Source organism: Astatotilapia calliptera, chromosome 5, assembly GCF_964374335.1.
Source record: "Astatotilapia calliptera chromosome 5, fAstCal68.1, whole genome shotgun sequence".
Lineage (NCBI taxonomy): Eukaryota > Metazoa > Chordata > Actinopteri > Cichliformes > Cichlidae > Astatotilapia > Astatotilapia calliptera.
In genome coordinates, this window is record NC_137426.1 from 27,618,765 (window position 1) to 27,676,458 (window position 57,694).

Sequence of the window (57,694 nt, forward strand, 5' to 3'; positions counted from 1 at the left end):
ATAACTTTTGCATATGCAGAAATTACCACAATATTTTCAAACGAGGACCTCATAATTATGACTCACCATGCCATGATTACAATACTGGGATTTTTTTTTATCTCTTTATTGTGATAGAGCTGTTTTAATTATAAGAAGAGGCTCCGTCAGTTCAGTGTTTTCTGTTTTTTTATAAGCGCTGCAAGAACAGGGATCTTTTCTTACAATAAAAAGGTATTTTAATATGTTTTTTTTATTATAAGCAGCATGGTTCTCTACATTTCTCTACATTTCCGGCCAGTATGTATTAATATTTTATTCATAGTTATATAGAATCACTTTCTTTGTCAATGTCAGCCATCTGTAAACTTTGTTTTGTTTTCCAAAGGAGAGCAATCTGGCTTCAAACTTGCTCTATACTGGCACTTGATCAGGATCCCTTCAGTAGAAGTCACTAAATGTCTGGTACAGACAGCATTACTGTCATGAAAAAACTGGCCGACTCCAGCCAGTCTGTGCATTTGTAAGATGCTATGTTGCACATCTAGATGGCCCTTATGAAAATAATTTATCAAACTTCCTCACTGTTAAAATGTTAATATATGTTTGTCTCTGCTTTAAGGTTTGATGCATTGTGCATTCAGATGTGCTCTTGTGCATACCTTTTGTTGTAACAAGTTGTTATTTGAGTTGTTGTTGTTGTGTTCCTATCAATTCAGTTTTATTTATATAGCACCAAATCACAAAAACAGTATAACAGAATAATATTTAGAATAATAGCATTTGGCTAATTCTAATAAATAAATAAATACTGGCAACTACTTTTCCCCCTTAAAAGTGTATATTCTTGTTCTTGTATTTTTTGAGTATTTCCTGTTCTGTCCCTCTCCTTCAGAGAGAAACTGTTTGTACTGAAACCACAAACACTCCAAACTGAGTCTTGCCTCAACATCACCTGTTTTGCTCTGCCCACGTGAGAGTTTGTGCAGGACCTGGAGCCTTTTGGGGAAATAGACACCAGTCAGTCTCTGCATTCAAGCTCACCAGAGTAACTCAAAACCTCAGACTGCGTCAGAGAGAGGAAAAGGATGGTATGGCAGCAACAGTTAAAAGAAAGTGTCAGAGAGGAATGTCTGATCTTCAAAGTTGAACTGTTCTAATACAGGTATGCAACAGTGTTTTGGTGATTTTGAAAGAGAGCGCTTCTTTAACAATGCAGTTCAAAAGACAGCCTAAGTCTTTTTTTTATCTCAAGAAGAAAAAACATGCAATTGTTAAAACTTTGGTGGAGTTGAAAGAGTCATTGTCTGAGTGGAACATGACAGTGTCGGTATAGGACGAAAAGTGAAGGAATAAGATGGAGAGACATTAATATTAGTGAGATTTCACTCAGAAATGTTATACTGATCTATATGTTCAAACCAGTCTACTGCACTCTTGGGGTAGACGAATGCAAATTATAGTCTCCTAGAAAAATACAGTCAAACTTATTTCAAGCCCACTCTACCCCGAGGCTAACTCAGAACTGAGTCACACTGGTATCAATCAGTGACTTCTACCAGCTAATCATGGTAGCAGACCTAAACAAGCATCGCACAGCATAGCCTTTCTTCTTTAAATTAAAAAAAAATAAAAAATCATGATATTAATTCCTGCCAAATGTTACCTGTGCTCACCTCCTGGCTGTCACTTGTCATGTCCAATTTCCTTTGGCGGGTTCCTGTGATCACGCAGCTACCCTGAAGTCTCGGTGGAGAAATTCCAGTAAAAAGCATCAACATTGCATCATGCATTTTCTTTTTGAATCTTTTTTTGAAGAAGTTTGATGTTCACATCAGCTGCTAGATAAACACTGTTTACCGCCGCTGCAAATTTTCTGCCATTTATTTTTATTGTTGTTGCACTCTTTGCTGATGTTTTCCTTGTAAAACATGCTTGTAGCTGTTTAATATTTTCAAAGGGAACACTTTTTTCTTCACGTAAACAGTGTTTGAAGCAGTGACACAGTCAGCCATGTTTTTCAGTTTTAAAAAAAAAGTCAACAAAGCTGTGTAGCTTGATACTTAATTTTCGACGTTTTTGGAACTTGTCCATGATTTTGAAACTACCATCTGTAGGTAGTGATGGGTTATCCCATAATACAGGCCAGGTTTGAGTTAGGGTAATTAAAGGGCCCTTTTACCCTGCTTGCAGCTCACACCATTCAAAAAAGGAAAAGAAACAACTGCCTCTTCTGCTTTTTCTAAGATGACTGAAATCTTCTGAAGAATAAGGAAAAAGACATGCTGAGAACCCAGTGAGGGAGTGAAATGAAAAAAAAAGTAGTGTCTACTTTCTAGCAAGGTAAAAAAGACAGATTCGAACAAATCTCTTGTAGCGGTGGTTTTGAATGTTCTGAATGCGTGTGCTTCATGTGGCTGGCTGCATGTGCGTGTGTGCGTGCGTGCAGAGTGATTTTGATGAATGTGTCCTGACGGATGGTGTAACCCCCCTAAAGCCTGCCTCTACTTCCTCTCCAGCTCTCCTGTCATGCCTGCATATCGAGGTCAAACCACCTTTCAAATCTGTTCCACACTGCAATGGCACAGCACAGAGAATGAATAAACAGCTCGTAACCTGGAATTCTTCTACTTCCCTGTTTTTCACTCATTTAATGAATGAATGCTTAAAAAAAGCCTTAATTTTTTTTTTTTTAAAAAGACATCAATTTTGTGTCATTACTCCTGTGTCAGTTCAAGTAAATGTCATGACCCAGGAAATCTGACATCAAAACCTCCTACTTTAATTATACCCCTGATGCAATTAATGAAAAATGAAGGGTCAAAGTGCATCACTCCTTAAGCCCTGAATATGATGGTACCAGTCACTGCTAAATCATCAGTCAAAGCCTGATGTGTTCTTGCTGAGGTATCACCTACTTTCCAATTCTGTCAGAAGCAGCCTGTTTTATCAGTCCCCTCCTGCCATCACCCACCTTTCATCCAAATGAGAGAAACACTGACCAGCAATGGGAAGGAGGTGGTAGGTTAGTATAACATTGAAGAGTAGCCTCTGGGCTCCAGTTATAACAGGCTTTCTTCTCAGTGTCATTTAATTGTATTCCCCTGGCATCTGTGTGAAATTTTCTCTTATGAGGGAACATAACTTAATTTCTAACAAAAAAAGAAAAGAAAAATGTGTCAAGGGAGATACTTTGCAGAAGAACAGCTGTGTCATTTAGAGCGCATTTGGATTGGACGTAGATTATTTTTTCCTCCATCACTTGAGTTATAACTTTAGGTTTGAGACATGCAATGAGGCTTTAAACTCCTGTTTTTTTTAGTGCTGTTGAATTATAAATTTTCAGCTATGTCTTGATAGTCTGTGTGGCCAACAAAAGTGTATATCTTTCCATTTTGTGCTATCATGTCTTACTTTATTGTAATTGTTAGCAGTTAATTCTACACTAAAAATGTTAATTCACTTATCAAATAAAAAAAAGAACTGCAGAGGAAATAAAATGTGACTGTTTAGACATCAAAACATCTATTTTTGAGTGGTTTAATTAATATTTGATTTATTATATAGCAAAATAAGTAATAGTATTTGAGCAAGTAAAGTAAATATAGTACTCATTATTCCACTATTTTCTTATATTTTACATGGGAAGCCTGTTATAAACTCGTGATACAGTGGATTGATTTAGATTAAGTAATTAAAATACAACTACAGCTTTTAAATTATTTTGAAGGCATGACTGACTCAAGTTAAATGCTTTTGCATATTTTTACAGCATTTTCTCTTATTTAGTTTTGGACTCCTCTAACGTCACCAGACTCAGACTATAAAGCTTGTGCTTTAAGCAGGTTGAAAGTCTTTTTTTTAAACTCAGTTTTCTTCCTTTTCAAAATCTGCTTGTATTACCCACAATTTTACCGGCTTCAGTTTTCTCAGAAATTTGAATGTCTGACGCCAATAATGGCAAATAACCTCAAGCATACATGGGTAGCCCCGCATGTTCTTCTGTTTGCTTGTTTTTTTTAACTTGGTGTCTTAAAGTGACACCTCAAACAAAACTCACAGATGTCATGCAGAATCTGTTTGCGTCTCCCTGCCAAGAGACAAAAACGTTCTTTTTTTAATAGGTGGGTTACAGGAAGCTGCTTACCAATGTAGAGTTCCCATTTAAGTACACTGTCTAAATAATTCTTCCACCACTGGCAGCATAAATCAGGTAATGAATTACAGTGAACAGAACATCTTGGGTTAATATTAAAAATCTGAGTTCATACAAAGTAAAAAGAAAGTTTTCAAAAAATGCAAATGAAGTTATTTGGAAATTAATTATCTTGTGTTTTCTGTTGTACATTAACATGTTGCGGTAAATAGCTTCCTTGTGGTATTGCAGATTTAATATAGAAGACTGAGGAATCTGAATTATTGCCACAGACTTTCTTTTGTTGATGATTTATACAGCTATGATATGCATTATGTACTCTCTGGCAGTCATTCCATTGTTAATCCCTCCCTATTCGCATATTCCTTTGGCCAATACTTGTCACTCATCATGAAGCCTAGTAAAGCATTGAACCCGAGGTTGATGTATCCAGAATCCAAAAGTCAATTTTAGACAAATGATTGAGTTGGAGTGCATCAGTCTAGATAACTGTGGCAAAAAGGAGCATTTTCTGTTTACTTGTGCCAAATGCAGGGATCAAACCATGAAGGGATTTTCACATAGTGGGTTTTGTCTTTTGTTGGAAAAAAAGGCTAAACTAACAGATGTTTCTGGCAATTCAAACTTTTGCTTCAGATATCATGTTATTTACGATGTCTAAACATTGATTGATTTCTACATTAAATAAAAATATTGCTTTACTGAAAAATAAATTGTAAGTACAAAAACGAGCTGCTTCGCTTCCATGTTCTGCTCTTTGTATTGCCTTACCTACACAACTGTGACTTCAAACCTTTCTTCGTGTGTAATAGAAAATACACCAGCTGGCCAAACCTGTGGAAGACAGGTCAAATCAAGTCTTGGTGGGGCAGCAGCTTGTATACCATGCAACCAAGTAACCACAACGTTCTTCATTTTGAGTGCACTTCTGGTGCATGTCATGTCCCCTCACTAGCTGTTTCTCTGCCAACACTTCCTGTCAATCTCAGCTGTTAAGATGTTCAAAGAATGCAAAATACCAAAAGAAGAAACATGTCAAAAGAACGGGTCAGATGTGGATGTGCATAAGAATGAACTCACTTCCTGTTATGCTTAAAATAAAATTCTCCAAGCTGCACAGAAACCACCTGAAATCCCGTTAGCATGATTATTGGGTTCGCGAAGATACCAGCTCACTCTGATGCATGACAGCATTTTATTAGACAAATGATGACACACTTCACTGTTTAAAGGACAGTAGTATACATTCAGATCAGGTCATCTGTACAGTACAAAGATAAGAGAGAAATGTGGGAGAGGTGATGCATGACATCCAGTTGTGTTGGGCCAATGGCCACACATGTATTTAGGCTTCTATAGTAACATTTCCTCTAGCTGACATGACACTGCACCCTTGTTGTGTCTATCAATGCTCTCCTTGAAGTCTTTGGTCAATCTTTCTCCTTTTAGTTATTTCAGTCAGAGTTGAATCGGGCTCATAAAGCAGAAGCATTACAGTAGTTTTGGCCTCAATGAGAAATAAATGATCACAAAAAGTAGTAATGCACACAGATTCCCCTTTTTTGTATTTATAGCATTAGATTATGTGATTTTTATCATCCAGGCATGTTGGAAGAGTCACTGGGGTGGTGCAGTGGCAAAACGCTTTAATACTGCATTTTGGCATTGTGTAACTTGAATTCTACAGGACACATTCCTTTTATGTCTCAAAGCTGTTATTTGAATAAGCTATAAGGCTCTGAAATAACTGCATTTGACTGTCTTGGTTTCACTGTCTGTAAGGCTTTCCCCCAGTTTTCATACTCAGTGGAAAGGCGAACACTGGATACACATGAAGTTATTAAGCAGCAAAGAGTCTTGTTTTTACAAACACTTTCCCTCAGTCATGATGGACATTAGACGATGATGCCATTAAAGCCTCTGAGTAAACAACAGCTTTAGCAACACTGAACCTTGAACAAAGGAACACAGACTTCACTTGTCATTTAAATAAACACCTACACATCAAATTTGTTTCAGACAACAAGACAACATCACATTTCATGTCAGGTTGGCCTTGTGGCTGCAGAGACATGCCCCTGCTTAAGTGTACTTTAGAGGGTTCCAAGACAGCCCTGAACCCAGAAGCAAGGGCTGCTGCACAGAAACCTCCTGTGAAGAGGCAAAGAGCTGAGTGAACAATGAAATTATTATCAATACATCCAGTTACGCACGGGGAGAGACAAGGTGTGGAGTCAGTGTAATCCATTGGGTGTGAATGGTGACACCCTGTCAAGGCTGATGTCTGCCTCGCAGTCCTCCAGGTCACAAACCGAGTCGGTGGCGTTTTCGTGGTTGTGAGAAAATTGTGAAATCCTGTCGAAAGTCTCCTCATGCTCGATACATTCAACGACATTGGGGATCATATTCACATAAGCGTTCGCGATTTCTTTGTGGATGAGGGTATCTTGGTTATACGACACCAGCTCGTTGCTGATGTTAACAGTTTCCACTGGCGTGTTGGAGCAGAAATAGCGGCAGCCCAAGAGGCTGGCGAAGGCCTTCCTGAACTCAGCGTTGAAGGCGTATATGATGGGATTCAGGGAGGAGTTGGTCCAGCCGAACCACACGAAGACGTCAAAGGTCGTCTCGCTTACGCACGGAAGACCCGCATCCCGGTCTGCCGCCGGCCTGTCGCAGAACGGGACCATGCAGTTTAAAACGAAGAAAGGTAGCCAGCAACACACAAAGACACCCATGATCACCGACAGAGTTTTGAACACTTTGGTTTCACGTTTAATCGACGTTTTCAGTGTGTTGTGGTGTTGGCACTCTATTCTGTTGGTCCTGCAACTTTGCGCATGTTCTGCCGCTCTCTCCAGAGAGGCTATTCTTCTAATTTGTATTTGCGCAATCCGATATATCCTGGTATATGTTACAATCATAATTGCCACTGGGATATAAAAACTTATCAAGGAGGAGGATATCGCATACTCTCTGCTCAGACTGGAGTCGCAGTTTTCCTCTACCTGCCTACTTATGGAAGAGTTGTGCGCCCCAACCATGTCGTCACCGCTGGCTTTGTGCCAATTTAGCTGGACCGGTATGAATGAAATGAGCACAGACAACGTCCAAGTGATGCTAATCATAACAAAGGCAACTCGCTGGGTCATTTTCCTCTCGTAGCGGAAGGGACTGGAGATGGCCCAGTATCTATCCACGCTGATAATGCAGAGGTTAAGGATGGAAGCGGTGGAGCACATAATATCAAAAGCAACCCACACATTACAGAAAGTGCCAAACGGCCAATAGCCAGCTACTTCTGCCACAGCTTTCCAGGGCATAACCAGGACGGCTACGAATAAATCCGACAGCGCTAGGGACACGATGAAAATGTTGGTGACTTTGGTCCGTAGGTGCCGAAAGCGCAGCACCGCGGAACACACCAAGATGTTCCCCAGCAGGGTCCATAGGATAAGCAGAGAAAGCAGACAGCCCGTCACTGTGCGTGCCACCATATCCCTTCTCCCGTCGCTTTTTGCCTCAGTTTCAGTACTGTTCCACATAATCTCTCCGAGGGGTGCCCGCGCAGAGTCAATACCCTGCACTGACGAGAGATACTTTGCTGGATTCTCCATTTGCTTCTTCAAGTAAAACTGAAGTCCATTGCTCCGTGCGCGGGGACGGGCTCAGTTATCGGCCAGCCATCGTTTTGTCCCCAATGATCAGCCTGGCTGCCAGCCTTATGTGGAGTGCGAAACAGAGGGAACGAGACAATTGCGCGTGTTAAAAGTGAGCCAGGCGACGTGTCAGGTGCGCTGAGGGGCTGAAACGCAGCACGTAGTGGCGGGCGCATGTTGCAGCCTTTACGGTCGGATCGTCTGACCTGGCTTCCACTTTGAAGCTTTCTGCACAAGATATCCTGAGCGTAGCGTGGGTAAGGAGGGAGTCCCAACACACTAACTTAGCCAGGGCTGTGCGCATACACTGACACTGCTGTGCGTAACACATGCATGTTACGCACAGCCGTCCACTGCGTCGGGACTGGGTAGAGAGCATTCGGTATTTTCAGGGATTTTTTTCTTGTGTGTGTGTGTGTGTGTGTGTGTGTGTGTGTGTGTGTGTGTGTGTGTGTGTGTGTGTGTGTGTGTGTGTGTGTGTGTGTGTGTGTGTACTCCAAAGAGAGCAATTACAAACTTCCAATCAGCTGCGGGTTTTCATCCAGTTATGGATAGTGTTATAGCCTGGTTTATATTTAAGCCCTATTATTACGACAGACTTCAGAGAGACAACACTGTGCATTTCTGTCCAAGTCCAGAGAGAGCATTTACAATCTATATTATACACACAAAACTACAACATACGCCCATGAAGTGACAGTGAAAGAACGGAGCCTTACTCGTAGTCTAACAGTGCAGAACTGTCCGTGGTGCTGAAAGCTGAGAACCCCATCTATCTATCTATCTATGTAAAATTTTCAGTGAATAATGAAAATAATAAAACCCATCTAACACATCTTTAGGTAATATGACAGGCTACTTAGATACTTTCATTGCGTTTGCCTTATTAATTAAAAAAAAGGTAATTTTCAACTATGGAAGTTTTATCTTTTCTTTTTTTTCGGTATTCTTTTGTCTCCCGACGGCAGCGACTGAAGGTCATAACCCACCCATTTAGCCGAGTTGTCCGAACAGGTGAGTCACATTCACACTCCTAGGGAGCATGTTAGGCCGGGAGCTGCTCTGCGTCGTCGTGTGCCTGTGCAGCAGACTCGCCGTTTCCGGCTTTGAAACGTCACGGGTATTTTTAGACGCCTCCGCCTGCCTGTCAAATCGTTCTGACACAACGTTAAAATCATCCCCCGACGCTCAATGCCATATTCTCTGAAGTAGCATAAACATAAGCTCGTGATGCCATGTCAGGAGACAACCTGTGTCCGACACTGCATTTCCTTTTTACGCAGACAGCACACGTTAGTTATCTATAGACGGGTTGGTGTGGAGGTCGCTGCAAAAGATGACTGATATTTTGCAAAGTGTATATTGCGGATTACTATTTCCAATTTAACACCAAACTATAGGACTTCTATTTTGAAGTCACAAATAGAAGCACAATTGTGCAGTTCTTCGTTGCTGTTGGTATGCTTTGCAACTTTGTATGTCTTCAAATCTAAATCTATCCTATCTTTATCACTTATTTTTTAAGAAATCGTAAAACAGTCATTTAAATGAAGACCATCAGGCAGTATCATTTGGATAGTCCAAAGCAGTCTCAACAAAAGACATAAATACGTTGCGCCATCCTGTGGTGCGTAGGCACACTGCATCTGTTACCCTTCCAGACTTTTATTGAAGAGTGAACAGAGTGTGTAGCAGGTTAAGCAACACGACATGACATAAAGATAGTTCTTGTTTATTTCAACAGGAAAAAGATATGAAATTACAACTAACTTTAGACATCATTTCTCAATAGCACCATTTAACTGAAATTTCACAAAATCATAGCGCACCCTTTAAATGATTTTGGTCAGTATAACAGTATTTACTAAGATGGCAGAAAAATCTGCAAAACAAAACATTTTGCACAACTTGGCACATATTGAGAGCACATACAGTATATGGCACCAGGCTGAGAACCTGCTGAATGTCTAAGATTATTTGGTGATCTGATACAAACTAGTACAGTACTATTATATATCTGTGGTTTTAATAGAGGAGAAGCAAGTGTTGTCATTTATATCAGTGTGATGGTTTTCATTTCTGGTTCTTCAGATGTAAACATCAGTCCGCAGTGCCATGCAGCAGTTGTCACTGCAACAGTTTGTTTTGCAAAAATCCCATCCTTATGCACAATCGTGTTAATGCACATTAGTTCAGTGTTATCAAGGTCCAGAAGAGAAGCCTTTTTTAACACAACTTCTTGATTAGTTCAACAGAGCAGCAAATGAGAACGCAGTAAGACACTGAGGAACCTTAAATGGCTGAGAAAGGGAATTAAGTGCTACATCTGAGAACTAATATCCAACTCAAAAGATGATTTAATTTGTTTGTGCTTAGATTGGCACTTACAACTTAAGTGTTCACTAACCTAACTACTTAGGCAAGCAAATGAGAACCTTATCCATGTAAAGTATGAACATTTTAAATGCAGATAAAGTAAGGATCAGGTGGCACACCGCTGAGCTTGTAGCTGTTAAATACAGTACTATTGGATATTGAAAATAATGAGTGTTTATGTAGTTCCTCTGCAGTCTTTTTGTATATGGTAATCATGTTGGTAGGGTGTTATTTTATAATAGTAATTATGTTTTCAGTCACTAATATGAAATAATATAGAAAGTGTATGTCAGCTAAAGCATATATTGTACATGATCCACCTGTTAGAAACCCCACTGTAATGTTACTACAATATAAAAAGTACAAAGAACCCTTTCTAAATTCATAAAACCAAATATTTTTTTCATCACTAGCTTTAACAACCCTTGCATTACACAAGCTAATTCTTTAAGGAACCAGGTCTAATAGGTTTGTCCTCCTCTGCAATCCCCACAGTGAGGGATCAACGTTTGTCTCCACAGATTACTTTCAAGTCTGTTGGACTGTGATCCAGACTGCCTCCTGAATGGTTGACCTGCGCTGTGACACACTCTCGAGAGCCAGTGGTGACAAGTGTTCGTGTGCATGTTGCCATTGTCAGTCATCTGCTATTTTGTCAGACTCTGGAGAACACCTCGAAGAGGGAGGCAACTGCATGCATGCGGTAGAAAAGGTTCAAAGGGATGGCAAAATTGAGAACTGTGCTCCATATGCTGAAGCCATATGTCTCCTCTTCCAGTCCGTTGTCATACTGTGGCCTGCAGCCAAAGGCAGAAAGAATCCACAGCTGAAATGGAAAAAAGAGAGAGCTCTAATTAGATACACCTGAATTCATATACTTTTAGCTACTTAGGGGCAGAACAACAAGGTAGAAACACAACAGTGTCATTTTATAAGGCTTAAAGTTGCCTGTTTATATTATTATATTTGAAATTCAATTAGCCAAAAATGCTGTAATTAGTCTCTATTACCTCTATTTTTACTTTTGCTACCATCACTCCTGAGGAAAATATCTCAGTGCTCCACTACCTTCACCACAAGCTAGTAACGTCCTCACTTTAGTTATAATCTCAGTTATAGCTAATGATTGTTACACGTCACATAACACTTAATGGAGAGTTTTGTATCTGTTGTTGATGAGAGTAGTGAAACTAAACCAAAACAATACAAATGTGGCTTAAGCATATTAAAATGAGGGTGATTGGCATGGAATCCCTCTTTGTGTTTACCACTATGGCAATAGTGAATAGCAAATATATTAATTACAGAAGCTTAAAATGAACAAATAATAACTTTTGACTTTTGGGAGTCATCCTAGCAAAAAGAAATGAACTTCGCATTTTGTTGGGTAAAATACACTTAATCAAATGAAGTTTCAAATGGTCAGTAGATTTTACATCAGCTCGATCAATTCCACCTATTAAAAAACTAATCATCACAGACCAGTTAACCAGTGCTTACCGAAATGTTACACATAATAAGGAAAACAGCAATATTCTTCAGGATCTGCCTCTTTATATTTGGGCGTTCCACTGTTTCGTTTCCCACAGGCGCTGGCACATCTGAATGTTTCCGTGGGCATCCATAAACCTGCTCACTCTCCTCCTGCTCGCTCTCAGTAGAGACACAGCTCCTGTCTGGAGATTCAAAAGTTCGGTTGATGATGCCATTGTACGGCGGAGCGAGAGAGGAAGTGACAGAGAAGACTTCTGGAGCAGCTGGTAACTCTGGGTCCTGCCTCTCTCTATCCTCTTGCTGGCGATACAAAGACTCTATGATGAAGAGATTCTGGACATATTTCTCCAACACAATAAACAGAGAGTAGACCAAATTTGTCCAGCGGTAAGGAGGGTTGCTTCCGGTGCTTAGCACAGACACTATGCTGCACCATGACATGAACCAGGAGCCAATGGAGGATCCAAACAGCACCTCCGTGTCCAGCTGTCTTGACGGGTTCTTGGAGGTGTCCAGCGGCATGTGGTTCACTCGGTATATAAGCAGACCCGAAGCACCGGCGCAGCACATGACCGTCAGCATGACGATGGCATAAATGTAGAACATGGAAACGGCTGACCTTCGCATCTGGATTGACTTCTCTACATGAGTAACGTAGACCACCAGTATTCCGATACTGCTGGCCAGGGCAAGTAGACCCACAAGAGGACCTAAGATCAAGCCCCGGTTTTTGGCAACCTGCCTTTTATGGTTTGAAGTGAGGTCAATGGTGCGTCCAATATTTCTCCACATCACGAAAAGCAAGACAGAAACAAAAATGTGGTATTCAATATTGAAGGGGTAGAGATAGTAGAGGCTGGTGGCGAACATGGAGCATGTGCTGGTGGTGCAGTTACATTGTGGTTCTGAGTACTCTGTAAAACAGTTAAAAATGTGGGCAAACACATGAGTTACAGGGAAATAGAACAATAAAAAGAAGCTGACTATGCCAGTGCTGTCTTACATTAGTACAGCCTGTCTGTTTTTTAAGATAACAAAATGAAAGACATGTTAAGCAATGATACTGTTCTGAAAGCTAAATGTTAGAAATAATTTAAATGTAAAATAGAATGAATAGTAAATCTTTTACAGGTTGACAATAACAACAAAATGGATTATATTATCATTAAAAACATAAAGATACACAATAATCATTCAGATTCCACACTACAAGTATACACACATATGCCATAACAGAATGTCTATCTCAAGGTTTAATATTGTCTGACTCAACATCAAACATGGCATGTGCAGGTCAGATAGCAATGTACAACCCCAATATAAAAAATGCTGGAATACTGTGTAAAGTGTGAGTTAAAATTAAATATTTAAAATAATATATTTATCACACATTTATTATTTCATGAAAAAAATATTTGCTCATTTTGAATTTGATGGCAACAGCATGTCTCAAAATAGTTGGAATAGGGGCAACAAAAGTGTGGAAAAGTAAGTAGTACTGAAAAGAGACAGGTCAACGAACATTTTGCAACTAATTAGGTTAATTGGTAACTGGTCAGTAACGTGATTGGGTAGAAAAAGGACATCTTAGAGATGCAGAGTTTCTTTCTGTAAACTGTATCTAGAAATTGTGGAACAAATTTAGAATAATGTTCCTAATAATAATGAAGGCAAAGGAGCTTGCAAAGAAAAGCGTCTGGACTTCTTTAAGTTGCTTCTTTAACTTTCAAGCAACTTAAAGAAGTCCAGACGCTTTTCTTTGCAAGCTCCTTTGACTACAATGACCTGGATGACTGAGAACCTTCACAGACAATAATAATGAAGATTTTGAATATCTCATTATCTACAGTACATAATATCATTAAAAGATTCAGAGAATATTGATAAATCTCTACGTGCATAAGACAAGGCTCAATTTTGGATTCGTCTGATTTTGGGATGCTTCCAAAAGGTCACATCCTTTAGTATTATTAAATAAATATTATTAAATCCTTTTTATGAGGCATTTTTTGAAAACATGGATGCTGCTTTCTCCAGGTTAAAGAAGAGGGAGACAATCCAGCCTGTTATCAGCGCTCAGTTTAAAAGCCTTCATCTGTGACAGTATGGGGATGTAATGTAATTGGCAGCTTGCACATTTGTAAAGTGCTGAAAGATGTATATAGGATTTAGAGCTACATATGCTCCAATCCAATCAATATCTTTTTTCAGGGAAAGCCTTGCATATTTCAGCAAGACAGCTAAACCACATACTGGATCTATTACAGCAGCATGGTTGCACAGTAGAAGAATCTGGGTGCTGAGAATTTCACCAGTTGAAAGCATTTGCCACATCGTGAATGAAAAAATATGATGATGATTCAGGACTCTTGGGCAGCTAGAATGCTATATAAGATGAGAATGGAACAACATTCCTCTCTCAAAACTCCAGCAGCTGTCTCCTCTGTTCCCAGATGTTTATGGACTGTTGTTAAAAGCGAAGAGGATACTACGCAGTGGTAAACAAGATTCTGTCCTAACTTTTTTTAGTCATTTAGCTGCCCTAAAAATTCAAAATGTGATAATATTTATATTAACATGATATGTCTCAGTTTAAACATTTGATTTGTTTTCTGTGCTCAGTTTAAATGAAATGTGGGTTGATAAAATTTGCATATCATTGCATTCTGTTTTTATTTACATTTTACACAGTGTCCCAACTTTTTAAAACTTTAAATCAGGCTCACATGAAATAACAGAGTACTCTGTTTAGGCTTATTCCTCTCTTTCGATTTTTAACCATAAAAATATGTTTTTTTTGGGTTTTGAGACAAATTTTAAGCTATTGAATTTTTACTAATCTTCTCTAATGAATGTGTTGATATCCTTGTGCTGCCCTAAGTTATACTGTACTATGACAGGACATCCCAACTTTTTGGTTTGTTGCAAACCCCTTTTGAGTGCATGTGGTTTGTGGAAGCTGTAGCATATTCACATTTAGAATAGAATAGAATAGAGTTCAACTTTATTGTCATTGCACATGCACAGGTACAGGGCAACGAAATGCAGTTTGCATCCATCCAGAAGTGCTTTAGTGATATAGATATATTACAATATATATTAGCAATAATATAGATATGTAAGTATATTACAGAAATGGGTCTATTTATATCTCTCGGCTGGCCTGGGAAAGCCTTGGTATTCCCCCGGATAAGCTGGAGGAGGTGGCTGGGGAGAGGGAGGTCTGGGCCTCTTTGCTTAGGCTGCTGCCCCCGCGACCCGGCCCCGGACAAAGCGGATGGGGATGGATGGATGGATGGATGGATGGATGGATGGATGGAAGGATCTATTATGGTATGTTATAATGTACACGGTATGAAGTATGTTGTGAATATTCTATAACTATAAGTATGTACAGGCTGTAGTGAGTACAAGCTATGTACAGGCTATGAACAGGATATAAATATGAAAAACTATACAGAATATGAAATAAATAACTTTACAGAAATCTGAGATATATAGTTATACAGAAATGGGAACTATGCAAGTTGTAAACAGTTGTAGGGTTAAAAATTATCGTATGTACAGAATGATTATTTACACAGAGCTATACAGTAGTGCAGTTAAGATAAGTGAGATATGTGGATAATTTCTACAGAGGCTATATAAAGTACTAGTGGTTGTGAGTGGTGGTTCAGTCCATGTTATTATTGTGTGTTTGAGGGTACAGTTGTCCATTGTGTGTGTGTGTGTGTGTGTATGTTCAGTCCATGAGTTTGGGGTCTTTGATGATTTTCCCAGCCCTTTTCAGACACCGCTTCCTGTAGATGTCTTTTATGGCAGGAAGTGGTGCTCTGGCGATGCGCTGGGCAGTTTTCACGACCCTCTGCAACGCCTTCCGGTCCGAGGCAGAGCAGTTCCCGTACCAGACTGTTATACAGTTGGTCAGGATGCGCTCGATGGTGCAGCGATAGAAGTTCACCAGGATGTCTGAGGACAGGTGGTTCTTCCTCAGAGTCCTCAAGAAGAAGAGGCGCTGGTGAGCCTTCTTGACCAGCTTGGAGCAGTTGGTCATCCAGGTGAGATCCTCTGAGATGGATTGTATTGAATGCTGATCTGAAGTCTATAAACAGCATTCTGGCGTATGTGTTGTTGTTGTCCAGGTGTGAGAGGACAGAGTGCAGTGCAATGGAGACTGCATCCTCTGTGCTCCTGTTCTGGCGGTATGCGAATTGGTGGGGGTCCAGGGTGGGGGGGAGACAGGATTTGAAGTGTGCTAGGACCAGCTGCTCTAAGCACTTAGTGATGATGGGGGTGAGTGCTACTGGGCCGTAGTCACTGATTTATCCAAAATTGAGGAAATAATAATAATAATAATAATAATAATAATAATAATAATAATAATAATGATATGGAAGGAAAAAACCCAGAAGAATAAAAGTATTATTCTGTAGAGACTTGTAATTCTCTTTATTCAACAACATTTGTTTTATGATTACTTCTGACATCTTGTTGCTCAGTTTTACAAGACTACATGAATTTCAAAGCAAAAGATTTCTTTTAAAATTTTGTAGCCTCTCAACCAGTATACCACCCACTGTACTTACTGGTACACCCCCTTTTAATTTGGAATTTAAATATTTCTTCTTCTTAATATATATATTATTGCATTAATTGTTGGGATACCTTATCTCTTAATATGTTTTATGCCTTTTAAGCCCTTTAAACCTGTATTTGTGACACTGAGCTGTACAAAAAAAATAAATTGAACTAAATTAAAAAAGTGATTTTTATTTATTTATTTTATTTATTTAATGATGAAAATGCCAATATGTTTTTGTGTGTGATTGTTTGTTTGCGAGAGAAAGAGAGCAAGCAAGTTTCTGCTTTTGAGTATTTATTAATCATATTGTATTCGTTTGAAATTTCCTTCATTAGCTGAATGCACGTCTTGTACACTTCCTATGGTTACACTGTTGCCCTCTAGGTCTTAAGCCCCCTCCCAACTCACCTGCTCCTGGCCCCCATCGCCCCCCCCCCTTTCCCCCCGAGCCCACTACTATGGTCATGCACCCTTTAATTAAAAAGTGAACAACAGTCAGGGTGCAGCCAGCCTCACAGTCAGCCGGATATGAAGAGGAGTAGCAGAACCCCTCAACCCTAAGCTTAGATGTATCAGTTACTGTAATTGCAGTACCCTTGGGACTAAGCAGCCTGGGGACAAAGCCGTCTGAGGTCAAGTGGGGGGTTGCCAAAGGAGGTGGTGGTGGCTGAAGTGTGGGGAAAGGACTGGGGAGGGGGCAACAATATGTGTCTTCTGAAACCTAATAGAGAGACATTCGACACAAACAAGACCCGCTGAGCAGCCAGGCTTACCTCCCTTGCACTTCCAAGCCCTCCTCTCTTTCCCTTTTCTTTCATCCACTGAAGTGAGTTCTCAAGCGGACTATTGTACTTTTCTTCTAAAAACACGCCTGCAATCGACCCCCGGGTCCTTACCTGTAGTGAGGTTTATGAGGCCCAGGGCAGAAAGTCTCCTCTTATGGTTGTTCAGGAAGTGTTCAGCCTCTGACATCACACCACTGCACCACAGGAGGATGTTGGTAAAGACTGCATGGATTACACCAAATCTGAGGAGACAGCAGTTGAAAATAAGACACCCGATCACCTAACAGCAAGTATAAGTGACAGGATTTAGCGGTGTTGTTGAGCTTGTTTCATGCCATTGATTAAAATAGAACTATGAACACATAATTTTCTTATGATTTGCAGGTGCAAAAACAAACAAAAGAAAAAAAGGATATATTGACTAAAGGCCCAGGTTATCGCACATTTCACACACCTCTCAAATGTTTCAAAGCTCTTGATGACATCCTTGATGTGAAACCAGAGAAAATGCACCTAAATAAAACCCAAACACAAGTCTTAAAAAAGCTTGACAAAGTCATATCCAAAATGCAGTTTAGTGATTTTATCAAGCTTCAGAAATACACTTCATAATATACTAAGCACATACTTATTGTAAACTTAATTCTATTTATTTGCTTAAGTCATTGCATTTAAAGATTCCCACTGATATATGCAGTTACACTCAAGCGACATGGACAATGATCGGATTATACTGTCGCAGCAACGCTCTCTACTTGCCTTAACAACAAAGAGCACATTATTCTAAGATCTTGAAATAGTATGTGGGAAAAAAAGATACTGCTGAAAGAGTGTCACATTTTAAAAATTAAACCTAGGCTGTGCACATACCTGTGCCATAGTGTGAGTTGCGTGGATGACAGGATATACCACGAGCACCGCCGACACACAAGGTTGAAAACCAACATATTGCCCAATTCGGAAAGCATCCATAATCAGTGAAAGGAGTGCAAGAAGGGTCAAACCACCTAGAAAAAGAAAGTTATTGAGCGATATAATCAAAGAAAATAAAGTCTTTGTGACCACATATGTTAACATTCAAGTTCTCTTTAAGTTATGAAACAAACATATAGTGGTCACGCGCATAAATCCCTTTAATTTTCACACTAACGGAAAAAACTGTTGCATAAGTGCGCATTTGCCTGTTTAATCTCGCAAACTCGCCTCTTATCCAGCCTGAGGTGGCGTGTACATCTTTTTCTGGCGGCACGCTCTTTTGCCTGTCCCGTACCAAGATGTACCACATCATCCAGAGCAGCTGGAGGATCATGAGGCAGGTAGTGAAGGACCGCAGATCCTCTTCTTTAACGGAGGGGTTCTTGTTTGCGATGGCAAGCATCAACGCCGCCCCGATCAACAGCAGATTGGTCCCGTATTGCCCGCTCAGGAACTCCGCGTTCTTCTTCGGATAGTCTTCGGACAAACTGATTTTTAGTTTGCTGAAGATCTTCTTGTCCTGCTCGGAGCTGGACGACGACGAGGAGCTGTTGCTATACTTGTTCGGACACATAATATCCAGGCCGTTATGTTCCACCATGGTGAGAGGCATGTGCAAAAGGCGCAGTGCTGGGAGAAATTGAAAGTCAAAGCCGTGCAAAAGCCGTGCGCTATAAGTGCATTTGAGGGAGGCGAGACGTGTAACCTGTTGCCTCTAGGTGGGGATTCAGATGGATAGGTACCGTGCCAAACATGCATTCAATCTTCAAGATCCGGCTCAGTGGCCACGCATAGTTTGAATGGGCTTGATAGATGCCATTGTCATCTTGTAGCCCTGAAACAAATATCTGGTCGTGTACCAGGCTCGCTGAGTCACTGAAAAGTGAAGATTATGTTTCAGTCTTTCCGAGAACGCGGTCTTCTTGGAACTACCATACGTTTACAAAAAAAAAAAAAAATAGCTGAGTCTGCTGTGCCAACCATTCAGCAGGCTACCTAAAGAAATAAAAAAAAAAACTATGCGTGGGCTTGGCCACAATAACAGAAACAACTGAGCTGTGCCCAAACCCACCTCTTTAGAGCAGCTGCCAAACAGTCCGTCCAAGTCTGCTATCAGGTGTTAAGCGTACACGCCTGGATAAGATGAAAGAGAACATGACATTTCTCAAATCTGAGATTTTTACAGGCTGCAGGAGAGTGGCCTGTTGTGACAGTGACTTAAATCTAAGTGCTCCTAACACAAATCCACTTGGGACTGAGATGTGGTTAAAATATTTGCTTTCAAGTAGGTTTAAAAAGGAAGAAGAAGACGAATCAGATTTCAGTGGCCAAGTATACAATGGCTTTTTGTGAGTGGATGTCAGGGAGACCGTGTAGGCCATGGGCAGTAAGATCTCTTAAGGATATGACCGTGTAACCTATTAAATAACATCCGGGTGGACACACGCAAACAGCCCAGCAACAGAATAACTGCTCACACCGATCGCGGTGATTAATCTGATGCGATATTGTTTAACAAACAAATTCTTCTTAAATAAATATATAAAATGTAAAAAATAAAAACAAACAGCTGGTGTTTCTATGCAGACAGAACGGTGGGTTCGCAACGGCTCTCGTTAAGATTTAAGAGCCCGAGTTCATTCTAGTCAAGAAACATGGACTTCAAAATATTTTTCAAAACTAAATAAAACTGGATAAATTTGTGCATTTAGGCTCTTTCATAAATTTCACCAATAGTTGCTTTGATATAAGTCTAACATTTCTGAAAATTCACATTTCACCAGTTGCTGCCAGCAACATAACGAATCAACCTTTCCACGAAAGGTCTTTTAGTCTTATTTGCGAAACTGCAGCGCGCACCAGCTGACTACGGTGTGCGTCATATAGCCTAACTGTTCTGAAGCTGGCAATCAGTGAACTGAGGAAGACAAACTCCCTCTTTCGAGCCTTGTGTTTCTGATTAGCTGAGGTGTCCATTATCCTTTGGCGCAGGACTCGGGACACAATGGCATCACGAGTATTCAAAAGATGATCACGTCAGGGTCCATCTCATTTGCTGAGTGGACCAGTGATTTCTTGATTAGCGATAAAAACGCTCGACAAAAAAGAGAGTAAAATCTGTTCTTTATCTGGATACTTTAATTGGCTATTGAGCAGGTCTAAAGGTTTTGATTGAATTCCGAAATACTCATTTCAGCCCTTTGTTGATTGCTCGTCTGGATCCACAAAACAAAGCAAAGACCATTGAATTTCAGAGTAGCTTGAGGGAAATTCTATAGCAATAAGATTTACTGTAAAAGCCTCTTTTTAATATCTTTAAAATGTTTTTAAAAGCGTCATTTGAGATTATTGTGTGCTGCATTCTGGTATGGTGATTACTATTATTCTTTTTAACTCCACTACACTGAATTGATAGCTTTTAGGGGTCTCCTATTTTAAGAGAAGACACTAAAAGGGGCCATTCTGATCACTCTAGACACATAACTGTATTTTCCCTGTATACTTGCATAAATGATTAAAATCTTGACTCCTTAATTGCTGCAGTGAAGAATGTCGTTATAATCTGAAAATATTAATTTTACCATCAACAGTATAGTTAAAGTTACTGCTTCAAAAACTCAAAAAACAATGAACTGCCAGTTATTTTATTGCACTACAGTTCACCACTTGCATTATTATTTACATAACTCACATATGGTTGCCATAATAGGCCAGGTGAAAGAAAAATGGGTTATGATGTAGGGGGCTTTTAATCGAGTTGGTCCTAGACTCTAAGGTTAGGAGCTCAGTTTCAGTTCAAACTTTGCTACAATGGCTTAAACCTCTGATGTATGCTGCCGTGACTGGCATGGAGATGCTGGGTCCTTTAAGTCCTGTGGGCTGTGGATGACAGCATCACTGGCCTGGGCTTGTTCCGGGGGATGCTGCAAAGGTATAATAGGATCTTGGAGATCAAGTCAATGCATTTGGTTTCCTGAGTAGTTTTTTTGTGGTGTGGGCCATTATCCTCCTGATGGGTGTGACGTAACTATGGGAGGGTGTGCTTTGTCTGAGAAAATGTTTGTTTGGGTGGCATGTGTCAAAGTGCTATCCATATGAATGCCATGACCCAGCGTTTTCAACAAAGAGTGTTGCACTATAACAGTATGATCAATGTAATTCACTTCCACTGCTAGAAGTTGAAACGTTTGTTTAATGTTTGCATAATCTGCAATGATAATGCCATTATTTTATAGAATGTATTTCAAGAGACTCAAAGAGTCCTGACATAATAGGAAAGATTATTGTAACCACTAAAAAGCAAAAATATATTAGTCACATTAAAAGCAGTTCTAAAAAAAAAAAAAGATCATTCAGTGTTTGGTGCTTGGACTTGACAATGGAGATTGACAGATGGCCTCAGAGCATGGAGGTGGAGCAGATCAAACAGGACAAGGAATTTAAATTGAAAGGGTTGTTAGACAACTAGGCAGTTCTGAATGAAATTCAGCCCACTATTGCTTTTCATGTGGTAAAAATGGTCTGAGCTAAAATGGATAGGTCAGTGTAAGTGAGCCTTAAAAAAGCATGTTTAATTTTCCCAGAAATTGTCTGCTGTAAATTTATTTTTACTTTACTTTTTACTGAAACATTCTACATTTGGAACATACATCAATTTATCTTATATAGCCACCATATGAATATCCATAATATTTTACATAAAGCATTTAGTGAGCTTGCTGCTACATGTGTTTACAAAAAATATGTGTAGAACACGTTTTTGTGTGTGAGTGTATCTAGTTTGTTAAGATTTAGCACTGTAAAATAATGAAGGGTTAGGGAGTGCACGCCTTATATTCTCCTAGTTAAACAGAAAACAGGCTGGCAATATTTTACTGCAACGAATATACAACATGCAAACATACAACAGAATACAAGATATAGTTTACGAAACTTCACAAATGAAAAAAACAACAATAAAAAAGGTGGTTTGACTTAGAACACTGACACAATATGCACACAGTACAGAATGTTAGGTTGACACTTACTCCTCTCGCATCAAGCTGGCCCAACTTTTCTGAAAAGTGAAATATTGAGTTTTCTCACCCTGTTACAGTTTTGTTGAATTGTCTGCAGTTGTTGGTCCTAGTTCTGTTCTTCTTACACGTTCATCCAAATAATAAAATAGATATGGATATCTTTTTTAAAACATTTATTTTTTACAAAACAATTTAAAAACAAATATAATTAAATAAACTAATGTCATTCCATTTTGAATACATCACAGAAACTCTACTTGTCAATTAAATATACCTCAAAACAAACTGGAAAGGAGAAATCAGATCAGGATTTTTATCCACTAGGTTACTGCAAACCCGAGTGCATAAAAAATATTCTATCAAAGAAAAAGAAAAGATAATAGTGCTTATCCCATATTTCCTTAGAGTAGCAGTTGCCAAAGACACTTCAACTGCAAACCTTTCACCATCTATGAATGTTACCGACATTAAATTATAGCACACTATAACACACCTAACACTTACTTCAGCCAACTCATGAGTCCATTCAGTGATTAGACTGCAACAAACCTTCCTGCTCCTATACTATCCATCCGCTTCCGCTTATCCTTTTCAGGGTCGCGGGGGGCGCTGGAGCCTATCCCAGCTGACATAGGGCGAAAGGCGGGGTACACCCTGGACAGGTCGCCAGTCTGTCGCAGGGCTAACACATAGGGACAGACAACCATTCACACTCACATTCACTCGCACATTCACACCTAGTGACAATTTAGATTAATCCATTAACCTATCCCCACAAGCTGCATGTCTTTGGACGGTGGGAGGAAGCCGGAGTACCCGGAGAGAACCCACGCAAACACGGGGAGAACATGCAAACTCCACACAGAAAGACCCCGGCCTGATGGAGGAATTGAACTCAGGACCTTCTTGCTGTGCGGCAACAGTGCTAACCACCACCGTGCTGCCCTCCTATACTATATTATAATAAAATTAACTCAGTAAAAGATTGCAAATAACTTGTTGTGAGTTTTCAATCATTGCAGTTTGAACTCAAGTCTATGACTGCAAGAGTTTGGTTATCAGCATATGAACTAGAGGGGAGCATTTACTATTTTGTGAATTCACTTTAAAATGTCATATTTTTTTTAATGTGTTATTTCATGAGGACGTTTTAGTCACTTGCTGAAACAAATATATGGACGTGGCACCATGGAGGTAGGTTATATATTTGATTAATTTTTCTCGGTCCTTCCCTCTCATCAGCTAGTCTTAATTTTAGCATTAGCTAAGTGTAGCCCGGGTTGTTTTTTCAGAAGCCCGGAGTCTTTTGGAGTGTAATTTTTTCATAGTTAGATGCCTGGCTGACAACTGTATAAAGCAAAAAAAATACACACAATATTCTAAGCACATAGTGCACACTGTGGGATTTTACGACTGTGCGTAAATCCCCCCCTAATATTGGTATGATCCAAGCTCAGGCACTAAGCGGGGCGGGGCAGCTGCTGCCTACGAGTGCGCTGTTGGAGAAACGCAGCCAGGCAGATAGAGGAGAACTGAAGTTTGACCAGGTACCAAAGAAAATCATTTGTACTGTACAAATAATGTAAATATGACGGTGTATCACAAAAGATTGATATCAAACTGATCGCTTGACCCATATTATGTTACTTGCTCTTCAAGTGAATCAACAAATGGCGAAATGAAAAGCCGAACAACAACAATGCTGTTTCTTTAGAGAGTCTTAGCTTACATGTGTGTTTATTTCATATTTTCAGTTGTTACCCGCCATGGCTAAATAAATCGGTTTCAGTAATGCACTGATATACAAGAATGGACATAAGGAGCTTCTTTCAAAGAAAAAACTCTGGTAGTATTTTATATATTATGCTTTGTATGTTGTTCAGTATATTCCTATGCAAAACAAGAGGAACTTCAATACACAGCAGTATATTCACAGTTGAAACCAGATATTTACATACACTTTATGGAAAACACAAGAACATTTTTTTACTGTACAACATCAATTTAGAGTAAACTTGTTTTGTTTTGGATAAATAAATATTGAAATATCTTTTGAATTAGTTAAATGTCAGAATAAAGAGAGACAGAGCTGTCTATTTTTTATCACTTTCATCAAATTTAGGAGTACATGTACACTAAGTTTATTGTTAATTAATAAGAAAATTCCAGACGATTCCATTCTGAGCTGAAGAAGCTTCTGATAGGTTAGTAGAGGCCATGTGAGCAAATTGGTGGCACAGCTGTGGATGCATATAAGGCAAAACACAGAGCCTGTTTCTTTGACATGGGAACATCAAGAGATGTCAACCAAAACACCAGGAACAGAACTGTGGAGCTCCATAAGTGTGGCTCAAGTTTGAATACAATTTGGTGCCATTTACAATTAAGAAATACAGACAGTTTCTCTCTTTACTCTTAAAGTTAACAAATATGTTTTTTATATTTATCAATCTAAAAAAATAAACATTTAGTCTGATTTGATGTTACAATTAAAAAAGTGTTTGTGTTTTTAATCTGAAGAGTGTGTAAATATCTGATTTCAACTGTATATTTGATGATTGTCAGCACAAAGAGGGAGAGAGAGGAACAGAGAGGGAGATGGAGAATGAGGACAGAACAGAGATGAACAAGAGCAGGTGAGACACACATGTTAGTCAAATGGTTGTTTACCAAAAGCATCACCGTATCATAGGTACTCATGTATCTCGTACCTAGTGTTTCTTTTTAGGTTTGCTATTTTTCAAATTCTACATTTATTAAGTTTTGCAGGCTTGTTTGCACAACAAGGCTAAACAATTATATAAACTTTTCTCAATCTAAATAGTGGACTTTGGTAGAATTAAAAAATAAGTGTAGTGCAGGTCCATGATGATTTTTAGTGCTACTATCATCTAGTTCTGATTCTGGTTCTGTCTTGGTTAAATCCTAAGTAGTCCTGATTTTGAACTGTTGTGTCCTGTTTTAATTCTGGATCAGTTCTGGGTCTGGTTGAATTGGGGTTTAGTCCTCGTGTCTTGATACAGCCCTGATTTTGTTCTGCCTTGCTGCTTAATTAAAAAAAACTAGTTTAACGTGTCCTGCACATGTGATATATATTTTTCCCTATATGAAGTCATTCTTTTTTGAACAAAACTCAAAACAGAGCCTATTAATCTTTCAGTCATTTGTAAACCCCCCCCCCCACTAGTGCCTACTGAGCTCTACTCGACTGGACTCGACTCTACTGGGTTTCGCTCATTTTGTCATTTCCATAACTGAGTGCCACTTCAATGTGAGTGGACTATTTACACCACAGCAACTTGAAAGCCTCATGACGTCGTTTGTATGTGACACAAACAGAACACATTCTGTCATCAACACAAAAATGTCTACACTTTGTCAGTGGACACGGTGTCGGTTTCTTCTTTGCCAGGTTTCAAAAATGGTGGGTTGATTCTTGTGAAGAAGTGGCGCTCATGACTCGTCCAGTGACATTCAGTTTGTTGACATTATATTTTCTGCTTGATTCAGCTTGCTTGGAAATTCAACCAAGTAGGTACTAAAAAGATGCCTGGGTCCCAGGTACTAACACTTAATTGAAAATTTAGATTGTAGGTGCCAGTGGCGGTCCTAGCCTGCATGGCGCCGCGGGCGAACACTTATTCACTCATTTTTATAAACTGAGCACCTGATGGCTTTGAACTTTTCTTGTCCATCTTCCATTGGTTTTAATTTTGCACTCCAGTATGAACACCCATCCCCCAACCCGAGGATCACCACAACATAACCTAATAGACCTACACCGTAGTTCACAGATTCACTTTGTCTAAGATGTATTTCTGGGATTTCACACAACCCAGTATTCAAATCATAAATACATAATGGGCTTGGATTTAGATCATTATGAATGAAATGTGCGCTATTTGGAAGTAGCCGGCCTCCTCCCCTTTCAATGGGTTGTGTGTGAGACTTTAAATCATCAAACTGTAAATTATAAATTTTCAATTGTTATTGATCCTTTACCCCGAGTCCTAAATAGAGATGGACCGATCCGATATTACGTATCGGTATCGGTCCGATACTGACGTAAATTACTGGATCGGATATCGAAGAGAAATAAAAATGTAATGTTTTCCAATAAATCAGCACCTCACAAAACTTGCGACGCGGTGAAACTCGGCCCATAACCGTAGCAGTGTGCTCACGTGATAGAGCGGCTGTGTGTATTTGTAGCCTCTACCAAACCGGCATTTCATCTCCGAGGAAGTGATCCCAGAAGTAAAGCAAGTGTGTAAGTTCATCTTTGAATGTTTGTAAAGCATTCCCGCGTTAAACTTAATAACCGATATATGGAGCGACTGCCTCTTTTCTCTCTCCCTCTCCTGCTGCTACTTCAATCATGAAACCGATCAATGATCAGCTGATCGGCTTTTCTGTCAAGAGTCCGTCTCTCTTGTTTGTTTTTGGCCCACTTTGCACCAGAAAGAGGAAACCAGCAGCTGAACAACAGCAGCACATTTAAGCTTGATAAGCTGTTGTTAGAATTTATTTATTATTACTTTCTACACCAGGCTCCTTTTCTACTTAGCTGACAGCTGGTAACTGTGCAGGGGCGGATCTAGCAAAGTTTAGCCGGGGGGGCCGATAGGGCATTAACAGGGAAAAGGGGGCACAAAGACATATTTTCTTTCTTATTCTCATTTAAAATGTGTAGCTTTTAATAAATAATTATCTGAATCTTATGTAAATGTATAGAAGTCCATTACTATATATAGTAACTGTTAAGTCTAATATACCCTAGTAAGCTATAGTACTTTTTCCTTTGGGAAGGTACACAGCAAATTCAAAAGTGTTAAATGTTTTGGTGTTAATAGTCTTCTTGCAAAAGTAAAGTTAATTTTACTCTAAGCAGAGTCACATTCTTTTAATGTAACTCTGAGGTGTAAAATGATAGTAGTTAAAATCGAGTGTTAAAAATGAGTGTTTCTCTGTCAAATCTGGAGGTGTTAAAATGGAAACATTAACTCTTGACCTCTTAACTCTGAACTCCTAGAGGGGCTATGACACCAACAGAGTAAATTCACAGACTCCGCCCCCAGCACGGCTCCAATCGGAGCTGAAGTGAAGCCGTTTCAGAACATTTTGCTCTACATATTTGAGTTGTTTGCCATGCTTGGTAAGTCATTTTTTTCAATTATTATTATGAGCTTTTACTTCTGTGGCTCTTTGGAGTTGAGACAAAGCTGTGTGGAAGGCATTAGCCATGTTGCTCGCTGATAGCATAACATTCTGTTTTAGCTAGCTGAAAGGTATTGTTTGCGGGCAAATACCACAGCCTTGAAAAAAAGCTTGCATGTGAATTTTCAGTCAAACTTTTGGTCAAATACACCTAAAACAATGTCTAGAATGTGAAATGTTGGTATAATGGTGCTACTTGAAGCCTGAAAATGATCGCCCATAAAAAACAAAACAAACAAAAAAAAAAACGAGCAAACAGCAGTAGCTGACATCCTGACTGGATTCTACGGTAGCATTTAGATCCCTCCAGAGTTTTGTGCACACGGTTTAGGTAAAAATTAAAAAGGTTGAGATTTTACATTTAGTTCAGTATTACCTGTTGCCTGTGTCTTTGTCTTTTGGGAAAATACTTTACACAAGTAATGGCTCAAAGAGGATTCCTTTTTTTTTTTTTACTGTGCTGCAATTGTTTACTGGATTATTTGTGCCATTAATTAGTGTCAACTAATTTTTATTCAATCTCCGCACAGGATATGCTTGTGAAGATGGAATATGGGGGAGAACAGAAGTGCGTTTAAGTTCCACAAAGGGATGAATGAAGGACATGCATATTGTATTGAAGAAATAAGTGATGAGAATGCTGTTATTTGCATTTACCAGCTCACCTATGTCAGACCTTTTGATAAACAAAATTCTAATGAAAGTGAGAACATGTATACTGTTACATCTTTCAGAAAATGTTTTGAAATTGTGGTGCACAGTTCAGAATAAATGTTTTCCAAAAACCATTGCATCTTTTTAGTAAATGTTTATTTCCAAAAGAAATTTCTAGAAGTTCAGAACAGTAAAATTCCCGCTTTTTAGAATGAATTAGAAGATAACTCTTACGTAGTTAAACTAAAATACTCTTTGAGAGTTAATATATAAACTCTTAACACCAAGTGTTAAATTATCAACTCCAGACAGATTTGGTGTTTAACACTACATCAGAGTTAACGTACCAACTCTCCAAAAAGAGTTAAATTAACACTCTCTGGTGTGGACCCATATAGACACTTTAATAGTGTTGAAATCAAATCCGACAGTGTTAATTTGGACATGCTGGATTTGCTGTGTACCATCTGTGCAGTCTGCAATTCTGTAGAAGAAAGATGTTGAATCTATTTAATTATTCTTGAAAAATAATTTATTTCTGTGCAATTTTTTTCCAACCTGCATCAAATTAAAGTTGATTACGTCGATTAAGAATCATGCGGTGGAGGGTGTGGGGTGGTTCCCTATTTTTTATTTGCTGGGAGTTTGCAACCCTATTAGTTAGGTTGCTTAATATTTCTTCTAAGTACTCTTTAAAATACCAGAATAGGAAGGATGGAGTAAGTTTATTAGATTGATCAGTATTGCTGAACTATGAAATATTTTGGGTGCAGTGTATTTTTTGCATACAGGTATAACAGAATAGCTTTACTTCAGTATGAACTTATACAAAATGCAGCAAGATATTAAAAAAAAGTTTTATTGATTAAAAAACACACTATATCGGATTCATATCGGTATCGGCAGATATCCAAATTTATGGTATCTGTATCGGACATAAAGAAGTGGTATCGTGCCATCTCTAGTCCTAAAGTGTATATTTATTTTCTTACTCTTCTTATATTTATTGTTTGTTTACTTGCACTACTGTAACTGGAGCCTTGTCGTCTCGTCTCTCTATATACTGGACTGTATGTAGCGGAGATGACGATAAAGTTTACTTTGACTTCAGCAGCGAGCAGGCGCACCGAGGGCTCTCGCGCTCACTTTTTCGCGTATAGAATTTCAAAAAAACATCGGTGCAAATTATAAGTCTGTATCACGATATCTGGTGCTTTCGTGTTTGTTGTTTTGTTTTTATTTTATTTTGTTTTATTTTGCGAGTTGGTTATTAGATGCTGCGCACCGGAGGGCGCCCTTACTCAAATGGGCGATAGAAAACCGATCGGTGCCTATGCCATTCCCAAAATGCGCTGGCATGATGTCAGGGCAGCATGAGTATGAGCAATTTTTTTTTTTTTTTGCCGATGCCCGTGATGCCGCCCCCAAGTCATGTTCTCAGAGCAAGTTCTTACCAGCTGGCAGAGGTGTGTGAGTGGGTGGGTGCCTCTGCCTTAATGGCAGTAAGGCTCTCGCCACTGGTGTTTTCTGCCACCTCTTCCACTCTCTGTAATGATCTCCAGTTGTTGGCAGAGCAACTCCTACACCAGGTTCTCGATTGTGATCCTATAGAAGTTAGAGGAGATGCTAGAATTCCTGTCAAACTTCCTAAGGCTCTTTAGGAAGTATAAGCACTGACAAGTGTTTCTGACCACAGTGGCTTTGTGAAGGATCCAGGAGAGATCCTCTGTAATGTTCATACCAAGGAACATGAAACTGCTGACACTTTCAACCTTAACACCACTGATGTGGATAGGCTAGTGTTCTTTTCTGTGTTGATTTCTATAGTCCACTATCACTTCCTTTGTTTTGCTGATGTTGAGAGAGAGGTTGTCCTGACACCAGATATTTAGTGCCTTTCTCTCTGTAGACCGTCTCATTGTCTGTGATAAGCCCCATGATGGTCATATCATCTGCAAACTTAATGATAATGTTGGAGCTGTGCTAAGCAACACAGTCATGAGTGAACAAAGAATGCAAGAGGGGAATAAACACGCAGGCTTGTGGTGTTCCTGTGTTATAAGAGAGGAGGAACTCTCACTAGGAGTTGTGAAGAAGTTGAAAATTCTGGTGGACATCCCAAGCACAAGGTCAGTGAGTTTGGACACATGTTTCAAAGGGACGATGGTGCTGAATGTTGAGCTGCAATCAGAAAAGAGCATTCTCATATGTGTTCACTTCCTCCAGATGGGTTAGGGCAGTATGTGCCAAGGTAATGACATCATCCATGGCTCTGTTCCTTTTGTAGGGAAATTAAAGAGGGTCCAGTGCATTAGGGAGGGAGGAACAGGTGTATCTTTTCAACAGCACTTCATGCTGTTCACTGGTTTCATCATTCCTGGAGAGGGGAATAATGGTGGGCACACTGAAAGATGTGGGAACCATAGACTACTTCAGAGAGAGGCTGAAAATGTTGGTGAACACCTCTGCCAGCTGGTAAGAACTTGCTCTGAGAACATGATTTGGAATGCTGTCTGGTCCCAGAGCTTTGTTTGAGTTGACCTTTATGAAGGACTCTCACATCAGCCCCACTGCCCACTAAACGGCTGTTCTTTGTTGGCTGGGACAGAATGAATGTGGAAGCTGTTAAGCTCATCTGGGAGCAACATGGTGGGTTGAACACTGATTATGATTTTATAGTCAACTCCACTTTGTCCTAGTAGTCTCTCTTGGTCTTTATGATGGACTTCCAGAGGTTTTTGGGGGTTTTTTTGATTTTTTTTTTGGCTGCTTTGTAAGCATCCAAGTTCCCAAAGTTAAAGGCACAGGTCCATGTCTTGAGCTAGGCACACAAAGTGAATTTTTTCTCCATGTTTTCTGGTTTGCGCATGTGCAGACACTGGTTTTAGTAACAGTTTTGCCAATGCTCTTGCTTATATAACTAATGACAGTGTCTGTAGATTAATTGATTTTTCCATCTCCTGTGTCCTCAAACAATCAGTTGTCTTAAAGCAGTCCTGCAAGACCCGCTCAGCTCCACTGTCCCATTTGTAAATGTTGCTGGAAACCTGTTTTTCTCATTTAAGTCTCTGTATGCAGAGAAGAGTATGGAACAATGATCTGCTTTCCCAAAAGTAGGGTGGGAGAGGGGTTCGTAACAGGCTAACGACTCCATGAAAGTACTGACAACTCAAGCAGAGATCACTCACAACTCGACCAGGCTGCACTTCTTCAGACAAATGAATGAGGTTAGAGACACTACAAGGGGTTCAGGTGAAAAGAGATCAATTGGGAAGAGAACCCTAATCTGCAGAAATCAAGGACATATATTGAACTTTTCAAATGTCACTGTTGTTACGAAACCAGTTTCACTCGGTGCTTTTTTTATTCCTCGAGGCATCCAGAGACGGCACAGGACTCAGTAGTCATTTCACAAAACCTTTATTCATCTTCAGTTAAGCATGCATCTTCTAGAAGGGGAGATGTGCAAGGCCGGTGTCTCTCTGCAGATCTTCCACTCCTTTGTTTGTTACAGTCAGCTTTATAGAAGCGACCCCATCATAAAACCCCCACGGTGTGCTGCAAACTCTGTGTCTGTGTGTGTATGCACGAGCATGTGAGTGCCTGTGTGTGCGCATACCCATGTGTCTATGTGAGTGCACCTGAGTGAATGTGCATGTAGGTGTGGGTGCGTAACAGTTAAAGCACTGTGTGTGTGTGTGTCTCTGTATCTGTGACTTCCTGCTGGTCACAACAGTAATCTCCTCACCCAGTCTACACCAAATTGCTTTAGACAACATGCAAAACACAGTTAGCATATTACAAACACTGAGACCCCCACGCTGCATCCACCTGCCAGTGGCCTCTTGTTGTCTTACATTTACAGATAAGGTGGAGAGTCTCCTGCAAACCTACTTCCAAGTTATGGCAATTATGAACTTTTATTAAAGGCACAAGCATCAGCATCAGCAACCCCCAACTGTAGCTTCCTGTCTCCTTTTATGACAGGCAAACCCCCAGTGTCCATAAATTCCTTTCTCTCTAAACAATTACACACACTCTCAGGCCTATAGCTAAACCAACTGAAACACACAGACAAATCCTTCCCTATTCCTCTGATCTACTGCTGGACCCTCTCATCTAAGCTAATTTAACACATTGTATTCTAATAATTATTTTCTTGTACTCACAAATCCCTCTTTTGATCTGCCCCATGGCAGATCAACAATACTCTAAATCTGTTACTAAAATGTGTTCATACAAGCTCTCCCCATTTCCCAAATGTAGCATCATGGCGTCTGTGTTTGGTTTGCTCCACCGTGACCTGTGATGTTAGAGTTGCTGCAATGAATTAATGTCGATCCTTCTATCTTCCGAGTCGGGTGATTCTCTGCTCCTCTTCTTTCTTCAACTTCCGGGGTGGACTACCCTTCAGTTCGTTGCATGGATCAGGGATTTATTCTGTCCCTGGGCTGGGATCCATGTAGGGGGTCTCAACCGAGTTCCCCTTTTTTTGCCAAGAGCCTTTCCGACCTCCTAGGCTCTACCGCCACCGCACACTGGCTCCCGTGTTGCCAGGTCTCGCCTTTCCTTTCAGCTCGACTGGGTGCAAGATCCTCTCCACCTCCTTGAATTCTCTGGTCCAGCTTGGGCCCGACCTCTTCTTCTTGAGCCCTTTCCGACAGACCCAATTCGCCTCTGGCACCGTATGCTCCTGGTATCTGTACTGCTTACAGAACCATAACTCCATCGCTCCACCTGTAACTGAAAAATAAAAATCCCCAGAAAACCCTCTTTTGGCACATGGACCTCGCCATGCGCCAACTCCACACAATTAGAGATGAACAAGAAAGTTGCACATTCTCTCAAAAAATTCCCAGGGCTTCTCCCTTGGAGCAACTCTACTCCCAGCCTGTAACCATTTCATACAAAAACATTAGCCAGTGGTTAAATGTTAAGCTTGTTCAGCTCCCAGCTCCACCTGGAGCCTGTACCCTAGAAGACAAATCTGTAAGTTAAATCAAACTTCACATTTGCAGCCAGCTGTAGCTCATAAGAGTAATAAAGTACTCAGCATCACAGAGACAAGTATCATGTGCAGGTTTTCTCAAATCATTAAACTACAATTATTGCCATAATTTGCACTAAATAATGAATCATCCCAATTTATTCCACATTATAATCAGTGACTTTCCTTAAGCAATGTCACTTCACTCATTTAGTGGTCAAGTCAGTCAAGTCTTGTCAGCTTTTGTCAGCTTTTACCAGTCCAGTCAGTTCCCCATTTTTATTTTCACTCATTATTCAGTCATTCATTCAGTCATTCTTTGCTGATAGTGGAACCTATCGTCGCATTTCATTTCCACCCTCAGCAAAATGACGTCATTTCAAAAAGAAAAAGAAGAATTTAGACTAGATTACCTCACTGAATCCTTTTGGACAGGGACTCTCAATGTCCCAAATAAGTGGCTTTCTCCCGAGCCCATTGTAATTTTGGAGAAACTCACTTGCAATGGCTTTCCCGGTACGTATCGTATAGCGCTTTTAATTCCCATTATGCAGATCTGCTTAAAGAAAAGAAACTCCCAAACAAAACTCACAGTGCACTGTTCAAAAACCAAAAAATAAATAAATAAATAAATAAAAATAACAAATCAAATATGAAAAATAAAAATACAGATTTTTCACCAATCTAAAAATTGGTGAAAAAAAGAAAAATGCCTCAGCCAATTAAATCCCCAAAACTTTCACCAACCAACCCACACACTTCACACAAACGCAATATTCTTTGAAATGATCAGTTTCTTCCTTTGTCCCCAGGTGTGTGCCATGGTAAAACCTTCCCCATACATCATAAACAAAACAAAACAAAATACTAAAAATCAGCTAGTCTCATTTAAACCCTCGCTGCAGGATTCTGTTCGCCCCTGCTGTCATTCAATCATGTTCCCCAAAATAATACTAATTCAGTCGTCTATGTATCACTTCTCAACCCACTCAATGAACCAGACCAGATGATGGTAACCGTATTGCCTTCTTAAAATCGCGTTTGTTCCTAATGAGCTTCATTACGTGTGTGTGTGTGTGTGTGTGTGTGTGTGTGTGTGTGTGTGTGTGTGTGTGTGTTAGTAGGGTTAATACATTTTATATTTCTGTGTATCCTTTTATTTACCTTCCCCCTTTTTTCTGAAACAAAACTCCATTCACTCCAAATTTTTGTTTCAGAAACATCTAAATGAAAATCTCTGTCTTAGTCAGGCATAGCTAAACCCCAAATGCTTGCAGGTTACCATAGGCAACCATGCTGCTTGTTGTTAACCCCTTCTACAAATACCCTCTTTTGATGTGTGCCACTCTATGTATGATTTTGTGCTATCTGTAGTGCATATAATGTGCATGTGTGGTGTTGTCTTTCCATTTTCTCAGGCAGTACACTTGCATACCTCAGTGCTTGTCTTCCTCCCCCTTTTGTGGTGGTCTGGACACTGTCAATTCTCCACTTTAAGGCAGTCGCTTGTCTCCCCGGATTTCTTAACCCAATTTAATTCCCCACACTAAAACAGCAGCGTTCCTCTGTGTCCTCACCTGCTCCTCTCACTCCGTTCTCCTCTCCCACTTTGCAGTCCAATGACAGTTCTTCTTTTCTTTCATTGCCATCTTGCTCCAAACATGGCAAATGTCAAAGTCCAACAATCTTCTCAAAAGTCCTTCACACACAGTGAAGTTGCAGCTTGCTGGAAACACATCTCCATTCATCCGATCAAGATGATGGATCTTCTCTTTCTGATGCCATTTGCTCATAGCGCTGCTGGACCTCTCTGCTCAGGACTATGGTATTGTCTCTTGGACTGCTGTCCACTGTTGATGTTCATGGCTGTGCTTCTGGAACTGCACTACTTGTCTTCAAGGAGAGGTTATCTTCCTTGGAGCTTGCTTTTTCAGGATTAGGAAGGGAAGCTGCAAAACAATTCAGCCAAAATTCAGACTGGGTGTTTCTAATGATCTTAACCTATAATTTTCTTCTGACTGCTGCCCATGGAAATTTGATCCAGGTCCGTTCCCCACCTGTAATCGACAGACTGAGAGACTTTCACTATTCACTGTGACTGCATATTTTTTCATCACTCCTAAAGCAACACATCTCCGCTTATTTTGTTTTAAACTCTCCTGACTTTAAACCCCCAAAAATGAAAATTTTATTTGTTCTTAACTGCAAACACAAAAAATCTTCTTGATGTTGTTATTAATTATTTTCATCCACAACACTCCAAATCATGTTTTGTTTTGTGTCCAGCAGCAGGGGAAGAAGGTGACCTGTAGTATCACTGCTTCCCCCAGTTGGAGACAATTTCTCACTCACACTTCCACACTTTTTATTTTCTTTGTTTTCATTATTTTTCTTTCTTTTTTTTAATCCATTGTTTTACACCCACACATCAGCCTGTTAACTCACTCCTCCAACCTCATTTTCCTTTCTCCCCAACAGCTCTCATCCAGTCCACAATCAAATTCTCCATTCATATTAGTATTGTACAGCACTTTGGTCTACCAGGTGTGTTTTTAAAGTGCTATATAAATAAATGATGATGATGATTCATCCTTAAGTACTTGATCACCTTTAAATGTCACTGTTAATTTTATCAATTTATTTATCATTACCTTAACACTAATCCACTATTTAGTTTTCTTTATTTATTTTAGTTCATTTTCTCCTATTTGATCACTTTGATTTCTTGACTATTATTATTTCACAGAAAATCAACTTTGTCTCCCTTTTTTGTCATCAAGGAATTCACACACACACACACAGCCTGGTCACTCGCCCCCACCTTTATTTCTCTCTCATACACACACACACACATCTTACTCCTCATTGGTTCCACCTGTGAACTCGCCCCTCGAGGCTGGCTCTCACACACCTCATGCTTCTCGCAGTTCCATTCACAACTTTCTGCGAGACACTTCCTCTTGCTGTGATTCAAGACAACGCCCTGATCAGCACACAGAGCGGGTGCCGTCCGCTCTTTTACACCTCAACCAAACTACAGTGGGGCAAAAAAAGTATTTAGTCAGCCACCGATTGTGCAAGTTCCCCCACTTAAAATGATGACAGAGGTCAGTAATTTGCACCAGAGGTACACTTCAACTGTGAGAGACAGAATGTGAAAAAAAAATCCATGAATCCACATGGTAGGATTTGTAAAGAATTTATTCGTAAATTAGGGTGGAAAATAAGTATTTGGTCACCTCAAACAAGGAAAATCTCTGGCTCTCACAGACCTGTAACGTCTTCTGTAAAAAGCTTTTCTGTCCCCCACTCGTTACCTGTATGAATGGCACCTGTTTGAACTCATCATCTGTATAAAAGACACCTGTCCACAGCCTCAAACAGTCAGACTCCAAACTCTGCCATGGCCAAGACCAAAGAGCTTTCGAAGGACACCAGGAAAAGTATTGTAGACCTGCACCAGACTGGGAAGAGTGAATCTACAATAGGCAAGCAGCTTGGTGTGAAAAAATCAACTGTGGGAGCAATCATCAGAAAATGGAAGACATACAAGACCACTGATAATCTCCCTCGATCTGGGGCTCCACGCAAGATCTCATCCCGTGGGGTCAAAATGATCATGAGAACGGTGAGCAAAGATCCCAGAACCACATGGGGGGACCTGGTGAATGACCTGCAGAGAGCTGGGACCAAAGTAACAAAGGTCACCATCAGTAACACACTACAACGGCAGGGAATCAAATCCCGCAGTGCCAGACGTGTTCCGCTGCTGAAGCCAGCGCATGTCCAGGCCCGTCTGAAGTTTGCCAGAGAGCACATGGATGATACAGCAGAGGATTGGGAGAATGTCATGTGGTCAGATGAAACCAAAGTAGAACTTTTTGGTATAAACTCAACTCGTCGTGTTTGGAGGAAGAAGAATACTGAGTTGCATCCCAAGAACACCATACCTACTGTGAAGCATGGGGGTGGAAACATCATGCTATGGGGCTGTTTTTCTGCCAAGGGGACAGGACGACTGATCCGTGTTAAGGACAGAATGAATGGGGCCATGTATCGTGAGATTTTGAGCCAAAACCTCCTTCCATCAGTGAGAACTTTGAAGATGAAACGAGGCTGGGTCTTCCAACATGACAATGATCCAAAACACACCGCCCGGGCAACAAAGGAGTGGCTCCGTAAGAAGCATTTGAAAGTCCTGGAGTGGCCTAGCCAGTCTCCAGACCTCAACCCCATAGAAAATCTGTGGCGGGAGTTGAAAGTCCGTGTTGCTCGGCGACAGCCCCAAAACATCACTGCTCTCGAGAAGATCTGCATGGAGGAATGGGCCAAAATACCAGCTACTGTGTGTGCAAACCTGGTAAAGACCTATAGTAAACGTTTGACCTCTGTTATTGCCAACAAAGGTTATGTTACAAAGTATTGAGTTGTATTTTTGTTATTGACCAAATACTTATTTTCCACCCTGATTTACGAATAAATTCTTTACAAATCCTACCATGTGGATTCATGGATTTTTTTTTTCACATTCTGTCTCTCACAGTTGAAGTGTACCTCTGGTGCAAATTACTGACCTCTGTCATCATTTTAAGTGGGGGAACTTGCACAATCGGTGGCTGACTAAATACTTTTTTGCTCCACCGTAGGACAATTAGGCTCACGATCTTCAGATCGCGCCACGTTTGCCTCACGAATTATTCAAACTGCGCCACGGACTCGATGCCGCGGTTTCTCTCTTCCCCAAAATAAAACCAAATTAAACCCCCCAATTGACTTCACAGTTTGCAACATTTCGTGACATGGCCTCTTGCCGCAATTTCTACACACCACAAACAGACACTTTTAGACACAAATTCTTTTTTGTTACTTTAATTGACTCCCATACTTCGGACGAGACACAGACTCTAACGGCGCTTTCACACACACTACACAGTCCTCTTTCTGCATCAGGCACTGGTTCAACTCAGCTCGGAATCTAACCGGCGAAAGCAACCGATCCTGCTTTTATGCAGACTTTAGACTGTGACAGGGACTTCTAGCCCGAGTTAGTTACTTAGGAGTTCCGAATCCCCAGGTTACCACCCTGGACCTCCTGTCCCACAGGTCTCACCCTCGCGTCCGAGAGGGAGTGGGGCTGTCAAGCCCGGAACACACACGGCCCTCAGCCGGTGACGAGGCCTTAAACCCCACTTTCTAACTAAATAGAAACACACGTCTCCTGCTTTAACGCATGGGGGCGGATCACAACACCGCCACTTTTTCCTAATAACTAAGACAGATCACACACGGCCGCGGATGAAACACCGCTTCTATTAACTAATAACTAAGATGGATCAAACACCGCTTCTTTTACCTACTGAGTGAATTTACACTGGGATACGCTCAACTTAGCGAACAGATAATTTAGGCTTTATTCAATATGCACGCTTCGAAAATAAACAGGTCGTGCTTACCTTTTAATCATGTGAGCTAGCTCTCTGTTCGCCTTGTTTCACGATCTCAGCTCTGCCAATTCATCCTCTCTGGGCCTCGAGCAAATCCCAGGTTTTCGGCACCAAAACTGTTACGAAACCAGTTTCACCCGGTGCTTTTTTTATTCCTCGAGGCATCCAGAGACGGCACAGGACTCAGTAGTCATTTCACAAAACCTTTATTCATCTTCAGTTAAGCATGCATCTTCTAGAAGGGGAGATGTGCAAGGCCGGTGTCTCTCTGCAGATCTTCCACTCCTTTGTTTGTTACAGTCAGCTTTATAGAAGCGACCCCATCATAAAACCCCCACGGTGTGCTGCAAACTCTGTGTCTGTGTGTGTATGCACGAGCACGTGAGTGCCTGTGTGTGCGCATACCCATGTCTCTATGTAAGTGCACGTGAGTGAGTGTGCATGTAGGTGTGGGTGCGTAACAGTTAAAGCACTGTGTGTGTGTGTGTCTCTGTATCTGTGGCTTCCTGCCGGTCACAACAGTAATCTCCTCACCCAGTCTACACCAAATTCCTTTAGACAACATACAAAACACAGTTAGCATATTACAAACACTGAGACCCCCACTGTGCATCTACTGGGCCATTGGCCTCTTGTTGTCTTACATTTACAGATAAGGTGGAGAGTCTCCTGCAAACCTACTTCCAAGTTATGGCAATTATGAACTTTTATTAAAGGTACAAGCATCAGCATCAGCAACCCCCAACTGTAGCTTCCTGTCTCCTTTTATGACAGGCAAACCCCCAGTATCCATAAATTCCTTTCTCTCTAAACAATTACACACACTCTCAGGCCTATAGCTAAACCAACTGAAACACACAGACAAATCCTTCCCTATTCCTCTGATCTACTGCTGGACCCTCTCATCTGAGCAAATTTAACACATTGTATTCTAATAATTATTTTCTTGTACTCACACTGTCAGACCTGATTGTTGTACTTTAAAGAAAAAATACACGAAATAGTATTTCATAAACTGGTTATCAGAAGGAAGAATCTACTCAAACCCTTCTGACTGTTTAACAAGCACTAGTGTGACTCCTATTTTGAAAATGTCATTTTTTAGCGCACAACTGCAAAAACAAATGACCTGTCAGTAAAAGGGATTATTTGCATTGTATGATGGCTTGAGATGTTTTCACTGACTGAAACTGTATTTACATAACAAGGTGTCTCGTGCGTGTCAGCTACTGTCAGCTTTTTCTTTTTTTTTTGCATTGCAGATGTTACCAAAGATTTCTTGCCAGTCATTCGTCAAAATTTATGCTTTCAGTACAGTTTTGCTTAGATGCATTGATATCTGTTTAGTTATCATTTTAACATCTTGTGATGCAAGGGCCATGTTGGTTTATTGCGTATACAGTTAATAATTTTGGTGAAATGATTTGTTACTAAGGTTCAGAATTCTGACGAAGCTTTAATAAATTTTATACATTTATTTAAAAGTAATGGCCCAGCTCTTTAATTATTACTATGTCATGTCAAAGGTTTGCCTTCAGCTTAAGAAAGAATGAATTTGGATTATATATCTGAAATCTGAACAAAAGCTGCCTGTGTTCAGTATGCAGGATTTGAAATTGGTAAATGAAAAAAGGAAAGTCAAAAATCAAAGCATAAGAGTCGAGATACAGACAGTGAACAACAAAGTGCTAATGTGGAATATCACAAGGAACGAGCAGTTTAACCCAGCTAAAAATGCCCCTCTCATCTCTGTGACAAACGTGTATAAGATGCAATTTCTAAATTAGCTGAAAGTGGGCGTCAGGCTTCGTCGAGCAGCTCGGATTTCAAGATGCTGAGTAATATAAATTCCAATTTATCACCTTTTTTCAACTGCACATTACATCCTCACAGTTAAACTTTGCCATTATCCATTTCCAATAAAATAAAGTTATATAACTTTAGCTATTTTTGCTAAAAAATTTGATTGTCAGACATATCAACAATATCATTAAAACTTACCATAAATGCTGTCATATGACAGAGTCAGGGTACTATTAGTCTATATGGGGCGATCGTGGCTCAAGAGTTGGCAGTTCGTCTTGTAATCGGAAAGTTGCCGGTTTGAGCCCCGGCTCCGACAGTCTCGGTCGTTGTGTCCTTGGGCAAGACACTTCCCCCGTTGCCTACTGGTGGTGGTCAGTTGGCCCGGTGGTACCAATTTCCAGCAGCCTCACCTCTGTCAGTGCGCCCCAGGGCAGCTGTGGCTACAATGTAGCTTGCCTTCACCAGTGTGTGAATGTGTGTGTGAATGGGTGGATGACTGAATGTGTAAAGCGCTTTGGGGTCCTTAGGGACTAAATAAAGCGTTATACAAATACAGGCCATTTATATCAATCTGTGACTGAACGGAGTCAAGTTGGCAGCAATTAACCGTGATAAATTATAGAAAATCACATACACCAACCAGGCATAAGATTATGACCACTGGCAGGTGAACACTGATTATTTCTACATCGTGCCCATATTAGTGGTTGGACTATATTAGGGACTAAGTGGACATTTTGTCCTCAAAGTTTTATGTGTTTGAAGCAGGAAAAATGGGCAAGGATAAGGATTTGACCTAGTTTGACAAGGGTCAAATTGTACAGCAGTGAACCAGAGACAGGGTAATGGACAGCCAAGAGTCACTGATGTGTGTACAGATCAAAGGCTGGCCTCTGTTTTCTGATCCAACAGAAGAGCTACTATTGCTCAAATTGCCAGAAGTAGTTAATGCTGGTTCTGATAGCAATTTGTCAAATACACACTTTGTTGTGTATGGGGCTGCATAGCCACAGTCCAGTCGAGTGCCCATTGTTGACCCTTGTCCACTGCCGAAAAGGCAAACAATGGCACGTAAGCATCAGAACTGAACCATGGAGAAGTGGAAGGTGGTGGCCTGGTCTGATGAATCATGTTTTCTTTTACATCGTATGGATGGCCGTGTGTGTGTGTTACTTATCTGGGGAATACCTGGGACCAAGATGTAGTGTAGCAGAAGCGTCATGGTTTGAGCAGTGTTGAGTTTGGAAGCATGGGGTTAGCCATCCATCGGGATGTTACTTTGACATGCACCATCTATCTAAGAACTGTTGAACACCCTTTCATGGAAACACTATTCCCCGATAGCTGTGGCTAAAGACAATGTACTCTGCCATAAAGCAAAAATGGTTCAGAAATGTTTGGAGGAGTGCAACGCTGACTTTGACAACTCAGTCCAATTGAGCATGTGTGGGATATGGTGGAGAAAAAATTCAAATCCATCTAACATCTTGGTATCAGATACCATAGCACGTCTTCAGGGGTGTATTGGAGCACATGTCCCAGCAGGTCAAGGCTCTTTGGCAGTAAAAGGCAGGCCAACACAATATTAGGCAGGTGGTCATAATGCTATGCCCAATCAGTATAGCTGTTGCTGGCATGTCCACGCTGGTTTGTGCCTTTGTTGTAAAAATGCTTCTTGCCACTGAATCTCATATTTTTGGAAGGCCTGTTTGTTTTCCCTTAAATGGTGCCACATTTCTAACGAAAATGCATTTGTGGTTTGAGCAGCAGCATTCAGTATGTGGAAGGATCCATTGAAAACTTGCCAAATCTTCCCTGCCAAACAGCTTGCTCTGCTATTGACTCCTGTTAGGTGTTGTTTATTGAAATGGATGAAGAAACAAGACATACTGGCAATTAAACAATTTATTCATTTAACAAAATTTCAGTAGCATATGGAAGGCTGAGTGAGGAAACGATTGTGGTGTCGTCTTCTTTGGGCGCCCACTTCAAAGCCTCTTCTTGACAGGTGCCGACTCCAGGTGTTGACAAACGAGTCAATAGCAGAATAAGAGAAGAAATGGCAAGTTTTTCATGGGCATAACACATACTCAACTCTGCTGCTCAACCCATAAATACAATTTCCTTACAAGGGAAATAAACAGGCTTTCCAGTAGTATAAGATTTATTGCCAAGAAGCATTGTTAAACCAAAGAATAGACCAAACACACCTGTCCTTACCTTTTGTGCTAGGTTTATTACACTTTAAGTTTGCAACTTCCTGTTCCATAGGAATATAACCAGAATACAACCATTTGGCAGTGAGCCGAGTCCCCTGGAGTTGTATTCAATGGCAAAGATTGACAACATGTTGTTATCTGTTGCTGTCTGATTCAATTTGCATTTATAAACTAGACAGCAATTATTTGCAAACCTTGAACAATCAGAGTCATTTCAGTCAATCCATGTCAGACAGTAAAAGGTTGCCTCCTGTCAAGTGACCTGTACAATTGTCTTGCAATAAGGAGTGGTTGTGAGTGTGCAACACCCTCAAGCAGTAGGAAAGCATTTGCAACTTTTTGGTAACTAATCAGTAGAGGAATGTTAAAAATAAAATGCAACTTTGTCAAGCTAAGTAGGTGGAGCCTACAGTGGAGCCAATTTAATGTCATTTTGCTCAGCTAACATGTCAGCATTGTGGCGCATGAGATGATTTGTCTTGTCCTCCTCTTCCCCAGCTTCTGAAAATTTTTAAGGACACATTGCACACAGACTTCAGCCAATATCTCTAGAAATATCTCACATGCAAAAACACTATTTCATGCCTGTCAAGCTGTTATTTTTGACATCTTTCATAGATTTAACAAAAGAAATTGGATTTAATTACTTCCATATTGTGCCAGGCTGCTGGCAACAAAGCGCATAGATATATAATTTGTTACATTTTTCTTTAGCAAGACGGCCAGCGTCACTAGACACAAGACTCCCTTGAGTTAGATGCTTTTTTTTTTTAATAGTCGAATGACTCACCGGTCAGTGCAAAGTAGCTTAATGAACCAAAAAAACAACAACACTTCCCTAAAAACTGTTAGGTACAAGGACTGGACTAATTTAAATGAAAACCTAGCAAGTCTCCAAAGAAAAACGTCTGAAGGTAAATAAAGAAAATAAAGAAATTCTTAAAAAAAAACCAAAAAAAAAACCCCCCACAACAACAACAACCCACAAACAAAACTCAACACTGTAGTGAATTGGAGTTGATTAGGCTGGACAACAAACAAGACAGTTGAATGGTTTTAATCTTTATTTACAATCATTTTACTATACATAATGCACTGTGCAGCTTTTTTTTGTTTTAGTACCTTTAGTACTACCTTTAGTACTACCTTTAGTATCTTTAAAACAGAAACAATACAATCTCAGTTGTTTGATAAAAGACAATGAAAATTAAAATCTTTATAGCAGTCAAAAAAAAAACAAACACCAAAACAAAACAAAAAACAGCAACACAAAGATTGCGAGATGAATATAATTACACCGATGAACTGTGTGAATCAAATAAGTGGAGTAAAGGAGGACCACACTGGCCATAACTCAATGGTAAAGCTGCAAGACAAGTATAGAGAAATGTTTGAATAGTGAATATTTTAAAAAAAAAATATTAGTTGCATACAGAAATACAATATTTAACATGATGAGAAAGAATCTGAGAACATATGACAAGTGAAAAAAAAAAGCAAATATCCAAACTTGTTCACCTTGTTTTAGGCTACATCTACACAGGTATTTTGGCAAGTGTGGCTTTTTCTATGCATTTTTGTCTTTTGAATCCATGAAAACAGACTCTCTGAAAAACTCTCTTTTTGGATCTCTTTCACCTACCGGATTGTGACACAGAATCTAAGATCTTCTGAAACTAAGGGTGGTTCAGGGAAGATTTGACTCATTAGATCATCACTCACTCTCAATAATACTCTAATTCCTACAAATTATTTGGGGTCCCCCCCACACACACACACACACCTCTGTAATACATGTAGACACAAATAGTAATTATCTTCTGTTGGTTTCCGAGCATTACTGTGTAGTAACATTCACCTGTCCAAGGCTATAGTTTACGATTTCTGCAGGGTAGTGTTTTTATATCCGTGTTCCTGAAAATGTGACACCATTTCCTCAGATTTCATTTCAAATCCCCTTTACTGGTCAGCGTCTTCTGACTCATTGAAATTTACCAAAAGGGAAAATTTTTGTAAGCCACTTCAGATGAAAGCTGTTGGCATGTACTAGAACTCTCTATTGGTAACACATGTATGTCACTTTGTGATCTTTAATGATTTTGCAGCCCAATAAATATATTCTCACCTGGCTATACTCCAAAGACAGTTTGAGGTTATTTAAAAAGATATGAAAAGTTTATCACCATATCACCAGTGTACCATTCCCACTGAACAATAGGTTTAAGAAAAAGAAAACAACAACATTCACTGGTGGAATATTCCATTCACCATAAGGTGGTAGCTTGCGACTGGTGTAACACCATATCTGGACCGCCCTACTGGGGGCATACCACTAGAAACGATTCTGTGTTCATGGACTTTTATTCTCTGATGAAGGCGTGTGTACTGAAACAGCTTTGTGTATTTACATACAAATAAAGGCTGGAATTTGTTTGGGGTTTTTTTTAGAAAGGGAGTGATTTATTTTTAATTATTTTTTTAGTTGGGGGAGTTTCACTGAGATATAGTTCAAAATGTACTTGGGGAAAAAGTGTCCATGTGGATGTAGGCACGCAAGCTTAATTCATGTCATTAGTAACATCTGTGTTCACCCTGCTCATATCAAAACAGCTGCTCTCAAATATGTCCATTACAAACAAAAAGAATAAGCTTAAGAGACAACTGGTTCAACAACAATGCTTCTGTACATGTACAGGGTCAGCAAGGGGACAATGAATCATGCTTTTGTTTTCTTTAAGCTACAGGGAAAAAAAGTACCTGACATTTAATTTATCATGCCAAGAACATGGGAGGAGATTTTATTTTGTGGGTTTCAACTATTACACTGTCCTATACGCCACAGTGAGATGTCATTCAAGTAAAACCTAGTAGAGGTCTAATCAACTAAATTAAGCCAAACATCTGTTTGAGTATAAAATGAGTTTATATCAACTAATTTCCAAGTTCATTAAAGGAAAGGAGAAAAAAATGACAACTTGACTATTTCAAAAATAAGTAACAATTGATTGATTATAATGCCGGCAATTCACACATCTTTAGGAAAGAGCTCATTTCTGACACTTTTTCACATAATCATTCTTTGGTTTACAACCCAGGACTTGTGACCTTAGCTGAGGACAGGAATGGAGATCAACTGATGATACTGATCCATCTGCCAGTTTCCCATTCCACTCCATCTTCACTCATGTACAAGACCCTGAGATACTTGAACATCTCTATTTGGAGCAGCAACTTGTTCCAAAGCTAGAGCAGGCACGCAACCTGCTTGTGGCTAAGAATCAGAACTTGAGGTGCCAATTCTCCTCCCAGTTGCGTCATAGCCACAATCCACAAATTCTATGTGGCATTAGCATGCATCATCCAAGACAGCTACATAACTTACAGACATTTAGGGTAAATCGTATCCACCTCAAGAGCCCTGCCACCAAGTATTAAATTTAATTACCTCCAAAACCTTGCTCCCTTGTGTTTTACCAGTCAAAATAATAATAAAATATCCAGTCTATTCCATCCCATCCACATTAAACTGGTTGCACTGCCCAAATATGCATCAAAGTTACTCCAGTCCCATCAAACTATGGATCAACTTCACTCACTAGCTCAGGCTCCTTACCTGCTAGACATTTCATGTACCTCTAGCTTGTTTTGGGACTTAGCTAATGCTGCTATTTTATGTAATGCATTTCAAGACTCAAAGATTCCTCAGACAAGTGAAAAGAAAGACTGTAACCACAAAAAAGCAAAAATGATATTGGACGCATCGAGAGCAGTTCTATTAAAAAAAACAACAACAAAAAAACCTATCACTCAGTGTATGGTGCTTTGTCTTGACAATGGTGTCAAAGCATGTATGTAGAGTAAATCAAACATGGGAAAGATTTTGAATTGAAAAAGGTTGCGGGATAGCGTGGCAGGTCTGAATGAAATTCAGTACACTATTGCTTTTCATGTGGTAAAAATGGTTCAAGCTAAAAAAAAAGAGGGCTGGTAAGTGTATACACGTAGGCCAAGTGAGACTTAACAAATGAAAGATAAAGTGATAAAACAGAAGGAATTAAAATAGCGATTATGCCATCACTGCACACTCAGTGTACTTACCTGAAAGAAACTTACGAAACAATTTCTGCTGTACATGTAATTTATTTTTTCCTAGAAGGTTCTACATTTAGAACTTGCATAATTTCATCTTGGACAGCCACTACATAAAAATCCATTATTTGCTATATCAGTGTTTCCCAACCTTTTGGAGCCACGGCACATATTTCATTTTAGAAAAATCACACATGCTAGGGCCTTCATCTGGGTTGGAATTTTCTCCAGGACCCAGGTCAGATCGACTACTTTTCTTTTCAGATATTTATCGATTGCTATTCTCACAGCATGACTATTATGTAATTTCTTCTTGGTTTTCTTCTGTTTTACTGGCAGTTAGCAACCCATTTAATTACAGCAGGTAGTTGTACTGCCCTCTAGTGGAAGAAAATATAATTGTTCTGCCCGCTGATTGCTTAGAGCAGCGGTCCCCAACCTTTTTTGCGCCATGGACCGGTTTATGCCCGACAATATTTTCAAGGACCGGCCTTTAAGGTGTCGCGGATAAATACAACAAAATAAAACTAGCTTTGAAAGGTACCGAAAAAAAGAAGATTTATTCATAACACACGTGAAAAGACTCAGGAAAACAGAGTTAACAATAAAAACGATAACAAAATAACGCTGAAAACTGATAAAAACCCTGAAAACCATACATTTCACACCTGAGCCTCAAGTTTCGCGGCCCGGTACCAAACGACTCTCGGACCGGTACCGGTCCAAGGCCCGGGGGTTGGGGACCGCTGGCTTAGAGTACTAATCAGATGGAATCAGATCATCTTCCACGGCACACCTATGTGCCGCAGCACAGTAGTTGGAAAACACTGTGCTATATAAAGCATTAAGTTTCAATGAAAGATGTATTTTTTGGTGACATATCCAACAACAAAATAGTTAAGATAATTTAACCTTTACTGCCAACAATTTCAATTAACAGAGTGCGCTGGACAGTGCAGTCTCTCTTTACTTTAGTGCTTAAAACTCTTTGCCACTTTGAAGATGTGTCCAAAAGACAATACAATGTCAACAGATTGATAAAAAAAAAGACACTCTGTGAAAATTAAAATGTCCACAGTATAGTTATTTAAAAAACAAACAAACAAAAACAAAAAAAAAACTAAGAACACTGTCCCACCTTTCCTATTCATCCAAGCAAAGAGATGAACATGACCACACCCATGAACTGTGTGAAGAGGATGAGTGGAGTGAAGAAGGACCACACTGGCCATAATGCAATGTTAAAGCTGCAAGACAAATAATTGAGAAATGTTTGAGTATTGATCATTTGTAAAATATTAGTTGAATACAGATGCTCCCTGTTACAAAAAGATGTGAGAGGACAGGCAACAGAGCTGTTTCTCTATCAGATTCAGCTCCTCTGCCCCTTCATCATATACAGGCATTTTATTTTATTTTAGGTTTTAAACACCACATGCTATCAGTTGCTATAATGCAATATATCTGTCTTTAATAATAATAATAATAATAATAATAATAATAATAATAATAATAATAATCATCATCATCATCATCATCATCACCATTATCATCTTTTGAGAATAAAGAAGTATGGGATAAATAAAGTATTATGATCTTTAATTTTTTTTTGCACTCACAAACAAACAAAAAACTACTAAATAAATACTGTGCTGTATGCATTGTGGCAAAGTATTGAATCACCTCTTTTTTTCCTATTGAATCACATTTCTTTCTGTTTTTTCCTAAGGAAGCAACACGGTTTAAAAATGCTCCAGAGCAACATCTTTATGCATGCTCAATCATAGAGGTAAGGAAATCCCAAAAAGTTGATTCTGTTCATCTGGACGTGGTGTTTTCAGTGGGAGAAATGATTTGTCACTCATCCAAATGACTTCTTCAGTCTCAGCTGACTGCAGCTTTCCCCAACCTTTTAAACGGTACATTTGCATAATGAGTGAAAATACAACTGGACAAGTGGGTGAAAAATCTGTCTGACAGACAACTCACCCAAGCAGAGAAAAACATCCTTGCGAAAGGGTAGAGCTTTGCTGTGATACCGACACAAATATGGCTAGTGGAACCGATCACAGCCATAGAAACAGCAATTTGAAACAACAACATTGAAGATGTGGAAGCAGAGCAACTGCGGACAAAGGTTTCAGCCTGTCTAAACAATGCAAAGCTTTGAGGAGCATGGAGGAGAGCAAAGCACTCACATCCCTTAGTAATGACGAAAACAATATCATTCTTCCGGCAGACAAAGGTAGGTGCACAGTTTTGCTAAGCCAGAAAGACTATCATGAGAACATTTTGCCACAGTGACAAAAATACTTATGAGCCCCTGAAACGAGACCCAGGACGTGGTTACAGGAAGATGGTGTCTGAAGTAGTTAGAACAAGACAATGCCATTGACCAGACCTCATACCACAGGATATACCCAGAGGAAGCTACACCAAGTCCATGTGGTTTGCTAAAGATGCATAAACAGGGTGTACCTTTAAGACCAATTGTCTTTATGATCAACTCAGTCACCTATAACATCTCGGTTCTGGATTCGATCCTCAACCCGTTAGTAGGCACCTCTAAACACCACATCAAGAACACCTTGGATTTTGTTGAGAGATGTCATTATGTAGGCAGATGAAACCATGGTCTCGTACGATGTTACATCTCTCTTCACTTGCATCCCAGTCACTGAAGCAGTGGAGGTAGTTTGTAAGCGATTACAAGATGACCCCAACCTCAGCACCAGAACCAATCTCAGCACCGACCAGCTAGAGTAGGGCGATATGGCCAAAAATATTTATCACGATATATATTTGAAAATTTGCGATAATGATATAACTGACTTTACTAGTGCCAAAAAAAAAAAAAAAAAACATTCATGTATTGTCACTTAAACAAGCAGCTGTTTTTATGTGCATTAAAGCTATATAAATCCAGTGTGTAACCACTGAGAGCTAAAACTCAGGTGAGATTTCAAAGCTGTGCCGGTGATTGGACATCAGCCGCTGATCAAGTGGGTTCGCCTATAAAGTGCTCTGTAGGGAAAAAGCTCCAGCAGCTCTGCGCTCTGGAAAAAAAAACTGTATTTACTTATCTTTTGCAGAAAAATGCGCCAACATTGCGTTATATCGAACAACGACTGCCCAGCTAAACTGTGACTATCACCAGGTAACGTGTTTCTTGAATTAGCAGCAGGTGTTAAACAGCTGACATGTGAGGAGGGGGATGCATGCAGGTAAACTGAGGGCTTGTTGAACTGACTGATCGCTGGTGTCGTGAGAAAAATGTCAGCTCGTTCTGTATGTTACAGAAGCACAGAGACACAAGACCAGGCGGAAAGAGACGATCATTCGGTGAAAATGAGAATCTGCAGATGCAACATGTGGAACATGGAGAGTGGAATATGTAAACAAACCGGTTAATGTAAAAAACAAACAAACAAACAAAATACAGTTACGATGGAACACCGGGGCTGTGAGCTCGGTGCACTCTGTCAGCTGACCGTTAGCAGAGCTAGTGACATCTCTGAAAACATGTCCTATGTTGACAACCTGACCAGACATGTAAAGATTAGGCCATGACATTCGCGGCTAAAACACTATTAAAAAAGTGTAGTTGGTGACAGAAAAATGGGGTATTTTAAAACTTTACACCACCACCATTGCTGCCTGAGATTTGAAATGCATTCTGGGATACCTGGCTGCCCCAAGTCCACACAAGCAATCGATTATCTAGGATCAACCTGTCTTGACTTACTTTGCACGGCAACCAAGAAAATGTTAGAGAAGCTGCAGTGGCAGCGTTAAACATTTGTTTAATTATATATTTCCAATTTTAATTAATTATTGCCACATTTAATTAATTATTTAATGGTGTATTTAATTATAAAACAGTGGGAACACCATCCCCACAGATACAGCGGCCAGGGAAGCTGAAGAACATATCGAGAATGCCCTGGACATTTATCAAAGCTGGGAAGACACCTAAAGGAAGCTCCAGGCGATCCAGGAGAGAAGAAGGACAAGAGCTTCCTCAGGAAAACCCCGTAGTGATCCCTTATGTGTCAGGAATATCAGAACAGCTGAGACGCATTTTCTCCTAACACCAGAAACACACTGCGTCACAAATTGGTCCACCCCAAGGATCGGATGTCCCGACACAGAGCAGTATAGTGTACGCTGTTAAGTGCCAGGAGGATAACCATGATTTATACATTGGGAAAACCAAACAACCTCTGGCTAAGCGGATGGCACAACACAGAAAAGTCAGGCCAGGAGTCTACTCACACCTACAGGCCAGTGACCACTCTTTCAATGATCCTCGACAGGGAGGAACACTGGTTTGAGCAGGGGGTCAAGGAGACCATTTACTTGAAAAGGGAAAGACCATCTCTTAATTGAGGAGGTGGACTATGGGTGCATCTTTCACCATCTTACAATGCTGTGACTGCAGCCGTTTCCCAACTCTCTGTGAATGGTACTCATAGCAACCACTGATCAATGGGCTTTGATCAATGGTTGTTGATTAGTGGTGATGAAAATTTGGATATTAATGATCAAGAAAGTGACCTCACGCCCATTGTTCGTCAGTGGTGCTAGTTTCAGTTATTGTGCAAATGTACTGTTTAAAAGGATGGCGAAACCTGCAGTCACCTGAGACTAAAGAAGTCACTTGGATGAATCAACTTTTTGGGGCTCTTGATCAATAGTTCTCAAGGTTCTCTGAAGGCCTTTCAAAGCTTTTCTTTGGACATTAGCTGCTTTTTCACTCAACTATTAGTCCAGTCCTTGTACCTGTCCATTTTCAAAGGATTTTGTTTTTGTTGTTTCTTGTCCACTTAACACTGACCTATGAATCATTGAAGCATAAAAAAGCACCCAAGTCAAGGGATGACCCAGTGTTGTGTCTACATATAACAGACAACTTAAAGAAAAAAACAAAACAAAAGCAGCCTGTCACAAAAAACACACAATTTATTTCTACTTCCTTCACTGGCCCTAGCTGTCAGGAAGGCATTCTCAAGGAAGAAAAATAGAGAGAGAGAAAAAAAAAAAAAGCTGATTTATCCCAAATTAGACTTGAACTGAAATGAAATATGTGGTAAGAGGTCTTATGGAACGATTAATCCAAATTTCAAATTTCTTGTTCAAATCATCACTTTCATGGTCAGAAGAGGTATAAAAATGAGTACCTACAGCCATTTGTAAAACTCGGTGAGGCTCTGGCATGGTTTGAGGCTACATTTCAGCCAATGGTGCTGGAAATTGTGTCGAAAATGATGGAATTATGAATGCAGAAAAACACTGGCAGATTTTGATCCACCATGCAATATGAACTGAAAGATGACTGACAGCTTTATTTTTCAGCATAACAATGATCCCAAACACACTGCCAATGAAGTAAAAACTTAACTGGATAGAGAAACCAAAAGTGCAACATTATCAGTTAGTGTTGTGCGATATGACCAAAAATCTCCTGATATAACCCATCTGTTATCCCGATAATGACACATATCACAATATAGTACATTTTCTGTAGATTTTGTGATTATATGTGTTGATTATATAAACAGAAGTAATATTTCTTGTTACATTTAAATTAAATCAAAAGTGAAACAAATATGACCCTCACATGGCGTTAACCACATGGCGTATTGACACAAACTAGATGACCCGTTGCACTCATGAAAGCGCTTCCCTGAGCCCTCCAGCTATCATTACTGTCCCTGTATGGTTGTCAAGAAACTAACCTCTGCAGACACTGACTGCAGAGTGTTCGGTTTCGGATGCAGTGCACCATTAAACTCTTACAAGGATGTGTTGTTCGGCTCACCCACATATCTGTTGTTCCAGCGTAGTATGCTACGTTGCTGATTTCCTCCAATACTTACCCGACACTCGTAATATAAAACAGGCAAATCGACTCGTGGTGAAGTGTTTTCGGCTGGGAGTTATGTACCTGGAATCGAATGTTTTGACCAGTGCACAAAATCATATAACGAGCTCCTAAATTTTTTTTGGCTGGTTCTTGTGTGGTGCCAATGAAAGAATATTTCAGTTAATACTGTGTTTTGTGATAGAGTATAAATATGAAACAATAAGCGTTTCGATATCATCCTCTAATATAATTCATCATATCGCACAGCCCAACTTTCAGTCATAGATTGGCCTCCCCAGTGCCCAGATCTCAACATTATTGAAGCAGTGTGGGATCATTTTGCCAGAGAATGGAACAAAAGTCAGCCAACATCCAAAGAAGAGCTTTAAATGTCCTTCAAGAAGCCTGGAGAACTATTCCTGAAGACTACTTAAATAAATGGTAAGAAGATTTGCCTAAGGGAGTTCAGACAGTGTTAAAAAATAAAAATGGTTATACAAATTCATTATACCATATTGATATTACCATATATACACACGATATAGATTTTCCAGCTTTTGAGAACTGTACAAACTCTATTTTTGCCTTATATACTGCATTGCATATTGCAAATATGCAAGACAATATATAAAGAAAATAATTTGCTGCCCCTACTTTCAATTTCCCTAGAAAATTATAAAGAAATGAGGGTTGGTTCAACATCTTTTTTGCACAGTAGTATACACACAAACACCTGCAAGAAAATGTCTAAACCTGCTCCATTCCACTTTCACAAATAGCCTTGATTAAATACCAATATTTGTTTTTAACCTGCTATCAAAATGGCTGCCATTAAACAAGTCAATTATTACATATTTTAAATTGTGCTGAAATGCTAGGCACTTTTTACTGTTCATAACATTACACACATACTTTTAGATCAGTTTGAGTCAATAGAGGCTAGCTTTAGCAGCTTTCATTCCCTACAGATTAAGATCCACTTTGATTACAGTACATGCCACAGTAACATTTAAATCTTACTGGACAGTCAGTTGCCTACCATTATCTCTTACTATATACCCAAAAGAATATAAAATTGTTTATGCAAAAACATTTAAAGAAGAAAAGTACTATAGCCTTTGCTATACATGTTGTTGGCATATAAACCTATGGCTGCATTTTTTGTGTGAAAACAATGCTTTGGAGTTAACTTGTAATTACGCAGGATATGTCCCGTTTTACCTGCATGATGCAGCGATAAATGCTGCAGTGGTGATTGGAGGAATGGCAGGGTACTCTTGGTCATAGTGCTGGATGCCTTTGTACCACTCCAAATACACAATGCAAAATGTGGCCAGAGACAAGCAGATCCCCAGGAGTAACAGACCAACGCTGAACCACCAACTGGCAAAACAGGTTAAAATGAGGATCAGTGTCAACATCTAAAGCTAGTCTATTCAAACAGAGAACATGCTGCATCATGAAAACATTCGCACGAGTATCATATAATCACAATGTCATTGAAAGAGAAGAAAAAAAAAACAAAAACAAAAAAAACACCTCTTGGGTTTTGATTTTCAAGCACCTTTCATAACGACAAAGTAGTGCTTGGTGATACAGTTAAAAAATAAAGAAAGAAAATGTAATGTTAAAAAAAAGGTATTCCTTTATAACACCAACACTACAATTATGTAAGTAATATAAAAAAAATTTTAAACTGAAATACTGATTTGACAAAAATTATGTGAAATATATTAAAAAAAAACAATGTGCACAGAGGAGGTGACGCCTTTAAGAAGATAATCCGTCACTTCTTATTGTGGGATGTTTTCTGTTATTGCAGTTATCAGCATCTAGCTATGATTAAGTTACAAAAGTATCTGAGTATGGCATTTGGTGGAATTGGTGCACCCCAGAAAAGAAAAGAAAAGAAAGACTCTTTTTATACAAGGGTATTGTGCTAATCTGCATCTCCTTATCACTGCATCATTAGAGTGCAGAGTAGAGAACAGTCACTCTATATGAGATAAGCTACAGTAAAGACATTAACAGCAGAAAATATACAAGCTAATGTCTGTGTGCACATGCACCAGCTAGTGAACCAAACAGCAGTACTGTTCTATAGTCCAGGCAAAATGCAACAACTAAGCGGACAGTAACCTGCTTAGCTAATAGAACTCATGTTGAGTATCATCACAAATTATGCATTTTCCACAAAATGCAATGAAATATACTGATGTTGATGATATTCAGAAAGAACTACAGCAAACACTTTAAAAGAACAATGTTTACTGTGATTATCTGAGAAATTTTAATAATAGTATAACGCGGAATGAGTGAGCAACAAAGCACATTCACCTTTTTATATCATCATTTTCCATGATGTGTCGGAGGAAGTCCACGTAGTATGTCACAACTACCGAAGCCACAATCCAGAAAACAGAGTGTTTATTGATGCGAGGGAGTGGTTTGACCTCTTTTTCCTCTTGACCTGAAAGATAAAAAAAAAACAAAAACAAACAAACACAAAAGCACAAAAATTATTTGCATTAACTCAAGCCCTTTTTAAGAGCATACTTAATTACAGGACACCTCAGAAGAACAGACCGTACACTGTTACGATGTTTTACTATAAATTAGATGCTAAGTAAAGTTATTATATTAAACACCCTGCATTACTCAAAGAAAACTGAAGTTATAGCACCAGATGACATAAATCAAATCTAAGATTTGTCTCATCAGAAGGCATACGACAAATCTCTGTTGTACAAATTCCAGCCTTTAACATTTAAGCAGCTTCTGAGGCAAAACTGATAGGTTTCCTTCAGACAATCTTCCCTCTCAGAGGGCTATTAATCTCTATAATTTAATGGTTGATTAAACGTATCAGAGATTGTTGTTGGCTGCTGAAGTGGCTTAGCGTGCTACTCCACTATACAAAGAGTTCACTATGAACTTGACGCCCTAGATAAGTAGCTGCTGTACATCTTAATCAAAGTTAAGCCTAATGGTTCATCCTTCATGTAACATTGGCATAGTACTATAATACATTATCTTGCCATAGAGACCCAGTGATGATAAGCAGGTATGGGTGTCATATACACAAAGCCATTCATAAGAAATCTCAATCTCGGTTATCTTACAGTTTACACTAGCAAAGGCACGACCCTTGAATTGATAACTGTGTAGGGGTAGAGTGTCCCCTGTATTATGTTGCTGAGCTGACACAGAGTTTCTTCACAGTCTCACAGTCAAAACAATCAAGAATTGGTGGATTTCTGCCAGCTAAGGCCTCAGAGTTGGACAAGTGTCGGTTGTACAAGCTGCCTACAAGACACCATTACAATAAAAAGGCTGCAGTCACAATGACCAGCCGCTGTGTTACAGCTGAGGGAGTCTGCGTTTAATTACCTGTAGCTTAATACCACAACACCGGGACGAAGTAATGAAAAGAAAGAAAAACGTTAAATGGTTTAAAGAAAGACCAAAAAAAAGAAAGAAAGGTTACTTTTCTATCAACCTCTGCTCGGGTCAGCAGCTGTACCTGTGGCAGACAACCACCATTTGTACTCAAGTGACAGTTTGACACCTTTAAAGTCACAGACCGGGGTTAACTCTGTGGATAACAGTGACGGTGCTTCCAGCGTAAATGGTTCGTTCAGAAGAAGAAGACGAAGAAGAAATATTAGTTCAAACTGGCTAATAACGTTAGCCAGCATACATTTTCTAAACCTTACTCTTTTCATCTTCGGTACCCGAATCTGCTGGTCGCATAAGCAATTCTGCATCTCTTCTAAATCGATTCCGTAAGTTTGCAAGTTCACTGTCGTTCAGCATTTTACTGACGCTACCATTAACTTAACATGAACATTAAATGTTAGCTAGCTGTGTATCAGAAGGCACTTCCTGTGACACACTGAGTCGCTTTTTTATGACGCACTTGAACGAGACGGTTGTAGTTTTAAAACCCATTCTATAATAAAATGATAAGAATAACTAAATGTTTAATCATTTGACTTTAAAGCGATTATAAAATAGCTGAAGTAAAACGTAAAAACAGAATACTTTCTGAAAGGTTAACGTCAGGTATATATTCAATTGGATCTTTCTACGATAGAATGCTTAATTTAAAGTATTCTCAGTCTCTTCAATCTTTTAACTCAAGTGACAGATACGACTGTTTTTTCTTATATCTTTACACGTATAAAAATAGAATTTGGCAAAGAGGAATGGGCCGTTCAGAAATTTTCTGTCGTTTTAAAAAGAATATCTATAAAAAACATTTTGTGCCCGTCTTTTATTAAGGAGCAGCTGGAAAGGTAGAGCAACAACCAAACTGGACCACTGGTCTGGAAAGAAATGCACGTCTAGTGTAACTGAGGATTAAGGGGAGGGTGGTCTGATGGGGTACTTCTGATGCCAACCCTCATAACATTTGCAGAATACATAGTCGCTGGCTTTACTCCAAGCCTAATCTTGAATGTGAATGTATACATTTACATAGCTCTGGCAGCAATCTGACACTTCTCTTATTGTTGCTTGTAATTGTGAGCCCTAAATTTTTTCTGTTGAGACTTGAGACAGATTTTTTTTAATATACTTAATGGTTTGTCTATCACCCAGTTTAGCAGCTATAAATCCCAGAGTCCAGCTTTTTGTTGGAATGTTTTTATTATTTTTGTAATATATGACGATTGGACTGACATGTTGCTAAAATTCTAATTATTTAAATCACATAACTGCACAACTCCTGCATTTCGTCATCTTTAGGGAAAATGAAATGACTCCTCTTATTAAAATACCTCACTGAAATAAAACTGTGTAACAGTGCTTAACTTCGTATAGATGTGACACTTACAGTGGGGCAAAAAAGTATTTAGTCAGCCACCGATTGTGCAAGTTCCCCCACCTAAAATGATGACAGAGGTCAGTAATTTGCACCAGAGGTACACTTCAACTGTGAGAGACAGAATGTGGGAAAAAAAAAAAAGAAAAGAAAAAAAATCCATGAATCCACATGGTAGGATTTGTAAAGAATTTATTCGTGAATCAGGGTGGAAAATAAGTATTTGGTCAATAACAAAAATACAACTCAATACTTTGTAACATAACCTTTGTTGGCAATAACAGAGGTCAAACGTTTACTATAGGTCTTTACCAGGTTTGCACACACAGTAGCTGGTATTTTGACCCATTCCTCCATGCAGATCTTCTCGAGAGCAGTGATGCTTTGGGGCTGTCGCCGAGCAACACGGACTTTCAACTCCCGCCACAGATTTTCTATGGGGTTGAGGTCTGGAGACTGGCTAGGCCACTCCAGGACTTTCAAATGCTTCTTACGGAGCCACTCCTTTGTTGCCCGGGCGGTGTGTTTTGGATCATTGTCATGTTGGAAGACCCAGCCTCGT

The 57,694-nt window shown here is 39.7% G+C and overlaps 3 protein-coding genes and 2 long non-coding RNA genes across 7 annotated transcripts; 1 reads left to right on the forward strand and 4 right to left on the reverse strand.

The window, feature by feature from the left end:
* Window positions 1–5,313: 5,313 nt before the first annotated feature.
* drd5a (dopamine receptor D5a) lies at window positions 5,314–8,106 on the reverse strand. The gene has a single exon (XM_026168597.2). It carries the CDS (start codon window positions 7,750–7,752, stop codon window positions 6,370–6,372), a length of 1,383 nt encoding a protein of 460 aa, XP_026024382.2. The 5' UTR covers window positions 7,753–8,106; the 3' UTR covers window positions 5,314–6,369.
* A 1,404-nt stretch (window positions 8,107–9,510) lies between these two features.
* Window positions 9,511–19,911, reverse strand: otop1 (otopetrin 1). Its single transcript, XM_026168596.2, has 6 exons — window positions 18,235–19,911; window positions 17,902–18,038; window positions 17,486–17,544; window positions 17,143–17,273; window positions 11,671–12,578; window positions 9,511–10,996 (listed from the first exon to the last, which is right to left on the reverse strand). Exons 1-6 carry the CDS (start codon window positions 18,617–18,619, stop codon window positions 10,826–10,828), a joined length of 1,791 nt encoding a protein of 596 aa, XP_026024381.1. The 5' UTR covers window positions 18,620–19,911; the 3' UTR covers window positions 9,511–10,825.
* A 7,131-nt stretch (window positions 19,912–27,042) lies between these two features.
* On the forward strand, window positions 27,043–28,030 carry LOC145428950 (uncharacterized). The gene is made up of 2 exons (XR_013909304.1): window positions 27,043–27,180; window positions 27,773–28,030. It is a non-coding gene; the product is annotated as an uncharacterized LOC145428950 (long non-coding RNA).
* A 3,270-nt stretch (window positions 28,031–31,300) lies between these two features.
* On the reverse strand, window positions 31,301–39,599 carry LOC145428951 (uncharacterized). Its single transcript, XR_013909305.1, has 2 exons — window positions 38,337–39,599; window positions 31,301–34,832 (listed from the first exon to the last, which is right to left on the reverse strand). It is a non-coding gene; the product is annotated as an uncharacterized LOC145428951 (long non-coding RNA).
* A 2,750-nt stretch (window positions 39,600–42,349) lies between these two features.
* tmem128 (transmembrane protein 128) lies at window positions 42,350–56,222 on the reverse strand. 3 transcript variants are annotated; one of them, XM_026168608.2, is made up of 5 exons: window positions 56,024–56,219; window positions 54,645–54,777; window positions 53,529–53,690; window positions 47,580–47,688; window positions 43,402–43,718 (listed from the first exon to the last, which is right to left on the reverse strand). In XM_026168608.2, the coding sequence occupies exons 1-4, from the start codon at window positions 56,121–56,123 to the stop codon at window positions 47,589–47,591; spliced, it is 495 nt and encodes a 164-aa protein (XP_026024393.1). In that variant the 5' UTR covers window positions 56,124–56,219; the 3' UTR covers window positions 43,402–43,718; window positions 47,580–47,588. The 3 variants fall into 3 exon arrangements, with proteins under 3 accessions (XP_026024394.1, XP_026024393.1, XP_080158141.1); XM_026168609.2 differs by lacking the exons at window positions 43,402–43,718; window positions 47,580–47,688 and adding an exon at window positions 42,350–42,853 and having other exon boundaries at window positions 56,024–56,212; XM_080302015.1 differs by lacking the exon at window positions 43,402–43,718 and having other exon boundaries at window positions 46,473–47,688; window positions 56,024–56,222.
* Window positions 56,223–57,694: the final 1,472 nt, after the last annotated feature.

Excerpts from the sequence above, each read along its gene's own strand:
- otop1 (XM_026168596.2), bottom strand. The coding sequence starts at position 18,619 with ATGCCTCTCACCATGGTGGAACATAACGGCCTGGATATTATGTGTCCG. Across the intron at positions 17,545-17,901 it reads CAACTCACACTATGGCACAG|GTGCATTTTCTCTGGTTTCA; the intron begins GTATGTGCACAG and ends GGTTTTATTTAG. Across the intron at positions 10,997-11,670 it reads TTATTATGTGTAACATTTCG|CTGTGGATTCTTTCTGCCTT; the intron begins GTAAGCACTGGT and ends TTTCCATTTCAG.
- drd5a (XM_026168597.2), bottom strand. The coding sequence starts at position 7,752 with ATGGAGAATCCAGCAAAGTATCTCTCGTCAGTGCAGGGTATTGACTCT.
- tmem128 (XM_026168608.2), bottom strand. The coding sequence starts at position 56,123 with ATGCTGAACGACAGTGAACTTGCAAACTTACGGAATCGATTTAGAAGA. Across the intron at positions 54,778-56,023 it reads GGGTACCGAAGATGAAAAGA|GTCAAGAGGAAAAAGAGGTC; the intron begins GTAAGGTTTAGA and ends TTTATCTTTCAG. Across the intron at positions 53,691-54,644 it reads GAAAATGATGATATAAAAAG|TTGGTGGTTCAGCGTTGGTC; the intron begins GTGAATGTGCTT and ends CTGTTTTGCCAG.